General features: G+C 37.2%; 1 protein-coding gene across 1 annotated transcript in view; it reads right to left on the bottom strand.

Annotated features, from left to right (window-relative positions):
• Window positions 1–179, bottom strand: part of LOC582547 (deoxyhypusine synthase) — a 13,359-nt gene extending 13,180 nt beyond the window's left edge. The window contains exon 1 of the mRNA XM_030986509.1: window positions 1–179. This exon is cut by the window's left edge and continues 125 nt beyond it. The gene's annotated coding sequence lies outside the window, so the exon portion shown is untranslated.
• Window positions 180–72,089: the final 71,910 nt, after the last annotated feature.

The following is a 72,089-nucleotide window of genomic DNA, read 5'->3' as shown; positions in this document are numbered from 1 at the left end:
CGGAAGAGATTAGCTGGATGTAATATGCGATGATGTCTTAATCTCGAAAACCTACGCCATGGAGCTCATTACATAATGCATTTGTATGACTGTAGTCAGTCCGGCGGAGTCTCGTGATGTGCTGATATTGTTTTTTGTAGAATAAAGTAGTGCATTCAGACGTGGCCGAACCAAGGATAAACTGTACATTTGAATAATAAAATGAATAATAACAGAGGGCGTGTATAAAGCGGGAGGCATACCTGGGAGTCTATTCCCTATGCGCCAGGGCCATGCATGGGGCGATCATGCGTGAGCTTTGACTGTCATGGCATGCAGAATACGCCAAAACAATACCTCCAATCAGGGACGTGATAGAGAAGGACTGGAATCAAGCCGCTCTCCTTTGACCCCATGCTCCAAGCCGCCGAAAAGTTATGCGCTAATCTTCAACTGTTGACCAGGTGGTGAGATAAGAGAGCGCATGACATTTCAGGATTTAGAATTCCTACATCAGAAAATGGTATCACAGCAACTGTTCGCTGTCCCTTCCAATGATTTCTCATCCATTGTTGAATGTGTAAAGAGTAGAACAAGCGAACACAAACTTGTGTAATTTCATCCTTTTTTAAACTTGAAAAATACAACAACAACAAAACACGCGAAAACACGCATTAGCAAACTTAATGTTATTGAAGATTGTAAATCATGGATCAAAATAACGGGACATTAAAGCATGCACAAATTAGCGCATCATCCTAAAATATTGAGTTTTTGACAAGATGTAATTTTTCTTTTACCAACTCTGGCACACAAATGAAAGGAAGGATGGAGTTCTAAATTTGAAAATTTGTTTGATGTACTATTCCCAATAAAATCCCCATATAAAGTTTTTGATTTACACTGAAATTTTGCCGGTAATTTAATATTTTGTAATAAATTTAAAATTGGTGCCAGGCTTCCGAAAGTCTTCGCAGTGGAAGCGCGGTTCGGAGCATGGAACTTCAAAGCCAAGTGGAATGTTACACAGCCCATTGTTATGCTTTAGAACTCAAGAATGCGTTTGAATAAATTACAAGAGTTTCGTCTCCTTTTCTTTCACCTCCCTGCTCCAATACAAACTTGGCCATGATCTTCCTTTCTTAGCCGTTATAAACACGTAAACACCTACACGGAGAGCTGATGAATAGATTTAATGATTTCATAAACCCGATAGAAGACATGCAAACAATGCAATATTATTATGAATTTAATTAATCCCCCCGGCCCCCCCGTCCTCTCTGAATGATTTTAAAATGTTTTATTGATGGTATTAAAATACTATTTATTCTCGGAATTCTGCGCTTAAAGAGATATCGCGTCATGTTATAAAGGGAAGACTCGCAGAGGGTTTCTCAAGAATAACATGATAGATTTAAATTGAATTGGTGTTCTAAAACCGATGCATTTAATTCAATTGATCTTGTTACATGGATAGGCGCTGATCACGTGATCGTAGGGAGATACACGTGATATGGAAGCCCATCTTAAGTGTTAGGAGCCCCAAATTCGCCAACAATGTGATGGACAAATTCACTTAAATTGTATCATAATGTGAACGAGTAGGTCATTTAAGACACATTTCTGCACAGACCCCTTCAAAAAACATTGATAAAAGTATACGTAATTTGGGTTTGTGTTGTATACGCAGAAAACCAAAATTGTGTATCCTTTCATCAATATTCGACTTCAAACACATTTGTTTTTAAAATTATTGCAGAAATGTGTTTAAATGACATCCTATTTTACATTATTACAAAATTTAAATAAGCCATTTTCGTAATGTAACCAAATTTAATGCATAAGTCTTTGTGAAGTGCCTCAATGCAAATTATTTCATTCACCTGAAAAGAATAATAGTATTTCAATAGACAGAATCCGAATTGCATACATTAGTTGTTGCCAGGTTGGACAAACATTATGGCTTGACCTACCTAGCAACACTTAATATATGCAGCTTGCATTCTGACTATTAAAATACTATTATTCTTATCAGGTGAATGAAATAGCTTGTATTGAGGCACTTCACAAAGATATATGCATTAAATTTGGTTACATTACGAAAATGGCCTATTGTATTATAATAATACAATTTAAATGAAATTTTGCCATCAATTTTCTTTTTTTTTTCTTTTTTTTTTTCTTTTTTTTGGAGGGGGGGGGGGCGCCTAACACTTTAAAGGTGCTATTGACTCACTTATGGGAGATCCTGGGTTGGATCTTTGCTTGGTGCTTACTTCCTTGTACAAGCTACTTTGCCCAACATGATTCCCTCTCGACCTAGGTGTATTAAATGTGTACCTGGTACCTGGCAATGCTGGGGTTCTCATCATTACAGGGCCTGTATGGAGAGCAGTATAGATACTGATTGATTGAATTAAATTTATTAAACCATATGTATGTAAAAGCAACATACACTAGAACGTAGAATACATAAAACATACAATATATGGTCAGGGCCACAAAGAAGCGAATTGCTTATAAATTCACCCACCATACCCACACACACACACAAACATATACACACATACATATACTACTGCATACATACACAAACCTACACAAAATACTGTCTCGTTTCATATTTTCAATTAGATGTTTGCGACAAATATTTTTGAAATAAGATTAAGTTGAACTTAATTTTTTATAGAAGTGGGTAATTGGTTCTATTTCTTCACGCCAACAACATTTAATAAATTAAGGGAAGAAGTAAGTCTTATGTTGGGTTGATGAAAGTGGTCTTTTTGACGAGTGGCTTATGAATGGATATTTGAATTTTGAATAAATATATTATTATGCTTCACATAAAAATGTTATGTCTTACGAAAAACATAAAGAATTAGAGTATTGAATATAATCCAAACATATACAGGCAAGATTTACATCTGTTCAAGGAGTGGTATATTTAGACTTTGCATTTGTGACTTTGTTATATTTCTTTATTAATAGAGACTTTTTCTGTAAAAAGTATACTTTTTCAGATGTGATTTATAAGTATTTCCCCAAATATAGTTGCAGTGGTTTAGATGTGGTAAAGAAGGCTATTGTACAGAATATATAAAACATTACTAGACAATATAAATGCTAATTTAGAAAGCCTGATACCAACATATTTAGCAAGTGTCTAAGAAATGTGGAATATATATATGCACATTCCAATCTAAAGACTCATTAATTGTAACACCAAGAAATCTTACATTTTTCAAATTGAATAATCAATAACAGCAGGTGATAAATTATTGGGCCCTTACCTGTTCCTTGACCTAAATATTACATAATTTGTTTTAGTTACATTAAAATGTAATCTATGTACTTAAGACCATAAAGAAACTTTAGACATTTTATTGTTTCACTGATGTGGTAAGAGGCCTACCACGGGTAAATAATTCAAATTACATGAATCATCCTCATAGATAATTCGTAAATGTGGTTTTCCGCGCTTGCCGCCCAGTATAGCTTGAGGACCAATTTATGTAAGGTTGATCAACAGAGAGAGAGAGAGAGAGAGAGAGAGAGAGGAAGAGAGAGAGAGAGAGCGAGCGAGAGAGAGGGAGTGGAGAGGGGTGTCGACGAGTTTATATTCCGCATTTTCACGATTTGATATAACTAATCATAATTTTAAAAGAGGGCATAGTGGAAGTAAGTTAGTTGCATAGCATTTGATGAGTCGTCAATGGAAAAAAGCCTACAGGTGGCGCTCTTCCTATTGAAGAGTTTTTCCAGCAAGAGTCGCGTAGTGTCGCATCAGATAAATAAATATTGGCCTACCCTTAAGCATGTTCTCTCACACTCGAGAAATCGATGACTCAGATGAACCCCTCTGTTTGAAAGGATGCTTTTTTTTTAATGAATGAGATATTGCTCTCTCCGAGAATAAATAAGCTTCCCGAGATGCATTTACTCCAAGTCTGTGATGATATAATATTTAGAGAAAAAACAACAACAAAGAACAATCCATATTGAAATGTGAAATATCACGTGTTTTGTACTACATTATCGAGCTCAAGGATTACACCAAGTCATGCCGACTTCTGTTTTGTGTGCACAATGTGCGTACGTTTGCGTACTAAAAGGCCTGAAGATTATTTGCGAGCAAGCAACGTGAGTTGACATTTAAACAAAAGCATTAATGAAGGCATTAGATAATACAACAGGCATTCAACTTCAACTTCAACAACGGCATCAGTCAAGACATATTTCTACAATAGGGCCTATTTTCTCATTCAATGTCATCCTTATGTAGATCATGTAGATAGCCTGTCAATTATTTAGGTTCCAATGCAATTAAAGTTGACGTAAGCCTCTATAAGAGGGCACATTTAAATAGTAGAGGAACTTTGAAGAGGTGCACACCCTCTTGAGCACAATTTTTTTTCTTGTTGGTTACTGCTCAACGGGAGGGGGCGGGGGTATGGAGCACCATTATTTTTGTAATCAACACCTCCCCCTCTTTTTAAGGCGGGGGGGGGGGGGGGGGGGGGGTCGCGCGAACCTCCCGAACCCGTAGTTTGTACAGGGGTACAAAATGTTTGTTCCACCTTTACATATGCAGGTAAAAGGTGAATGAACTAATTTATAACGGGGCACTGTCTTAACAACAATTTATGCATAAAATGTGATTATCTTACGAAAACGGTGGAGTATTTTGTTTGGGTATTCATTTCTGTGAAAATAATCATATTGTGTAGTTTCAGAAATGGTATTGTACCTAAGCTTTGGGCAAGCTCTAATAAAAGTCTAATCAAACACAAACACACAACAATTTTGCTCTCCTTTTTTAGCCGTTTTTAATTACTTGTTAAACACAGAATTAAACTTCTAAGAATCGTTATACGAATTAAAACACATTTTTATTAATACACGACAAATTTGAACTCCTACCTTGCGTCTCAAAATAAAAGCTCCCCGAAACAAAAGGCCCTTTCAAATAATTTTGGAAAAAATTGATAACATTTTCTTCAATAAAGATTCCCTAATAATGATACTGGTACGATTTGCCCCACATGAATGAAAGTATGTTATTCTTTTTTTTTTAATGGGCCACTCTGTCTAGGCAGGTGCTAGTTTGCTGGGACAAACTCTTTTCAGTCGCTGTGCGTAACAATGTCTGCACGATGAAACCAATCAGATGTGTGTGTGAAGCTCCTTATATTATTGAGGCTAGGCTGACATCATACTACGTAGGATCTGCGATATTCGACACAGTCTGGTACTGACAGAATTAGGCTCTGCTCAAAGCTTTAAAGTGTCAAAGTGTCAATTCAAACTCTGTGCGTGCAGACTACGGATGGTGAATGACTGGGAGATGAGGTGTGGCCTAGCGACTGCTGAAGATAAGTGATGAGGTGCACGTTGTTATCATGAATGCGAGGTGGGTGGAGTCGCATATCCATTCGTCTGCAAGATCAAATCCAAATCCAGACAGAGCGTTATCACACCATAGGAGGTAGTTTGGGCAACATCTTAACGTGAAAGGTATGGATGATCTTGAAGTAGATTGAGGTTATGGTTGGGATGCTGGTGATGAAGAGAATGTCATACTGCAAGCATCGTTGGAAGAAGGTAATGTTTATAATAAAGAGAGTCGGTTCGGAGAAGTGATTAGTTGTTGTGTTTGATCTCGTCCGCTGGCGATTCGGGCAGTATGGTTTGTGCAGGCGTGTGATGATGCACGTTCATGTTGTACATGTAGCGCTTGGCTCCTGAGAAACAGTAGTGAGTTCTTTGGAGTTTTACATATTTGATGCAAAGGGGCTGAACTAGAACTTTTCATGGCAAATACAAACGAGTGTTAAAAAAAGAATTGTTTAAACATTGCTCAAACACAGATAGACCCCAGTGACATGCAATGATAGTAGGAATGATTATGATAATGATTTATGGTATTAATGAAAATGAAAATGAAGATCACAAATATAATGGTTGGGATATGATGAAAGTGATGATGAAGGAAAAGATGATAATTATGATGATTGTAGTGTTGATGAAATTACAAAGATAAAGGTTATGATGATGAAATATTTATAACAGATGTTTTTTTTAATGATGATATATTTTGTGGTGGTGATTTGGATGATGATAATGATGATGGTGATGATGATGATGATGGTTGTGATGGTGATGATGATTATGGTGATGATGATGATGGTTGATATGAGTTTGAGTTTGAGTTGAGTTTGAGTTTGAAGTTTATTATCCAAAACAAAAAGTACATCAATATAACAATCAAATGTGAATGATTAATTAACATTGAAAGGATAAATGGGACCAGAAAATAGAATTTAATGCTAATCATGTCTAGTACCACTAACACACAAAAGGTATCACAGTAATAAATGAGAATGTAATGAATAAATATGAATAACTATTGAATACATACCTAAGCTACAAATTATTCTACATCTAGGGTAAATATGTTCTGTGCTTATATACAAAGCTTTGGTATTTTACACTAAATAAAAGATGAAGAATTATATAACATAATATTTACAAAAAGGCAAGAGCCTTGGTTCTAAGTTCTAAACAACTATTCTATTAACATTTGTGATATAAGAGTTCTACGAAAGCAAGATACTGATGCTTTCTCCCGTACAGAAAGGGGTAGATCATTCCAATAGCGTGTGCCTCTGAATGACATTGAAAATTTACCTTGCGTTGTCCTTACTTTAGGCACACTTAACTTCTTACTTTCTCTTTGTCTAGTCTCATAGTTGTGCTCTATGAAACAGCAATACTGAATTAGAGACTGTGGCAATTTATCATTCAATAATTGATACATAAAAACACAAATAGATAATTTATTGAGTTGATACACATTCAATAATTTTAGCTCCTGGAATATCGGTTGTGAATGAGTCCTAATTGGACTAAACGTTATAACTCTTAGAGGCTGTTCACACCGCAATGAGATAGCGCAGTCTATCGTAGCACCCCCTTTTTTCTAGCGCGCCCTAGACCGCGCTATCTTTTGTGGACCACCCCCAAGAGGTGCTCCAGTGGCACGCCGTTTTGGCTCGCCGTGGCTCGCTGTTGGGCGGACCGAAACGACGTTGAACCTTCCAAACCGCAGAGATAGCGCGGTCTAGCGCGTGCTATCTCTGCCGGTGTGAACAGCCTCAAAGTGCCATCTTTTGGCTTAATAATAAACACTTCATGTTCATTTCATAATTACTTCCCCAAACCTCAATTCCGTAGGTCATATGCGGTTGAATTAACGTCTTATACAGTAACAACAATGGTGGTGATTTGGATGTTGATAATGGTGATGGTGATGATGATGATAGTTGTGATGGTAGTGACTTGGATGATCAGATACTGATGGTTGTGGTGATTTGGATGATGATTATGGTGATGGTTGTGATGGTGGTGATTTGGATGATGATTATGGTGATGGTTGTGATGGTGGTGATTTGGATGATGATTATAGTGATGGTTGTGATGATGTTTGTGATGGTGATGGTGATGATGTTTATGGTGGTGGTTGTGATGGTGGTGATAATGGTGATGGCGATGATGATGATGGTGATGATTGTGATGATGATTATGGTGATGATGATGAGGGTTGTGATGGTGGTGATTTGGATGATGATGATGATGAGGATGATGAGGGTGATGATGATGGTTGTGATGGTGATGATGATAATGGTGATGGTGGTGATTGTGGTGATTTGGATGATGACTATGTTGATGGTTGTGATGGTGATGGTGATGATGATAATGGTGATGGTTGTGATGGTGGTGATTTGGATGATGATGATGAGGATGATGAGGGTGATGATGGTGATGATGATAATGGTGATGGTGGTGATTTGGATGATGATTATGGTTGTGATGGTAGTGATTTGGATGATGATGATGAGGATGATGAGGGTGATGATGATGATGGTTGTGATGGTGATGATGATAATGGTGATGGTGGTGATTGTGGTGATTTGGATGACGATTATGGTGATGGTTGTGATGGTGATGGTGATGGTGATGGTGATGATGATAATGGTGACGGTTGTGATGGTGGTGATTTGGATGATGATGAGGATGATGAGGGTGATGATGATGATGGTGATGATGATAATGGTGATGGTGGTGATTTGGATGATGATTATGGTGATGGTTGTGGTGATGGTTGTGATGGTGATGGTGATGTTTATGGTGATGGTTATGGGGTTGGTGATTTGGATGATGATAATGGTGGTGGTTATGATGATGATGATTGTGGTGATGGCTATTGAAGTAGTTATGATAATGGTTATAGTTGTGGTGGTGATTTGGATGATGAAGCAGGTGGAGGCGTAAAGGACTAGAAGGGTGTTCTTCTGGCTAGCCTAACATACGATGAAGATGATGGAGATGATGAAGATAACTTTTGTATTTTTATGTGCTCAGCTCAGGACTCGACCCATGTGCATGACGAAGATCCGATTGCGTCATACCCCCCCCCCTAATTTAATCATTTACGATTTTCCCAAGATACAATTTTAAAGTAGAATTGCAAGAAAATTTAAAGCAATTTTTCTTTAGGTAGCTTAATGAAATGTATTCGCATGAATGACGCATCCAGAACGCAAAGTGCATAATAGTTTGTGATGTTTCTTAATCAAAAGTTCTTTGTTGACGTATTGGGATGAAAGTATAAATGTTGATATGGTATGCATATCCAACTCCACATCCTAGCAATGTGGTAACAATTACACAGTTTGCTTTCCGGATACATCTTTTTGTGCCACTTCTTATTGCTAATTAGCTACACACATATCAAACTTATGAAGAGATTGAACTACTGACCATTTTCTAAAAATCATCAATATTCATTTTATTGCAGGATCATCCCATCTGGTATTGTCGATGAAGACGATTATGAAGTAGTTTCATGTGGTGGTCTGGACTCGGACAAACAGAGATAGAAGACTTGTGTCAGCCCCTCTTCACATTTAGCTCTATGGTGATGTGCTGGTTTATTATCAGAAGAGCCTAGATATCAGATCCCAAGTTGCAGGTATTTGTTATATTTGAATATCTGAATATGAGCCAGAATAATAAACATCATGTGTACTATTCAATAAGTAGTGAGTAATGTTTTAAAACGTGAAAAAACATGAATAAAACTTAGAGAATAAAAATATTTGGAGAGTCGGATATTCATGTTAAAAATTCATTTTTATCGGGGGTGCATCTCGTTGAATTTTATCTTACCACATAATGTAGATATCTTCTTACATAATATCATACTTCCTATCAATGTCCATCTCAAAACCAGTCATGAACTATCAAAGTAGTGGCTGATGCATAATAGACTTCAGAGGAAAATTGACATGGCCGATCGGTGAGCGTTTTGTGTGGAGTTCAACCAGGGGATACTACGTTATATCTAGCTTTGCGTCGATTTTCGATGTACTGCATGGCGCTATACGTGAACACGCATGGAGGATAGACAAAGATTAGGGATATTCATGTATTACTCTTAGGACGTAGAAGCTTTGTATTGCCCCACATAATTATTATTGTGCTACATAATAATAGAAGTATACAGAAAGTAGCTTAAAGTTGGATGCGTTGTACACAAGTACAAACAAGTACAATATAGAAACCAGCTCTAGAATGAATAAGGGACAGTGGGGAAGATTCAAATGTCTATGCAGGCTATTTTTGGCCAGGCTTTGAAATCCTTTTAACAAAGAAGACACATTTTCTTTCTCAAATGGATATATCTGTGTAAATACAAACTTTCATCTACTTTTATTTATCAATGTGATTGGTATTGTGATTGAAAAATGAAAGTATGTATTCATGGAAAAAAAATGATTACATAATTCTTTCCCATATTCTCTTTTCTGTTTGAGTTTGTTTTATAGTGATTCACAGAATAGTTCAGTTCAGTTTATTGAATTCCATCTTTAAAAACATTTTTACAAAGTAAAAACATACAATTTCATGTACAATATAATACATAAATTGGGATAGTATATACATGTGAAATGAATTAATACAAAACAGAATAAGGCACAGCTGTAAAAAAACCAAGAAAAGGTTTTGTCTGGACAGCTTCCTATCAAATTAGATATAATATACATAGTAAGAAAACAAGTAGCAAGTAAAGTTTCGGATAATATCATTCAGAAATTGCATAACAACCGGCACAAACCCAGTACATGATATACAACATGGTAGGATGAAAAAGTGAGAAGATAGCAAAGGGGAAGAAAGAAAGAGAGAGAGAGTGAAAGAGAGAGGGGTAACAAGCTAGATAAATACATTCAATGAGAGTCATGCGCAATCAAGAAACTTTTGAGATTACGTTTAAAACTGTTGTAAAATGAGATTGAAGTTATATTAGTTGGAAGCAAGTTCCAAATTTCAGGTGCATGATGTCTGCAAGAATATGATGCAAAATTTGTATTAACACACCATCGGTGATATTTCTTCTTATTTCTAGTATTATGGTTATGTATTGTACTGTTTGTTATAAACATATCGGATAACTTTTCAGGAAGCAGACTTTTTTCCTTCTTAAATATAAGTATAGCACACAAATATTCATTTAACTGGTATACATTCAATATATTAAGTTGTTTAAAAAGTGGTCTTGAATGAGATTGATAATGAGATAGCGTTATATTTCTTACAACCCTCTTTTGTAGAATATATAAACGATGCAGTTTGGTTGGGTATGTGTTTGCCCAAACAATGTTGCAATAACTAAGAAACGGTAATATAAGTGTATTGTATAACATAAGAAGAACAGATTGAGGCAAAGTATGGCGGAGTTTGCTGATGACACCAGTATTCCTGGACATTATCTTATTAATATGGGATATATGTGTTTTCCAGGATAAGCTTTCGTCAATAAAAATACCCAAGAACTTGGTATTAGCAACACGATTAAGAAAATTATCATCCATTTTTATTTGATATGAATTGAGGAGCTCTGTAGAAACCGGTTTATATTTGGAATGAAAATATATAAAATTTGACTTTCCAGCATTCAAGATTAATTTATTGCATTTAAACCAATTCGATACTTTCCGCAATTCAATATTTAACGTGCTATATAAAGATCCAATGTCATTTGAGGTGTAGAGGATATTGGTGTCATCAGCAAAAAGAATGAATTTCAATTTATCAGAACAATATGGAAGGTCATTAATATAAAGTAAAAACAGAAGGGGCCCCAGGATTGACCCCTGGGGCACACCACATGAGATTTCCGAATAATCAGATAAAACACCATTAAATGATACACATTGAGTTCTATTATGTAAATAACTTTTGAACCAGAGGAGTGGTAAACCTCTTATCCCATAACAGGCAAGTTTGGATAATAATATAGAAAAATCAATTGTATCAAATGCCTTGCTTAAATCTAAGAAAACACCTATAGCATGCAATTTTTTATTAAATACACTAATTAAATAATCTTGAAGATCAATAACAGCCATTTCTGTTGACACATGCTTTAAAAAACCATACTGACTATCATTCAAAATAGAATTTATGCATAAATAGCTATATGTACGATTATAGACGAGCCTTTCTAAGATTTTTGAAAAATAAGGAAGTATAGATATAGGCCTATAATTATCAACATTATGAATATCACTTTTTTTATGAACAGGTACAACTTTTGCAATTTTCAATCTAGAGGGAACAACTCCAGTAGAAATCGATAAATTGAAAATATAACACAATGGTGTAACAATATAGTGTATTACATTCTTTATGACATCAGGATTGAATTCATCAATGCCACAACTATTTGTACAATTCAATTTCTTTACTACATCAATAATTTCATTTTCAGATACAGCTTTAAAATATACAGAATTGGAATTTTGCTTTGGTAAAAATTTGGCAAATTTGTCAGTATTGCCTAAGGATAAGGAATTTTTCAAAGATGGACCAATATTTACAAAAAAATTGTTAAAATGATTGGCAATATCTTTAGAATTAGATATTTGTTTCCCATTTACATTTATGAAATTAGGTAAGGCATTGTGAGATTTACCCAGGATACCATTGATTAATTGCCATGTTTTTTTCATATTTCCCTTTATTGCATAAAATTTCATCTTGTAGTAGTCTTTACGTGCAAGTTTTAATAACTTATTAGTGTAGTTCCGTAATTGAACGTATTTCCTCTTGTTATTTTCTGTAGGTGAATGACAATACCTTCTATATACTTTATTTTTATTCCTTATCTTTTTATACAAGTCAAATGTAATCCACGGTTTTCTAATCTTTTTACGAACAGATTTAAAAGTTTTCTTTACAAATGCTCTGTTATAAAGTAATGATAAAGTTGTCGAAAACTTTTCAAAAGCTACGACTACATCGGTATAATTAAAAGTATTCCAGTCATTACGTAACAAATCCTCTTTGAAAACATTAAGAGATACATCATTGATAATACGAGTATTATATACAGAAATGTTATAGATAGGAAACTGTTTTTGTGTTATTTGAAATATTGGGAAATGATCAGATATATCATTATAAAACAAACCAGAAGAAACATTTAGATCAAAGTTATTTGTAAATATGTTATCAATAAGGGATATTGATCTGTCAGTCATTCTTGAAGGCTTATCAATTAAAGGAATAAAAAAATTTGAATGTATTGCGCTCAAGAAATTACATACAGCATTGCCAGTATATTTCATAAGATCAATGTTAAAATCGCCCATTATATAAACCTGTTTATGTTCAGTATTGGTTTTCTGTAAACAATTTTCAAAGACAGGGATGAAATCATTGATATTTGATTGAGGTTTCCTATATATAACACCTACAATAATATTCTTATGTCTCGGCAAATTGATTTCAATAAACAGTGATTCATAATCGCATGAGGGGTATAATATATCATTGCGTATTACATATTCAAAATTGTCAGCGACCAACAGACCAACACCTCCACCCTTTCCTTCTTGGCGATCAGAATGTATAAAAGAATAACCAGACACATTAAATAATAGTGGCGTACTGTCATTAATCCAAGTTTCAGAGAAACCATAAACAGAGAAATCTATACATAAAGTAGAGATGAAATTGGATATAGCATTAAAGTTTTTGTTCAAACTACGGGAATTAAAATGTAAAATACTAAAATGATGGTCAATGTTACTGAATTCAGTCGTAAAATCTTCATCAATATAATATTTACAGTTCAGAAACCTACTGAAATGAAACTCATCTTCATTTCCAGATAAAAAGTTTAAATTATTAATATCAGTATGAGTATCTGTAGTATTACTACCAAATATTGCACAAAGTTCATCATTATTCAAGTCTTGAAAAGGAAATGAAGAATGAGTATAGCATGGAAATGAACACTGGCATACAGAATATTGGTTACAATTACAGTTACAGTATACACATGACATCGTAGTACAGTATCAGTAGAAGAAAAAAAAGAAAAAAGTTAGGAGTATAACAGGAGAAAAAACGAAGAAAAGGAAGGGAGAGAGAGAAATTAAGAAGTTGGAAGGAAGAATTTACAATTTAAAATCTTGAGAAATTGAAGATACAAATCACGATCAGGCATAACAAAAAAACTGTATACACAATAAAAAAAACCACAAAACATAAAGCATTGACAAAATATGTATGATATCAGCAAAATGAATTTCCACCGGAAAAGGTAAATTCGAGAAAATTACTATAAAAACAATCAGTGGAAAGATCAAGTAAATGATCAAATCCAAAAATGGCTTATCAGTCACATATATCAGATAGAGTTAAGATCGGGAAGACCTGTAATAAGTTTTTTCATCTCATGACCGCCTGTTGTTTTGACCAACGCGAAAACGCGTCCGTCAATGGTCCAGGAAGCCTTAACGTTTGTGTGTTTCGACGTCTGGAAGAGAAGATTGGAATTCTTCTTAGTCAAATCTTCGACAATCACTGTACCTGTGCCTTTCAATTTTCTTCGATTTTTCATCATCTTTAGTTTAGGCCTGTAAGAAGTGAACTTTACTATGATAGGCGGGGTTGATAACTTGACGTTTCGAGCTGCGCCGGCGTACGATCCTTGAGATTGGACATCGTGAGGGTTGGTGTTTGGTCTGCGAAGACGATGTGATCTATCGATGTCACAAGGGGTGAGAGTAATACCAATCTGTTGGGCTACGTTGCAAACAATCTCGTTTGTGTCTTCATCTGGAGTAGTCTTTACTCCCAGAATGCGAATATTGTTTCGGCGGGAGTATTGTTCGATGTGGTCAAGCCTATTTGACAAAGCATTGACTTCAGTTTTATTATCAGAAACTGATTTCTCAATGTCACGAAGTTTCTGCAGTTTGCTATCAATAGAAATTTCCAAATTCTGGAGACTAGCGAGCTTTTCATCAAGTAATTCACACAATTTATTTTCACGCTTCTCCATGTCATTATTGAGTTTTTGTCTTTCGCGTTCCATTGCTACGGCAACCGCTCTTTGTACGACAGTATCAATGCGATCTAGGTACACTGGGCTTTGTGTCGACTTAGCCAACGATGGAGCAGAGGGTGGGGTACTCGGATCAGCTGAGTGCAAGCGGCCCCTCGATCTTAGGTTTGGCTTTGACATGTTGAGAATGATTACGTAATATAACAATAGAAAAATGGGATGGGCCGGCACTCACAAATTTTTGGTCAAGCTCGTAGCGACAGCGTTCGACGGGTAAACACAGCAGGAAAATGATGAAGTGGGACTATCCTAGTAGACACAGAATGAATCCTAGAAACATGAAGATATCACGATACAAACGTCTACATTTCCGATAAGATATGAGGCACGATTTCCGGTGAGTTGAAGGAGCTGGTCACAAGCTACATTATAGTGATACACGAAATGACTTGAAAAGCGTTAAAAAGGCGTAGAAAAGCAGATATAAAGCAGATTCGCAGTTCGTAAGGGGTCGCTACCTGTTACGAGTTCAAGACTCTATATCTTATAGTTCATTTTTTGTTAATTTTCACATTCAACATCATTGTCACAATGATCAAAGTCATCATTGCCATCACGATCATTACCATCCTCATCACCATAGCCATCATCACCATTGCTATCATGATCATGATCACCATCACCATAATCATCTTCCTAATCACCATCATCACCATAGCCATCATGATCATTGCAATCACCACTGACATCATCACCATTGCCATTATGATCCTCTCCACTACCATCAGCATTGCTATCATGATCATGATCACCATCACCATAATCATCTTCATAATCACCGTCATCATCATCACCATAGACTTCATGGTCATCGCCATCACCACTGACATCATAATCACCGTCATCATCACCATAGCCATCCTCAGCGCCATCCTCATGGCCATCCTCATCGCCATCACCGGCATTGTTAGCAGCATTGCTATCATCATCGCCATCAACATAATCATCATCATAATCACCGTCAACATTATCACCATTGCCATCATCATAATCATCATCATAATCACCATCAACATTATTACCATTGCCATCGACAACGCCATCACCATAATCATCATCATAATCACCGTCATCATTATGCACCATAGCCTTCATGGTCATCGCCATCATCACTGACATTATCATAATCACCGTCATCATTATCACCATTGCTATCATGATTATCATCGCCATCATCGCCATCATATTTATAATCACCGTTTATCATCATTACCACTGACATCATCACCATTGCCATTATGATCATCTCCACCACCATCAGCATTGCTATCATGATCATGATCGCCATCACGATAATCATCTTCATAATCACCGTCATCATCAGGGCTCAAATTAATTTTTTGTCCATGGGGGCTCTTCCGAGCCTTCTCACAAGGGCTCTTTTAGTAATGACGGGGGCTCTTATTTAATACAAATTTCCATTAAATTAGTGGTACCCATGATACTCCTAAATTCTTTGCTCTTTCATCATTATCAGCATTATTTCCCTCTTACAACTTCACAAGTAATGATAACATGCAGCTAATGGTCAGATCTCCTCCCTCTGTACAAAATTTTGGGTCCTAGCCCGTACAGTCGCCTCCTCGCCAACAGGTTTCCTTTTACTTCAGTTTACTTTTAATTTAGTTTTCGGTTGATTTACTAGTCGAGGTTCATTATTTGCTGACCTTTGAGAATCACAAGATTTTAACGTTTCAGTCCTTGCGCAATCGCCTCTATCTAGCTCCAGCAGATATGCAGCGAAAAGCGTTCATTTGTTTGTTTACAATATGGCAGCCTCTAGACACTGAACATTTGATAAGAAATCCTGCACGCTAACCTAATTTCCATAGTTCCATTTCATTGGTTTAAGGTTTGAATGTTTGAACTCAGAGGGCCCCGTGAGCACTCTGAAGGAGGCGATTATGAAGCTCACGGGGGTGAATCGCACACCACATTATCATAATCACCGTCATCATTATCAGCATGGCCATCATGATCATCATCGCCATCATCATAATCATCATTATCGCCATCATCGCCATCATCACCATTGCCATCATCATAATCATCATCATCATAATCAACGTCAACCAGGGGCGTACGCAGGGGGGGGGGGGGGGGGTTTGGGGGTTAAACCCCCCCTTTGGTATTTTTATGTGTGTAAACCCCCCTAAAAAAAAACTAAAACCCCCCCTTTGGTTTTTTTTTTTTTTTTTTTTTTTTTAATTATTAAAAAAAAAGAAAATAAGAATTATGCCCACGGCTAACCTAAAAAAGGTGACCTTACCCCCCCCCCCCCAACGAAGAAAAATGTCAAATTTTCAAATTTCGAGACCAAAAAAAAAAAAAAGTTTCCGCTTACCCCTCATCATCATAATCACCGTCAACATTATCATCATTGCCTTCATCATAATCATCATCATAATCACCGTCAACATTATCACCATTGCCATCATCGTAATCATCATCATAATCAACGTCAACATTATCACCATTGCCTTCATCATAATCATCATCATAACCATCATCATAATCATCATCATAATCAACGTCATCATAATCATCGCCGCCGTCATCATAATCACCAACATCATTATGATAATCATCATCACCATAGCCACCATCAAATGTGTCGCTGAAAATAAAAGTATTATTAGAGTAAAAAATCTTTAAATTATTTGATTCCGCCATGATGAATTGCACCGTGAGCCATATCGTTTGGTGGGTTGACAAAACTTGTATCTCAAAAATCATGAATTTTCAGGAGAGCGAAAAAAATTTAGTGCTGTGACACCGTCCTTTCTTTTTAAAACTGGAATATTTATACAATTTTTAATGTCATTGTTGAAATACAGTACAATAATTGTTTTTATATTTGAAAGTGAGTTACAAGGTTTTTGCGTTTATCTACATTGAGATAGAAGTTTTTAGTTTTCATTCAAATTGAGATACGAGTTCTTACTTTCAACTCTGAATGAGTTACAAGGATTTGGTTGAATAAGTTACGAGGATTTGAATACACTAACTTCGGTACTGTAAGCCGTGTGTGAGTTACAAGGAAAAGGAATTACGTATCTTATGTTACGAGGTTTGTCGGTGCAGCTTCAAAGGGGGTTAAAGTTATGAGGTTTAGTTTAAGGGTGTTTGTGTGGAATTTGTGAAAAAACTGAGAAGGAGGCGTTCCATGGATTTATCAGGTGGTGTCATAGGCCATTAGGTACAAAATTATGCCCCAAAAATCAAAATCTCAAAAAATTGAGCTTTTCACCGAACTAGAATCTGAATAAAAATTGGTGTACAGCCTCATTATTGCGCATGCTGCGGTCTGACTGCCTACCTTTTGTGGAAACATGCCCCTTGAATTTATTCATGACAGTTTTGGGTAATATTTGTAAAACAATATAACCTGCTAAGAAATAAATTCTGATCATAAATATTTTGAGAATAAGATCGGCTTGTAAACGTCATGATTCCTGATGGACCTAAAGGGTTTTTAATTATGATTGAAGCATGAGCTAAATCCAGGTATTTGTTTAGAATCCGAGACAAAGATACCCAGTCCCATTAAGCCATTAAATGACTAAAGACTTCAGTTATGAATTGAGCATATTACAAGTGCAATACTCACCAATTTAAAGAACTGTCAGTATTGCTTTCATTCCAGGACTATAACATTTCATGTGATGCGAAGGAAGGAGTCCATCTTGAATGACAGGAAGGCTAGGTGATAAAGTGGGTAGTTATGCCTGGTAACTGCTGATTTAAGAAGAGTAAGGACAGACATGATGAAATAAGTATATTTAATGATAATGATATTAGTGGTAGTTTGTAAAGTGATTTTGATAAAGGAGTAGGGCATTGCACAGTAATTTGTCAATGTATAATTTTGAACATTGACAAGTAACAGTAATTAAAGTAGATTTTCATCTACATTCGTATATAAGTAAAGAGAATGAAAGGATGTTGACGCATACCGGTACCTAAGTCAATACAAAGTAAGTGTTAGGCGCTATATAAGCACTGTAATTATTATTATACTCTGTGATAATATTACCTTAATAAAGCTTATAATTTAAGATTACAGTACTATAAGGGATAGCTTTAAAAAAATCCTCAAGGAAGACTTAATCACTGATAGAGAAGCATCCCACTCCTTAATTAATCATCATGGATGGCTGCAGCCAAGATGAAGTGTAGACAGAGTTTGCTCTTTGGTACTATCTGTCATGCACTTTTCCATCATGATCTTAGGAATTAAAAAAAATCATTCTAGACTATCGTTTATATTTCTTATTTTCCATGTTTCTCTACCTCACTCTCTTTCATCTCTGTCATCCGTGGGCATCCACCAATTTTCTTTCTATTCCTATCTCAGAACATCTTCTTCAAGATGACCCCTTCCCCTTACTGAGCAGTTCATCTCCAAGCGAAAGACTGACAACTCAACGTCTCATATAACAGAAACACATGAGCCAAATAGAGTCATCCCAGCTCAGCTCATCTGACAAGAAAACATCTGGCAATATGAGGACCGGTACCAAGCTAGCTCCAAAGACTGACACAAGACAAGCACATCAACCAATATGACAGGGAAGAAAGGAGAAAGTGAGAAGGTGGGTAAGAACATCATATCAAATTTTGAAATAATGAAACAAGCACGATACAATAAAGACACATTTTATCCCAGCTCATCCCAGCTCGGCTCATCTGACAAGAACATGTTATGGCAATACGATGACTGGCATAGGCGCTGGAAGCGGGAGGGCAATCGCCAACCGAATTGAGAATGTGGGGGGGGGGATGCATGTTCACCCCCGAACACCCCCCCCCGGAAAAAAATTAGCATTAAAGGACTGAAAATGGTTTGTATTTTTCAACCCAAAAAGAAACCTGATTAGAATCACATACAAATTATATTCCATTCAAAGAAAAGGAGAGTAAACCGGAATTAAATTTTCTAAACATTTCGCATGCCCCCATATTTATCAATGGAGGATTTTAAAATAGGGATACACGCATATCGTGGAAATATTGTGAGAGGATGGGACAGCGTATGTGTTTTTTTTATTATAGAGGTGAGAAGAAGTGAACCCCTAAACACTAGCGTACTGATGGGGGGGGGGGGGGAGGGGACAGTTGCCCTCCAAAATAAATGACATGATTTACCCCAGATTTTTTTTCTCAATTTCATTTGTAAAATATTATTTTGTATGCGTTTGTTGGAAAATTACGAATTCTTAATTTAACAGGCAGGCAAAAAAATATGTTTTTTAGGGCCAGGGCCTGCAGAACGGCAGGGCTCAGGGCTCAGGGCTTGAGCCCCCCCCCTTCACTTTTTGTCTCGCCTGCTTAGCAAAAAGCGAGAGATAGGCGCTGCTTTTCCGGTGACGTCAACATCATAAACTTTACCTAAGGTTAAGTTTTTGAATTTTGAGTATAATTTTGACAGTATATGTTCTTATTCAAAGAAACTTGGACTACAGGGTAATCAAGTATCCCCAATCATGTGAGTAGAATTTCAGGTCACAAAGTCAAGGTCAAAGATCGTTCCAGGTCTACATACTTAGACTATGTTGTGGCATCATCATCGAAATCTTAACCTCAGGTTAAGTTTTGGACTTTGTAATATAATTTCGAGAGTGTTTGTTCAAATTCCACGAGACTCGTACTTAAGGGTTATCAAGCATCACAGATCTCATGACACAAATTCTAGGTCACAAAGTCAAGGTCAAAGGTCATTTTAGGTCAGTAGACTTGGGATTATGTTTTCACAACTTAATATGAGAATTAATAAATCATTTTTTTTTAATTATTCATATTCCGTTAAAGTTATCAATCTTGGTACAAATAATTCTTCTAATGATTCATAGTCAATATTCACTTCAAACTTCAGAGGATTTCATTTCGGGGAGAATGGGCCCTCCTGCCTATAAATAATGTCCCAACCTCAAGTTTCCATCATATAGAATTGCGTAATGCAAGTGAGACCGCCGAGAGCGTTCCCCTTGTTTGAAAAAGTATGTTAAAGAGAAAAAGAAAAGAAAGGGTGATAAGCTAGTGTCACAAATGAGGTATCGATAAGCTCATCTGACAGTAATATAATGCTGAATACCCCTAAACTTACGGGGCTCCGCCCCCTAGACCCAAGCAAGGGCGTTAAGGTGGGCCCCTGGATGCTCATCTGACCATAATTAAATACCTAAAACCCCCAAGCTTTATGGGGCTCAGCCCCCTGTACCCCACCGCCAATTAGTGACGCTTATCTTCCTATTATCTGCTAGTTTCCCTAAACTATGCAGCCATCAAGAACTAAAACGTCACATTCCTGCATGCCCCACCTCAATACATTGGCATCGGGGCGGAGGGAGGGACATAGGTAGATACATAGATTTATACAGTAAACAATAAAATTAGTTCTGTTTTGTTTTATTTACCTCAATAAATCAGTGTATATACCTATTATTTGCAAGATCAGCACAGATAAGACCGGGTGGCATGTCCCAAGTAGAAGGGGATTAATGGCAGACAAAGCTGTTCTCAGGGACGAAGAAGTGAACAGTACGTTTCTGAGATAAAAAGAAGTGAAAGAAATGGGAGAACTCCAAAAAGTGGCCCCCAAAAGATCCTTTAGACCAATACCTCGAAACAGAGCCCAGGAAGAACTGAAGCCGTACAGGGTGAAACACTGAGGTCTTCACACTCAACGGGAAATGCTTTCAGACGAGAGTCGTATAAAATGACCTTGCAAAGTTTCTACGACTCTAAACTACAAACCGAGATTCCCTCTTGGAGAGTCCCGAAGCCTCAGCGAAAAGGAAGGAGAGTTATGGAATCTACATCCGTGGGATGAAGATGTAAAGAGACTGAGACACTAGATTCGACCACAGCGGGAGAGGGAAAGGATGTCCGTCCAAAAAAGACAGCACTCAGAAATCACCGCTTTGAAACCAGCATGAAATAGGAAAACCTCAGGGTGCTCGTTGCCTCAAAACAGCACAGACGGACGCTGATTACCTTCAGCGTCAGCTGGGGAATTGTGTCCAAGAGATAATTCCCAAGAGAAGCCCGCGCAACAGTCAAGGACTGGTCAGCCACACGTCTTAGCTCCATCGAGAACTGATCACAGATGCCGAAGCCAACTGCGACAAAGGGTACCAGACGGGACCGCGACCCAGGAAAAACCCAAGCCCCAGATGGGAAGGGTGAGTCCTTGGATGAGTAGCAAGGGAAGCGGGAGAAGAGAGCCTAGCCACCACCAATGGGCAAAACGCCAGAGGAGAAAAGCCAGCCACAGAACAGGCAAGATGGTGATTTATTTTCTTTTTAGCACCCGAAGCAGCTGCCGAATCCCTACCTGGATGAGCACCCAAGGACAGCAGGAGCACATGCTGGGAGGCCAACAGCAGTACCAGGAAACCTGGACCTAAAAAGGTATATCGGATGCCGATGCAGCAACACCCATAAAATCAGAAACGAATCAGAGCCAGGTGTGACCGGGGCCGGCTCATTGCCGGCCGAGGCATGGGAAGGGGTAGAAGCTGAGCCTCCGTCTGAACCCTGGATGCCTTTCGGGTCTACTGGTAACCCCAGTCGCCCGAACAAACAAGTCCAAATACCGGACAGAATCGACCATGTACGAGGAAGACCTAAGTCTCAATCTAAGTCTAATGTGTGCCAAGTCGGCACTTTGGCCTCATCCAACGGTTCGTGCTCAGCAGAGCTGTTGGATGGTCTCTTACAGCTTTCAAATAACCCGTCTGAGACGAGGGAACCGGCCTCTAAGTGACTGTGGCTGTACAAACACTAGCTAGGTTACTCAGGGCTTTCATATGAACTCTCACGGTTCTCAAACACCCATGAGCCAGATCTCTGAATCGGAAATCCGGGAACCGGATCTGGTAACTGGATCCGAAAACCGAACCGGCAGCCCGGGACCGGATCCAAAGCTGAACCGGTATCCCGGGACCGGGATACAGATACATGTAACCCCTGGGTGGGGCGGTCGGACAGTCTCTTACGGCTCAAACCAACTTGTCTGTGACGGGAGGGAACAGGCTCCTGAGAACTCCAGGCTAAACAAGGTGCTGCGAAATCACTCAAATGGCACAGATCACCGGCTAGAGCTATGCCAGTGATCGGGGTCCGAATGTCAGTGGTCGCAAAAGCAACGACATCCTTACCCCAGGCCCGAACATCAGTGGTCGGCAAGCCAACGACGATGGTGCCCAGTGTGCGGCAGGGGTATGTGGCCGGGAAAACGGACGGCCCCCTTGCCGGCACCATGGGTCCCAGCTGTAGCCGTAATGCCGAGCCCGACTGGAGCCGAGTCGACAAAACAACACAGAAGTTGTCCGGGAACCGCTACCATCTTACCCATGCACCGCCAACACGCCCGGGAACACAGCACCCAAGTGAGATGTCGGCATCCCACTCACAACCCCGGAAGCCTTACTTGCGGGAGAAGAGGGACGGGCACTAGGTTCAGACGAATCCATGACGGACAAAAAGAAAATACAAACAAAGAGAAAATCCAAACATAGAAAATGTGAGTGAAATAAACTCAGCACTTGCTTTATTTGCAGAGACAAAAAGATCTCAAAAAAAGTGTTTCACAAAATAACACTCAAACCAAAAGGTATGCACGAAAACAAATCCTAACAGAACATATGCAGACAAAGGCTGCACCGGGTCAGAACGCCCAGCCAAGTAGCCGGAAAAAAGCCTGCAAACCGGAAGCGAAGGTAGGAAATGCAGGGCCGTACCACCAAATTAATCTTAATTAAGGACAGAAACAGATATGCAAGACAAATCAAACCGTGCTAAAGAGGATAAAATCTTCAAATTTGATACAAGTGACTTATCTGTCTACATGTTCTCTCGGCGTGCGAGAAAAGAAGAGGAAGATGGCCGGCGTGCGGTTGTGCACACGACCCTGGGAAGGTGATCTATTAGAGTGGGACATGCGCGGATGTGATGTTTTAGTTCTCGATGGCTGTGTAGTGTAGGAAAACTAGTAAAAAAATAGGTAGATACATTGATTGAGGTAAATCGGGTATTAATTATGCTAATATCTGACCTTTATTTGATGCCTAACATCCGTGACCTTACCGGGGCTGCGCCCCTAGACCCCACGCCAATTTATGCTCAACTCATTACGCTGGCTACACCCTACCTGATCGTTAATCCTCCACTTTGAAAAACGTTCCGCAGGGCCTGCATGTAACATGGACGAGTGGTGGTGATGATGCAGATTGTTCTTCTGCCCCCCAAATGTTTTTGATCATTACGCGAATGCGCTTAAAAGGTGAGCCCCCTGGAATGTTTGCCCCCCAAATCCTGAACTGCTTCTGGCTCGCCTGATGACTGGTACCAAGCTAGCCCCACAGACTGACAAAAGCAAAGCACATCAACCAAAGACATGACAGGGATAAAAGGAGAAAATTACAAAAGACGGGTAAGAACATCAAACATGCAAATTTGAAATAATAAAACAAAGCAATGATAAAATAAAGACACATTTTTTAATCAGTCTACATTTCATTTTTATTTATTTTTTCTTCACATTTCTCAAATGTAACATGAATATAATTTATATACTTGTACCAATTTGTGATTACAGTTGAAAGTGCTCACCTTAGGAAGCGCAACATTGTTACTTTTCATATACATTTACTAATCTGTCAGGTTTTCCTATTGCACCAAATTAAAATTGAGTCACTATCTTTATTCCAATTTTCAAAAGAAGTGGTGTTGCATGTTGTTTTTATTGTCAACATAAATGGAAATTCTTTTTTCACATGGTTACAAAGTATATATTAAACATCAAGCATAAATTAATTCAACAAATTACACATTATTCATTAATCACAGAGTAAGTCATTAATAATTTAAAGTTAACCTTTATAGAATCAACACTAAATTCAAAAGGCTGTATATTTAATGTTAATATTCATATATAAATAATATTAATCACTTTAAAATCATATTTTTAATTAAAGTACAATGTAGGAGTCATAAACAAGTACAATATTTTACTTGCTGATGTTACGTGTAACTGCCTTCAAAGATACTGTCACAACAAGATGACATTGTATTAAAAATTCATTAATAAAGTCATAACACAAGAGTAACATCAGTATGAATTCACTGACAACCCCCCCCCCCCAAAAAAAAAAAAAACCCCAAAAAACAAAAAAATAATCGGCTCTCAACAAGTGAGTCTTCTGCTCATGCGCATAGTTAGGATACATATGTACATGAATATGTGTGAGGTTCATAACAATACCGTAGTATATGAAGTTGAACAGTGATACCTCAGTCACACCAACAAGATCGACACCGGACCAAACATGAATTTCCAGTACGGCGAATGGCCAAGAATGAGTCGGTTTGGGGTTGGTTTGGAAGTCTGACTGAGATATTAATCCCCATGTTCTGACAATAACATAGCTTTAGTACCGTCTATGAGCCTGGGAAATAATAACAAAGACGATTATAATGTGTAGATCATGAATATGTGTATGAATAGGCAGGTTTCTGGTACCAGAGCATCGATCAGTCTAAGGCTTGCACAGTCTCATAGTTTGCAGCATTTTTAGAATAATGATGAATAACTCCAAGGCTAATTAAATGGCTTCTTGTGTGTGGCTTATGTCTGCTATGGAGTGGTTCTCCAATATAATTTTGGTTTTACTTAGGCTGCCATTATGACCCAAGTGCATTTGTTTATAGGCTGATGCAATCTTGATTAAAGATAGATCATTGCAGTCTGTAGTATCAATACTGTTGGCTTCTTATCTGCTATGTCAGTGGTACTTATATCCACAACATAGTGAGACCCACATTTGCTACGTAGTAACTTTCGTCAGCCATTTAGGTTTGCATCTATCTGCTACGTAGTGGTGCATATATCCGCCACATAGTGGTACCCTTTTTGCTACGGAGCGGTACATATATCCGCCACGTAGTGGGGCCCATTTCTCCTGTTCATTATTGCTGACTTTTGTTTTAGTGCTGACAGTATCTGCTATGTCAGTGGTGCTTATATCCACAACATAGTGAGACCCATATCTGCTATGCAGTAAATTTGGTCAGCAATTTAGGTCATTTCTTTTTCCAATGAAGTGGTGCTGACATCCGCCATTTTGTAAAGCCATTTATTGCAGCCAAATTGTGGTGCCTAAAATATTTGCCAAGCAGTAAGGCCCATATCTCGGCCGTTTTTAGATGTTGTGTGGTGTGCATATAATAGACTGTACAGCTCAGACATTGATGCTATTTATATTGCATTTTAAGACTTAGGTTCCTTAATATATGGAGTTCGAACACTTGACCTGTTGATTAAAGTCAATCTAATGGCCTACCAGGGCAATACCCCCCCCCTTCTACTCGTTTTCTGTGAAAAAAGCAAGCCAGATGACATTTTCATACATCTAGTCTTTAGCTATTCCCTCTCCTCAGGCTTATACACTGGTAATTCATTGACTATATTGCCTTGGAACATAGGGCTGTAACATGTCTGTTGACAACTCCCATCTTAAAATTGTAATACCTCAGTCATACTGATGATAGACCAATGACAGACCAATGACAGACCAATTTGCCAAGAATCTGTTCGTTTTGAGTCAGTTTGGTGATATGACAGAGGCATAGCATTTAATAACAAAATTTGTGCCATTTTCATTTGCCTAAGTATAATGCTGTTTACTTTTGAGTTTGAGTTTGAGTTTATTAACAACAAAAATAATAACAAGTAAGACACAATGTATCAAGCATGATTACATAAAATATAACAATATAACACAAGATCGATAACATTACACATGAATAATATAAATATTGTTTTACAAAGTATGTCGTATACAAATGGAATAAAATATTATGTGTACACTTTTGTTGTTAAAGGGGGTACCAGAAGTTAGCACAAGTGCTAGTCGAGTCTGGTTCCCTGTCTTTGACAAGAATTTTAAAACTTTAGGTAGAGACAGTGGTGTAGCATTGGCTTAGCCATTTAGGGGGCACGGGTAGCATTGGGGAAGGTGTCACTCATATGACTTAGCGGATTAAATGTGAATTTAAAACTAAGATCTCTGATTATTGGGAGGATCTTGAGGGTTTTGCATTTTTTCTTACCTACCTAAAATCATTGTATACTCTAGCTTAAACACAAGGGTTCCAACTGCCATGCAGTAGGCCTACTTTGGAAAATGGCACATAGACACAACTTATCCGACTATTAGGAACTTAGCGTGGAAGATACACAAAGAAGTCTTATTCACAGATAAGCTTTGTATAAATATAAATGTATTGCAATAAACTCTTATTGAAGCCTTATTCACAGATAAGCTTTGTATAAATATAAATGTATTACAATAAACTCTCATTGAAGCCTTATTCACAGATAAGCTTTGTATAAATATAAATGTATTACAATAAACTCTCATTGAAGCCTTATTCACAGATAAGCTTTGTATAAATATGAATGTATTACAATAAACTCTCATTGAAGCCTTATTCACAGATAAGCTTTGTATAAATATAAATGTATTACAATAAACTCTAATTGAAGTCTTATTCACAGATAAGCTTTGTATAAATATAAATGTATTACAATAAACTCTCATTGAAGTCTTATTCACCGATAAGCTTTGTATAAATATAAATGTATTACAATAAACTCTGATTGAAGTCTTATTCACAGATAAGCTTTGTATAAATATAAATGTATTACAATAAACTCTGATTGAAGTCTTATTCACAGATAAGCTTTGTATAAATATAAATGTATTACAATAAACTCTCATTGAAGTCTTATTCACAGATAAGCTTTGTATAAATATAAATGTATTACAATAAACTCTGATTGAAGTCTTATTCACAGATAAGCTTTGTATAAATATAAATGTATTACAATAAACTCTCATTGAAGTCTTATTCACAGATAAGCTTTGTATAAATATAAATGTATTACAATAAACTCTCATTGAAGTCTTATTCACAGATAAGCTTTGTATAAATATAAATGTATTACAATAAACTCTCATTGAAGTCTTATTCACAGATAAGCTTTGTATATATATAAATGTATTTCAATAAACTCTCATCAAAATAGTTGTACTCTAGTATACAGGGGTTCCAAACTGCCACGCAGTACTGTGGAAATTGGCACATAGACACAACTTATTCGACCATTAGCGTGGAAGATACACAAAGAAGTCTTATTCACAGATAAGCTTGTTGCATAAAATATAAATGTAATACAATAACACTCTTGTCAATATGAAATGAACATGGGAGGTACACAAGTAGGCAAATCGTCAAATAAGCTTGTCATATGAAATATGTATATGATATGTAAATATATATGAATATATAGAAAATAAACTGTCCATAATACATATCCCTGTGTGGGAAAATAACAAATGGCCATATATAATCTGACCAATATGACACAAGATGTATATGATATGTAAATATATGAATATATCGAAAATAAACTGTCCATAATATGTGTGGGAAAATAACTTATGGCCATATATAATCTGACCAATATGACACGAGAACGTCACGTAAAATGTAAATATATTTTAAAAAATATCTCACTTTTCTTTACATCACAGAGATGTACATGGTTTCCTGTTGTTGGAAGTAGATAAAACAGGCACAGACCATTCAACCTACTGATTGTACAATGTATACAAATGAGGCAGATCAAGCGCCACATATAAAATGTAAAGGGCATATCCACAATAAAGGTACATTAACATGCAATGATCGAGTCAACAAACAAAATGAAAATTTCAGCCTCCCCTTGATAGCTCAATACCAAGAGCAAAATATATAAACAGAACAAAATATTACAGAGATCAAGAATGAGTATCACACATTGCAAGTATTTACTGGTAATACAACAAAGAGAGATAACTGTGGCAAACATTTGATACCCAGTACTTCACTGATATACAATGTCAAAGTTGCTTTATACAACAACAAATATGTATACTCGTAAAAAAAAACAGGAGCCGAAGCTACTTGATCCTAGGGCTCACAGCCCCTTCGGAAACAAGCTAGGGTGTCATCCCTAACGGGAGCCTGGCTGGCTAAAAATCTTCATTTTGGTCCTCCTACGAGTTCAGCACCCAAAAAATCAGAAGCTCTTTATATAATTCCAATAAAATGTTGGTTACAAGAGCGAAAATTTGTTATTAGAAAAATACTAAAAAATCACAGATTTAAGTTGTACAATAGTCCATCTCGTGAATTAATGTTCTCAATTGTGGATATGCCCAAAAATATAACAATAAATTCTCTTTTTTTCAATATAACATATAGAGTTGTACTCTAAAAAAAACATTGTGTACCCCGCAGAAGGCTGCTAACTCAACTTTGGTCCCAGTTTTGGTTTTTTTAGTTATTAATTAAAAGGATAAATAAACAATGTGGAGATGTTACAAGCAGTAATTATCATTAAGAAATCCAGACAATGTACAAAAAGCCAAAAGGTGTTATAAAAAAATGTGGTGAATTTTTCATCTCTTTATAATCTTTATTATTAAATGAGCTGTTATTACTATTTAGAAAATTGAGAAAACAAGACAATTTTAAAGAAGATGGAAGGGTGCTAACAAAATTTGGTACTTTTTTCAGTTTCTTAAATAGTCTTTTTATCAAAAGGATAAACGAATGATGTACAGAAAACTTTCATCGGTTGGGAATAATGATAAAATGTATTTTTAAATCTTCTACCAACCTTAAATTTTGGTGCGCAAGCAAAATTCAAGGTTGATAGAAGCTTCAAAAACTACATTTTAAATGATTCACAGTTTTTATGAGCTTTTATTAGTCTGTTTAAAAATGTCAATAAATTTGAAGGGGGAAGGGTGCTAACAAAAGTTTGGTAAATTCTTCAGTTTCTTACTTTTTTTCTCATTAAAAGGATTAACAAATAAAACTGTTATTACTGTTTAGAAATTCAGACAATTTACATAATACAGAAGGGTGCTAACACAATTTGGTAATTTGTTGTCATTTTCTGGATGTGTATTGAGGGGACCAAGAAATGATACAGAAATAGAACAAAATATGATTACTTTAAAAAGAAAAAGTGATTTATGGGCTGGAATAAGGGTCAAAGAGAGTTTAAGAACTGTTAAGTGTGTAATAAAAGTATCTGTTGACACTGCATCTGTTTATGCCCTTCTGCGGGGCACACAACTATATATTGTCATAGTTATGGACATAAAAAAAATATATATATTATTGCATACATAAATAGGTGAGATACAGAGGCAGGCGCGCCGGAAGCAGTTTGGGATTGGGGGGGCAAACATTCCAGGGGGCTCACCTTCCAGGGGTAGTGACGTAAAACCAGCAAAAATGTTTGGAAGGGGGGGGGGAAGAAAAATCTGCATCACCACCACTCTTACACTTTACATGCTTGCAAGAATCCGTAATGCCCGCGCAGGCGCGCCGGAAGCAGTTTGGGATTGGGGGGGGGGGGGGGGGCAAACATTCCAGGGGGCTCACCTTCCAGGGGCAGTGACGTAACGAGCAAAAACGTTTGGAAGGAGGGGCAGAAGAAAAATCTGCATCACCATCACTCTTACACGTTACATGCAGGGCAGGCCCCACGGAACGTTTTTCAAAGTGGATTATTAACAATCAGGTAGAGCGTAAAATGGCGTGGGGTCCAGGGCCTGGGCCCCGGTAGGGGGTCAAAGGGCTGAGCCCCCAGAAGTTTAGGGGTTTTAGGCATTAAAATTATGGTCAGATAAGCATATTTAGATACCTTATTTGTGACACTGGCAGGCCACTAATTGGCGGAGAGTCCAGGGAGCAGAGCCCCCAGAAGCTTCCGGGGTTTTTAGGTATTTAATAACGGTCAGATGAGCATACAGGGGAGCCGGCCACTAATTGGCGGAGAGTCCAGGGAGCAGAGCCCCCAGAAGCTTCCGGGGTTTTTAGGTATTTAATAACGGTCAGATGAGCATACAGGGGACCGCCTTAGGGCCCTTGGTGGGGTCCAGGGGGCAGAGGCCCCGGAAGCTCAGGGGTTTTAGGTATTTAATAACGGTCAGATGAGCATACAGGGGACCGCCTTAGGGCCCTAGGTGGGGTCTGGAGGCGGAGCCCCCGTAAGCTTTGGGGTTTTAGACATTTAATTACGGTCAGATGAGCATCCAGGGCCCCGCCTTAGGGCCCTTGTTAGGGTCCAGGGGGCAGAGCCCCCGGAAGCTCGGGGGTTTTAGGTATTTAATAACGGTCAGATGAGCATACAGGGGACCGCCTTAGGGCCCTTGGTGGGGTCTGGGGGGCGGAGCCTCCGTAAGCTCTGGGGTTTTAGGCGTTTAATTACGGTCAGATGAGCATATTTTGATACCTCATTTGTGACATTGGCAGGTCACTTATTTTTTCTTTCTTTCTTTTTTTTCTTTCTCTGTAACAAACTTTTTCAACAATTGAGGGTGGCCCGAGCCCGGCCGTTTTGCAGACCCTAACATAAATGCTTCTAAATAAGCATATTTTTCGCCCGACTGTAAATTTGGGAATTTCTAATTTTCCAACAAACGCATAAAAAGGTATGACTTACAAAAAAAATGAGAAAATATACCGGAAAATCATGTCATTTCAGCAACATTTGTATATCACTGGTATCGAATACAAAAAATACCCCCCCCCCATCAGTACGCCAGCGTTCAGGGGCTCATAAGCTTCTCACCCCTATAACAAAAAACAGACACGCTTTCCCATTCTCTCGCAATATATGTCCACGATATGCGTGTATCGCTATTATAAAAACCTCCATTGATAAATATAGGTAGCATGCGCAATGTTTAGGACATTTAATTCCTGTTAACTTTCCTCTTCTTTGAATGGAATTTCATACAGGTTTTTATTATTGTTATGTTCTTTTGGGTTAAAAATACAAACCATCTTTACTCCTTTACTGCTTTTTTTTTTTGAGGGGGGGGGGGCATTTTTCGGGGGCAAAAATGCGTTTTGCCCCCCCAATTTTTTGATTGGGGGGGCAGCTGCCCCCCCCCCCTGCCCCCCCACTTCCGGCGCCTATGTACGGAGGATGTACATAGGCCAAATAAAAAGGAAGAGAAGAGTTAGCAATCCTCTCACATTAACTCGGACATTCAATTTTTTTGGAGGAAAAAAATCCCACAAAAATAAAAGATAAATACGAAAAATGTATGAAAAAAGTAATAAAAGTAAAGCAGTTATATTGCCTGCTGTTTCCCAATATTGTAAAACGACCTTTGTTTTTTTTACATTTTCTTTATTTTGATTTTTTTTTTTTTTTTTTTTTTGTCCGTTAATATAAGTTAGATATAAATGAGGATTGCAATACAAGTCTTTGCAAAAATGTAACATAACAAATCATCTTAAATCTATACATCACAAAATCACTTCAAGCCTTTGCTTAATCTCACCAGGTAATTCAAAAATATTACCAGTTGTCAAAAATATCAATAAATGAATGCATTCCATATTTTTTTTAACGCCCACAATAATATAGTGACAACAAATTTGAACAAATACAAAAATGTTTGAAAAAAGTAAAACAAATAAAAATACAGCTGGGCATTTTGTAATTTTCCCGGTCTGTTAAGCACTTTTTTTACTTTTTCTTTATTTTGAACTTTTTTTGTATTTTCTTGTCAAATGCAGACTGGAATGCATCCTTTTTTAAACATGTATACATATAATTTCATATTTAAAGTACATAATCAACTTTTCTTCCTTTTTATTTGGCCTATAGGGGGCACCCATGACAAGAGGTTCATTGTGTTGACAGAATATATCCAAGACTACTACCGGTAAGTAGACTGGTATAATAGAATATTTCATATTACGCAATATATAAAAGCATAGCATAACCTAAATTGCAATCCAAACTCACGCCTTAATGCCATATGTCTGACAGAAGAAAAAAAGCATTGAGCAAATGTCGCTTGGGCAGATATTAGATATAGCATGTATATTATGTCATAAAAAAGCCAGGAGCCGAAGCCACTTGATCCTAGGGCTGAAACAGGGTTCCCCCCTTCACAGCCCCTACAGATGCAAGCTAGGGTTGCATCCCTGAAGGGAGCCTGGCCGGCTAAAACTGCAGATTTTAGCCTCCCCTGAGTTGAACACCAATAAAAGATGTATAAAATAAGAAAAGAGGAACCAAAGACACAGCACGTGTACAGGGCATGCCAAGCCTACAGGAAAAGACAAAAATATTGGGCAAGTGGAGCATTTACATGTAGGCAAGGAAAGCTTTGTTAAGGTGTGCCCATAAGGCACTTTTTGGAAGCAATGTATGACCAGGAGCCGAAGCCACTTGATCCTAGGACACATTTAACACCAATAAAAGATGTATATAATAAGAAATGAGGAACCAAAGACACTTGACACATCACGGGGCAGGCCAAGCCTACAGGAAAAGACAAAAATATTGTGGAGCATTTACATGTAGGCAAGGAAAGCTGTGTTAAGGTGAGCCCATAAGGCACTTTTTGGAAGCAATGTACGTATGACCAGGAGCCGAAGCCACTTGATCCTAGGACTGAAACAGGGTTCCCCCTTCACAGCCCCTACGGATGCAAGCTAGGGTTGCATCCCCGGAGGGAGCCTGGCCGGCTAAAACTAGCCTCCCCTGAGTTCAATACAAATTTTGAAAACCAGGAGACGATTCTAGCCACTTGTTTATTTTGCTTTTGAGGTTTTTCCTTGAACAAGGATTCATTATTCAATATTTACTTATTTTGAATGAGATCAGCAAAGATTCATGAAAATATGATATCTTAATTTCTCGAAATGATTTAAAAATGCTACAGTTCAGATTCCATTAATTTTTTAAGACAGTGAGCTTGGTTTTTATCTCTTCCTTGTACAATTTTTCTCATATGAAGCATGTTTCTCATTGATATTGCTTGAAGCAGGTATTAGATTATTCTTATCCCATTCAGAAATATTTAACTGCCTTAGGAGAACAATGGTGATTTCATGCATACAGATGTTGCATTGTTAAGCCACATCATGTATGCCTGGCATAAAACTATTCATTCTGAAGTGCATAGGATTTGCACAAGAGTGCATAAATAAATTTAAGATGGGAGCTCCTTAATATTCTAACAATGTATATCCTATAAATCATTATTTTGGAAGCACTTCAAAATGGGAAGTTTAAATGCCTTTTCTATAAATTTCTTTCTGCTTACAAGATGTTAGAGTAAGCTTTTTTAAATTCGATAAATCAGGAATTGATTTTTTGTTGGTCTATCTATCAAATGTAATTTCCCATTATTTTCAACATAACATTTCAATTCTCTAACACCTGCTTCTGAAACTCAAAGTAACCCTAGACAAACGTTTTAAATTCAAATACATGAATTTTTGTTTCTTTTTAAAATTGAATGTGCACAAAACACAAATAATGTACATGTAACTCGTATGGAGCTTGATAGAAGCTACTGAATGTAAGTCGCCCCCTCAAATTAATGAGTGAGTAAGGAACGTTTGCGCCAGTGATAATTAATTAAAGAACTATTGAATGGTACAGAGAGTGGTACATAGAGTGGAAGGTATTGAGAATTCCCAGCACTGTAGAAAATACTTTCTTGTAGTTTATTAACATTTACAGTGCCAACAAACTTATATCAGCAGTAGTGATACGTAACATTTGTGAGACAAGACTTCAGTTATTGTGCCAGTTTTTCTTTGTTCGTTGTGATACAAACAGTATTCAGTGACATCTAATTTTACAATTCATGAACCCAATTTTGAATTTCAGGAAGGAAGACCAACCTCTCTTTGTCCAAAAATATTAGATACAATCATAAAGCGGTTTAGACCACCCACAGTTCTTTTAGGTTTAATGTACGTGAAGTGATTTTAAAATGAATTAAATATTATCTACAAATTAAAGTTTATATAACGTTACATTATTACTAACTACATTAAACTACATGTTTAACCTACATTATATTATAAACTAATCTAAATAACTAAAGTATTTAACCTATATTAATGGAAATAAACATCTATTGAATTATATCAAACTACATTAAACTATATCAAACTATACTAAACTACTTTAAACTTCATTGAACTATGTTAACATATTCAGAACTGTAGGTGGCTTATACCACCAAAGATTCTAATATTTCTGGACAACGACAAACTCATCTTACTTCCTGAATTCAAAGGGGTTCATGAAATGTAAATTTAAACATCATGGAACACTATCTATACCAGGATGAACAGTGAAAAAAAAACACGAACCTGATGAAAATCTTGTATGCCATAGTGCAGTTTCTGATACACTTGGTACATGATGTGGCGGCAAAGCACGATGTAAACTATAATTTCCAGACTGAACAATATCAGCTGTTGAATAGAAATCTAATTCAAGTTAGAAATTGTTTTCCAACATTCGTTTGAGGGTATTTCTTGTCCTAGGAAGTGGATTTGTCATCAAAGCATTACTTTATCAGAAAGCAAGCAAAACGTACCCCTTGTAGAGTCAAGTGTGTCACATGGTTGTTAAATCAGAGCAAATATAGAAGGTTTTGTGTCGAACTAGTTAACAGTTTTCAGTCCCATAATCATGGAAAATATGATCAATGATCTGATTGAAAAGTTTTTTTTTTTTTTAAGTATGCTTTTCTAACATTGAGTGACAGGAAATACGATCAATTAGCTGCTTGACTCGATTGATTATTAGGAGTACGCTATTCTATTACTGATTTTTGCGGTGCATATATGTAATTAAACAAAGTATTGACTGTTTAAAAAGTGAGAAGTGGAACAGGGCGATGATTCAACCTTCCCAATCTAATGAAGCTAAGAGATAATATTTTGATTACTGATTAAGTGATAGTATTTCACTTGATGAATCATAACCAGATTATTACTGATTTGTGTGGTAACTTATGTAATTAACCGAAGTATAAACTGTTTAAAAAGTGAGTAGTGGAACAGGGCTATAGGCCAGTATAAAGAGCATTTTGATTACTGATAGTATTTCACTTGATGAGTCATAGCCAGATGCCCAAGTGTGAGAGCCAATTGCAACCCATATTTTTCAGTGAATTTGCTATTCCTTTATACCCCCTCCCCATACAAGCTTAGATTAATACAGATATGCCCAAAGGAACTCAGCAATTCATATTTTGAACTAGGTTTGAACTAGGATTGAGGCTATTTGATACAAGGTGACCTGTTGGAAATAAGTATCAGTTATGCTATGCATGTAGGAAGATCATGGTCTGCCATACCTTGCTGATGATCTAGCTGTAACTTTGCAATATTATTTTTTATTTTTGATAGTCATTACCGCTAAAGCCGTCTCCCACCGTTGAGCTTGATGAAGGAGCAATGAAATTTCAACTGCTTTACCACTAGCTCCATCTATCACCTGCATTTGAGTATATTCTACCAGAGCAAAGAGCTATCCATATAGGAAAGCTTTTTTAGTTGATGAGAATTTTGAATAGGCTTGTGCTATGAGGGATTCTAGAGAACATCCTAATTGAGCTAGAGTGCATGATGCAGGTTCCAGGCTGCAAACTTTGCCTTCTGGGGTCAACTCTGAAATACATGTCCTTAGATGGTACATAATATACTGCCAAATATCAGCATTTTTTTCATACAGTCTACCATCAGTCCAGCTGTCTATTTTACAAACATCTGAACATTAAGGAGTCTCACTGATCAGTGATGGACTTTGTCTTGTTGGACGGACTACCATTGAATTTAGCTGCTCACAATATTCTGAGCTAAAAATTTGGAGCCGAGATGTAATGCAAACTCAGTGTGATCCATTTGCAATGTATCATTTTGATCATTCGATTTTGAAACTGATCTGATCGAAAGGATTTTTTTTTTTTAAGTATGCTTTCCTATCATTGAGTGACAGGAAATAAGATCAACTAGCTGCTTGACTCAGTGGATTATTAGGAGTACGCTACCCTATTACTGATTTGTGCGGTGAATATATGTAATTAACCAAAGTATAAACTGTTTAAAAAGTGAGTAGTGGAACAGGGCGATAGGCCAGTATAAAGAGCATTCTGTTGAAGATTCAACCATCCCAATCTAATGAAGCTAAGAGATATTATTTGGATTACTGATAAAGTGATAGTATCTCACTTGATAATTCATAACCAGATCCCCAGGTGTGAGAGCCAATATTGCAACCCAGATGTGTAAATTTGCTATTCATCCCCCCTCCCCATACAAGCTTAGATTAATACAGATATGCCCAAAGGAACTCAGCAATTCGGATTTTGAAGTGGGTTTGAACTAGGATAAAGTCTTTTTGATACAAGTTGACCTATTGAAAGTAAGTATCAGTTATGCTATGCAGGAAGATCATAGTCTGCCATACCTTGCTGATGATCTAGGTCTTTTAGCATATGACAGATTCAGTTGTAACTTTGCAATATTATGTTTTATTTTTGATAGTCATTACCGCTAAAGCCGTCTCCCACCGTTGAGCTTGATGAAGGAGCAATGAAATTTCAACTGCTTTACCACTAGCTCCCTCTATCACCTGCATGTGAGTATATTCTACCAGAGCAGAGAGCCAAATAGGGAAGCTTTTTTTTGTTTAGAATTTAGAATTCTGGAGAACATCCTAATTGAGCTAGAGTGATGCCGGTTCTAGGCTGCAAACTTTGCTCAATTAACGCTTTCTGGGGTCAACTAGGAAATAATGGACAGCCAAATATCAGCATTTTTTTCATGAAGGCTACCATCAGTCCAGCTGTCCATTTTTAAAAACATCTAAACATTAAGGAGTCTCACTGATGGACCATGTTTTGCAGGACAGACTACTATACCATTGCGTTCAGCTGCTCATATCCTGAGCTAAAAATTTGGAGCCGAGATTTGATGCAAAATCAGTGTGATCCATTTCCAATCTATCATTTTGATCTTCTGATTTTGAAACTGACCCTGCCCAACCCTTTATGTTTTTCCTCTTTGAGGGATTGTTAATCTCGGTGATGTAAAGAGTTGCCTGAGTGATAATCCGCGTCTCTCCCGGCACTTCACCACACTAGACCTGGTCAGTGACGCAAGAATCTATGATTTAGCAACTGAAAATCTTTGAGTATTAAAGAAGAAGCCTTTGTGCCTTTTAATGGACAAGGTGTAGCTACAATAGAGAAGAGAAAAAGGTTTATAATCTATCATTAAATGGAGGATAATGACTAGAATTGTCTCTACCTGGAAACATGGGTTGTCAGACCTTTGTATGCAAGGTGAAATTTCAAGTTTGCTGTTGCAGGAAGAGCTTGATATGTTTCCACCTCTCAACATTCAAATTTTTGATGTAAAAGTCATTTAAGTAAGTACACAACAGTTTTAAGGCAGAAGGGAAATAACTGATTTAGTATGCAAATGAATCATTATATTTCTTTTATAGAAGGGAATTATAGCCTAGTTCTACACATCAAAGTGACTTTCAACTGCCCCCCCCCCCCTTCCATTAAACTTAGGATGCACAAGTTAGGGTGAAGAAATTGTGATCCTCCCCCAATCAATGTCGTGATGCATAAGTTTTTTTTATCTCACTCCCGTTCGTCTTGGGATAGAAAAGTCCCCCCCCCCCCTCCACCATCCCATCTTAGGATTGTAAAATCTCAATCCTCTCCCTTAGGGTGCATACGTTTCAAACCCATAATCATCTTGTGATTGTGAAGTCCAATTCCATAATCAGTCTTTGGATTTTGGGATGTGAAAGTTCCCATCAACTGCATTGGGATGAAAGAGATTCACCCCCCCCCTAAATCTTGAGAGGCTTCCGTTTCAATTACCCCCTCTCCTTTCTATCTTGGGACACATGAACTTTCAAGCCCAAACCATCTGGAGTTGAATTAAATTCCATCCCCATCAATCTTGGGATGTACAAGTTCTGATCCCCACCCCCACCTCTCAATTCATCTTGGGGTGAATAAATTTCAGTCCTCTCCAAATCAATGTTAGGATGCATACATTCCACTCCCCAACTAACTTTGGATACAGAGGTTCCATCCTCCAATATTGGATGCATAAGTTTCCATCCCATTCCAATTCACTTTGGGATTTAAAGGTTCCCCTTCCCCAACAGTCTTGAAATTGGGATGAAAACAGATTCAATTACCCCCCCCCTAAATCTTGGGAGGCATAAGTTTCAATTGCCCCCAATCAATCTTGGAGTGCACAAGTTTAAATGCCCCCTCCCCCACATTCATCTTGGGATTGCAACAAAAGTCAATCCTTTCCCAAATCAATGTTTGGGTGCATATGTTCCGACCCCCTACTATATTGGTATGAAGAAGTATTTTGGGTTACAAAAACATTTGATCCAATATCATCTTGGGTTGCACAAGTTTTCATTCCCCATCAATCTTGGGATGCACAAGTTTTCATTCCCCATCGATCTTGGGATGCACAAGTTTTCATTCCCCATCAATCTTGGGATGCACAAGTTTTCATTCCCCATCAATCTTGGGATGCACAAGTTTTCATTCCCCATCAATTTTGGGATGCACAAGTTTTCATTCCCCATCAATCTTGGGATGCACAAGTTTTCATTCCCCATCAATCTTGGGATGCACAAGTTTTCATTCCCCATCAATCTTGGGATGCACAAGTTTTCATTCCCCATCAATCTTGGGATGCACAAGTTTTCATTCCCCATCAATCTTGGGATGCACAAGTTTTCATTCCCCATCAATTTTGGGATGCACAAGTTTTCATTCCCCATCATTCTTGGGATGCACAAGTTTTCATTCCCCATCAATCTTGGGTTGCATAAGTTTTCATTCCCTATCAATATTGGGATGCACAAGTTCCAATATCCCCCCATAAGAAAAATCCTTCCCATTCCCAAATCAATGTTGGGTGCATATGTCCCAACCCCCTAACCATATTGGGATGTAGAAGTTCAATCCCACATCTTCTTAGGATTTTGAAATGGAAAAATTCCCCCTCCCCAACTGTCTTGGGAGATTGCCCCCTTGCCCTAAATCTAGGGAGTCTCAATTGCCTTCCCCCTTCTCAATCTTGGAAAACATGAACTTTTAATCCTGAACCATCCTGGGTTGCATAATTTTCCACCCCTCCCCAAAACAAATACAAAACAAAACAAACCCATAATGATGTGGACAAATATCAATCCCCAACCATTTTAAGACACAGAAGTTTAATTTCCTATTAATCTTTGGATGCATTCATCTCAGCCCACCACATTCATTTTGCAATGAACAATTTCCAATCCCCTATCCAGCTTGGGGTTGAAAATTTTCAATCTCCAATCCCCCCCTCAAAAACAAAAAACACAGAACAGGGCACTGTGCTTAATAATGTTTATTGGGCAGACTTGCTCATTAATGCTTGCTTTGTTTGAGGGTGATGAAATAATCACTACATGCAACATCAGAAAGCTAGACAAAGATTCAATCTTGCTTGCAAACACTATTGATATGTCTTGGTATACATTATGTCCTTCTTAGAGCACTAGGTAGTTCACTTTGGGGCAGAAGGGATGTTTTAGAAGGAAAATATCAGCTAGTTCTAAACATGGATATGCTAATTCTTAATAATCCTGATGTACTTTGAATGTGTTGCAAAGTGGGATTTTATAATTATTTCTGTAAGTGAATGCATACTATGTGAATCTACAGCAGCTGAATTATGCAATATCACATGTTGTCACTTGCTCTCCTAACTCCACTCGTCTGTGAACTCCCCCCCCCCCCAATTTAACTTGGGGTGAATACATTTTGATCATCCCCCGATCATGGCCGGGATGCATACATTCCAATCCCCAACTAACACTTTGGATGCAGAAGTTTAATCAATATTGGATGCATAACTTTTCATCTCACTCCCATTCACTATCATTCACTACGGGTTCTAAAGTTTACTGACCCCCTCCCCTAGCTCTCCCATCTCATGTGATTCTAAAATTTTAATCTCCCATCAATTTTTGGATTTTGTAATGCGAAAGTTTCCATCCTCAACTGTCTGGGGGTGAAAGAGATTCAACCCCCCCCCTAAATCTTGGGAGGCATAAGTTTTAATTACCCTCTCCCTTTTCCATGATGGAACACATGTACTTTCAATCCCAAACCATCTGGAGTTGAATAAGTTTCCACACCCTTCAATCTTGGGATGCACAAGTTCTACCCCCCCCCCCCCCTCAATCCATCTTGGGGTGAATAAAGTTCAGTGAAATAATCATGACATGCATCATCAGGAACAATATTGATATGTCTTGGTATACGTACAGGATTTTTAAAGTATTAAGATGTTCCTGATAGTCTTTTCTGATTAACAGCACATTATGAATGTAACTGAAAGAAATCAGCAGGGGTGGATCTAGGGGAAGGTTATGGGGTTTAACCCCCCTTGGGCTGACCCCCCCCCCCGCCCCCACCCCCGAAAAAAAAGTAAACCATTTTTTTTGTTTTAATGTTGGGGGCAAAATTTTTATTTTTTGTAGTGCTTTCTACCCCCCCCCCCCCCATCACAAGATCTCAGTTAGTGCATGACACTTTTGATCAGTACGCAACAGAATTGCGGAGTCATGCTCAGTTGTGTGAGTTTTCCATGTTGAAAGAGAGTCTTATCTCGGACTGAATTATCTGTGGTATATTTTAGACGATGATATAAGAGACGAGGTGAGATGATCTCACATTGGATAAAACGTTGCATGTATGCGTATGGCTGAACAAACTCGAACGCAGGCACAAGCATTGAGTTCCGCAGGGGAAAAAGCCTCAATCCTGGTAGATTCTTTCAGCAAGACTAAGAAGAATTTTCCTAGTTTAACGTCAAAATAGTCAGAACCTCAAGGTCGTACTAACAAAGCATGTAGCAGGTGTGGAAACCGTCATAGCAAAGACAAATGTCTTGCACTAGGTCAAACATGCAAGAAGTGCAGTAAGCGAAACCATTTTGCTAAATGTTGTAGAACCCCATGCAGTAGCCAAGGTCAATGAACTGCAGCACTTGGAGGTAGATTCAGAAGGTCATGATTTGCTCTGTCGGATCGAAAGAATCCAAGGAAGAATGGATAGTAGTCAATCTACTAGTCCATGACCAGCCGGTTGAATTCAAGATTCCTACTGGTGCTCAGGCAAATCTTCTTCCTGAGGCAGTCTTTCACAAATAGAAACTTAAATCAAAGCTGCAAAAAGCCAAAGTGAAGTTGACAGGCTATTATAAAACAGCCATCCCGGTCAAAGGTCTTTGTTGTGTACAAGTTGAGTACAAAGGGATCAAAAAACAGTGTGCTGTGTCGAGTCATTCCTAGAAATCGTCAGCCTTTGTTAGGATTATGGACGAGCGCAGAATTGACTCTGGTGAAACGAATGTATCATGTTGAAACACAAACTGAACAAGGAACGTGTAAAAGTGTAGTTCAAGACTATCAAGATGTGTTTGTAGGTCTAGATTGTCTTCCTGGTAAACACCACATCATATTGAGAGAGAATGCACATCCTGTTCAACATGCATGTCGCAAACCAACCAAGCTGTCAGCAGACGCATCAAAGGATGGTATTGGTGCAGTGCTACTGAGTAATATGATCAAAATTGGGTCCCGATCGCATATGCATCTAGATCAATAACTGATGCAAATATTAGATATGCACAGATCGAGAAAGAACTACTGGCAATCACATATGCAAGATTCCATCAATACATCTATAGACAACAAGTAGAAGTGGAGACTTATCACAAGCTACTTATTCCACTGTTTTTCAAGTCACTGGGCGACTGTCCCCTATGCAGAGATATGGTCTCAAGGTCTTGTACAAGCCTGGAAAGTACTGCTGATACCTTGTCCAGAGCAGTAGATATCAGAGTCTAAGTAGATGCTATTGTCAAGAGCATACCAGTTACATCGAAGAAATAAAATCAAGTTTGTCGAAGAGACAAAGAAAGATGATCATCTGCAAGAGATGGTTAGTCAGAAACGAAGCAGTAATGTCCAGTTAGAGTCAGGGAAAACTGGAACATCAGGAGTGAGCTCTCTGAAGCAGATCGCATCATCTTCAAAGGCAGCAAAATAGTGGTTCCCACTACTATGAAGACTTTGACTTGACTTAAGCCGTCCACACCATCACTTGGGATGTATGATGGCTTCTGTTTCACTATGGCTTGCCACACCTTCCTGTCTTCTGTTAACCTTGTAGCTTTAGTCAGGGAGTCAACTTGTCTGTTTTTGCAGTCCGCCTACTATGAAGAGGTTCATGCTAAACAAAATCCATGAAGGACACTTAGGCATCGAGCTCAACTACATCTAAGCCAGAACCAGAAGCGGACAAGTTAGTACACCGCCAGATCGCTTGAGTAGTTCTTAGCTTCGAGTAGCCAAGGCATTGATTAATAGTTTGTCTCATAGACATCACTTCATCATGAGATGAGAATAAAAGGCCTGTCAGGTTTCAAGGATGAACCTCAAGGAGTGGGGGAACTTTGGCTAATGCTTTTTTAGCCACCAATGTTCAATGACATACATTTCATACAAGATACTGCAAAAGTTCAGCAGTTCCCTAAGATTTTTTCCCGTTTGGGTGAATACAAAGTGCCTTGTTTTGTATGTACACTCCATGTACAATCAAGCAAAATCATATTTGGCATGGAGAATCATTGTTTGCATGCAGATCTGCTTTCCGTTCAGAGGTCTACTAGTAACCAAAATGAAACAGGGGAAAGCCTGAAGTATCAGACTATGTGTTCAACTCAGTAACACACATCTTTGTGTTTGACATGTATACATGAGTACCTGAAATGCACCACACTCGCCCTCATCACAATGTCTCTTCACAAACTGTTTGTCCTGACACATGTAGGAATTGAATTGTCTATATAAGTATATGTCACGGTTCTCAATAATGGTGACAGAGTGGCGTTATGCTGGACAGATGCAAAGAAAGTGAATGGGTGAAGAGGATTATAAGGGAAGGACAAGAAGGAAAACAATGAGAAAGAAGGAAATGAAAGGAAATAATAGGAAAGAAAAAGAATGGAGAGGAAAAATAGGACATAGGATATCCTAAGGCGAGGCGTCAAAAATATCGATACCAGCAGGCTGCCGCCTCACGTATTGGCGCATCGAGGCTGCAATTACGGCCGAAGCCTGGCTGGGGCAATTATTTTTCACTTATTAGCCCAGCCGGCTTGCGCCAGGCTGGGATCTGAGGCTCGGTTTCCATTCGAAAGGCAGCAGCCGGCGCATGCTTTTGAATGCCATTTCCTACCGCCAGCGGTAGCAGGCTGAGCTAATTTAAAAAATGCAGCCCGGACGCACAAGTGCAGTTAGCTGCCGCTGGCTGGTATATTTATTTTTGACGCCTCGCCTAAGTAAAGGCCAAGAAGAAACGAAACTCTTCAACAGATATCTGGACAACACTCACCCACGTTCTCCTTAATGTTCCGCTTCAAAGTTGACTCTCCCAAGTGTAGTCCATGATTGGATGATGCAGAAAGAAGCCCTTGTCTGAATTCACTGACTTCTCTCCTGGAAGCTGGATGGCACCTAAATTACTCTGACTCATCAAACAAAAGGTTAGGTACGGAACAGATGGTACAAGTTTCTAAGATCCAATATGATAAGAGTCATGTCTTAGCATCTGCCTGTTATTCACCAAAATTATTTTGCTCCGATCCCTATGATATTGTAGAAGCTATTTGTACTTACCTGATCAGGCCCCCAGCCCCCTCCCTATCATCCCTCCCTATCTCCCGTCCATTACCCTCTATCTCCCTATCTCTCTCTCTCCTCTCTCCCTCCCCCTCTCTACTCTCCTCCGCTCTCCCTTTCTCTTTACCCCTCTCCCTAACTCTCTATCTCCCTGTCTCTTTATCTCTCTTCTTTCTATCTTCCTCTCCCTTCATTACCTCCTCCCTAACTCTCTGTCTCACTCTCACTCTCTCTCTTCTCAGCCCCCCCCCCCACCCATCCAGAAAGCTTGCTATATCTCTCCCACTCTAAGCATTTTTAGTCTCTCTCGTTATGAAAGAAGGAAATAAATTGATGTCCCAATATGCTACGTATATATTGTTGTTAGAGAATGAAGTACAGCGATGGCCTAATGTGTTTTATCATTCCTTTAGAATGAAATGATGGGATGGCCTAATGTGCTCTACATTCTCAGAGAATGAATGGATGTCATAATGTGCTCCACATTCTTAGAGAATAATGGGATGTCATAATGTGCTCCACATTCTTAGAGAATGAAGGGATATGGCCTAATATGCTCTATCATTCTTTGAGAATGAAAAAGAACTAAATGAATTAAAAATAATTAAATATAATTAAAATAATGGGATGTCATAATGTGCTACACATTCTTAGAGAATGAAGGGATATGGCCTAATATGCTCTATCATTCTTTGAGAATGAAAAAGAACTAAATGAATTAAAAGAAGGGGTGGCCCTGTCCAGTGCAAGATGCATGATCGGGCATTGGTGTTGAATCCTTTGAGGTCTTTGAAAGTACAGGGTTCTGATACGAGGGGTACAGACCAAAAGTCAGTAAAAGGATAATGCAATTCTCTATCATGTCAAGAGAATGATTTGAATCGATGGCTCCCAATATGCTATATCATTAAAACAAGTCTGGTGACACATTCAGATTTCTTTGTTGAATGAGACTCTTGACAACAGTGATGGCAGGCTTCATCAGATGACTGGTAATTTCCACTTGGCATGATTGGTAGGTTGTTGTTGAGAGGTGGCTTGTGATTCATCTGCTCTTCTGTTCTCTTGGGGGTCTGATCTGGGTAGATCTGATGCTTTGTGTCATTGCTGGCCATGCTGATTCGTTGATGCTGTAATTTTGCTAATTCTCTCTTCCTTGGGGTATCTACAGATTATTATGCTTTGTTGAATAACTCATTTGGCGATGTGTTGAAAAGGTCTTGAAACGTTGATGTGAACACAGAGATCTTTTGAAGAAGATGAATCCTTTATCTTGTTTTCTGAGTAAGCTCACAAAGAATTCCTTTTTCTTGGTCTGCAGCATCATCCTCCCCTTGGTTCTTTTCATTGGATTCTTCAGATTCAGATGACAGGAACTAATCTTATTGTTTATACTGTAGTCTGAACATTCCTTGAAGAGAATTATCTTCTATGCATATTCCCATTATGTCGACCGGTAGTACTGCCACTCTTCCATCTACGGCTAAGCTTCACTCCCAGCTCTGACAAGCCTGCTGTCTTTTGAAGCCATGAGTCTCACAACAAAATATATTTGAATACGGAGTCACAACATTTGGCCTAATGGACTCGATGAACCTCTTCAATGATGCTTCGGCATTCTTACAGATTGAACTGAAGGATATGGCATAATGTGCTCTACCACTCCTGGATAATTATGTGACAGGATGACCTGATACGATATACTATTGCCTTGGAGAGAACTTTACCTCTCAGGTGTTTAACGTACATCTTAGGATGAGCAGGTACTTCATTCCTGTTTCCTCCTGCTCTTTTATGGAGAGTACATTGGAGTGTGAACATGCACAGGTGCTGGCTCTTCCACATTAGCCCTTTAATATCCTATCTGTAGGATGAAATGTTTTCCAATTTCCATCATTACATAGGCCGAGTCTATGGAAATAAGGGAGGGTCCTAACAATAATAAACTAAGCCTTCAGTCATCTGCCTGGGTTGGATTGGAATCCATGATCATTGGTTTGACAGGCAGACACTCTTCTGACTGAGCTGACTTGGTCACTCATTTCATAAGGACCTGTTGCACTTCCAATTGGCCATAAAGCATGTAGGATAATATTTGTGAGACTTCTGAGGTATTGTCAGTACAAAGTGTTCATTGAGGATATGCAATTGAATACCTTCATGCAATATCCTGTATATAAGGCTTTTGCTTATATGTTTACATTCGTCCTTCTTGTCTTTGGTACAACCGGCAGGCCCCTCATGAAAAGTTTATAAATGGAAAGTGTGCTCATCAACAGCTACACAGTTTAGGATCAACATGTGAAGTAAGAGCTATAATACTTGTTTATTTATTTTATTATTTTTTATTAATTTTATCATTAATTTGGCGTCGCCTGTGCCAGGGAGGCGAAAAGCGAACTGAATCACTGTAACCCGGCCTCTCGGTAAAACTGATTGGAGGTGTGCACATAGACCACTACACCGGGGTTTCCCCCTACTCTTATACGAACAGTGCAGTGGGTTCTTAATGTGCAAAGGTGGTGACTCTCCTCTACATGGAGCCTCCATTTAACGTCCTATCCGATATGCATGGAGTGCTTTCCACTAACATAGCCTGCGGCAATGAAACAATGGGAGGGGCACGTTAATACACAACGCAGACTTTAGTCATCAGTCTGGGTTGGATTCGAACCCGAGATCTTTGGTTCAACAGGCCTTACCGACTGAACCAACTCGCCTCCCCAATTAAGATAATCCTTATAGAATGGAGTAGCATGCACAGTAAGTAGTTGGAGGGACATGTACCAAATTATGCTCTGGATAAATGTTCTTGTCAGTCATGCAGTTTATCTGCATTCTGAACACATCAAGGTGCATTGGTCTTTCACACCTGTCTATCAAAAGTGTCTGTGAACCTTCAGTTGCATGAGGAGTTTCACAAAGCCAGTGAATCAGTTCTATCTGTGAACTGATCACATTTAAATGTACTGAATCCATGCAGGTTCATCAGATTGTTGATAATTACAGGTGTCTTCCCAGCCTCAGACTCATGAGGATTTTTGTGAAGCTTGTGAATCAGTTTCATCTTTATACTGACCACATCTTAAAGGCAGGCTTTACTACTTTAGCCAGAAGGGATTAGACCACCAAGCGAGCCAGCGAGGTCACTGTGACAGGTGGCTATCTCATTAACTCAGCTCTCATTTAACATAAGAAAAAGAGGATCATGGAGGACCAACAGGCACCGATTGGGGAAGTTTTCTATATAGAGCGAGCAAGTAGCTACAAGTAGGACAGTGTGCCTTTAATGTATTAGGTCTTTATGCTGATAATCATTTATCACACATGTCACTGCATGAGATCTTTGATCTACATTGTAAGCCTCAGAGTCATGAGGACTTTAACAAATCATCTCATCTGATTTGGTTCATGCTAGCAATCATCAATATCCTCAAACTTTTGAGCACTTTCACATTGATAGTGAATAAAAAATATATTGAATCTAATATAGTGACCAAATCTGATTTATACAATGTGTATGCTGATAATAATTGGTGTCATGTAAGCCTCATACCTACTAGGACATTCCACAATGAACACACATCATTGTGTTGGATCTTTTGATAGTCATTTCTAAGCCTCAGACTCAGTAGGACTATACCACAAAGTTGGTTAATATCAGTTTTATTTGCAATTTTGCATTTGTATATACGGTACATGCTGAAATGCACGTTGTATCTGAACTATTGTCCTTATACAGAAAGAGAAAAGATTGTAGCTCATCTCTCTGTGTCCATTTGAATATATGCAAATACAATTTGCAGTCACATGTAATGCTAATGCTCCCTTTTAGTTGGTGGTTACAGATGCCATGAGGTTAAATTGCATTAATGATTAGCCTTGATTTTGACCATCACAATTGCTGTTCTGTATTGCTTTGTAACAGTGAGATACCTTGCAAAAGGAAGTATGATAATAAAGCCTTCACTTCTGTTCAAGCATGCCATGTCTGGCTTTGAGATGACAAATATATTTTTCTTAACAGGGAAATACAAGCTCATTTCTTCACAAGTATTGTTTTGTTTTGTTTTAACTGCGGATGTCTCCGATCACACAGTGAAAACATATCAAGCAAGTATAACAATCAATAGAGTTGATGAATGTAGATTGTTTGAAAAATCTTATTAAACAAAAAAAGCTATGCTAACTCTGTGCTCTCATTCTATTCTACTATATTGGTGGCCAGCAAATATTGCAATAAGCCTCTGGTTATAGAAAGGAATGGTAGTTAGTAAGGAGGGAAAGAAGAGAAAGTAAAGACCTACCGACTCAAAGCTATGTATCCTTACCGTGTTGCAGGCATATGTAGAATGCATTTTCATGTTTTGAGCTTTCCCTACCCCCAAACTCGGCCAAAATATATATAAAAAAGTGCAGGACATTTTTGGTGTTGTATTCTACATACTTCCAAGACCTCTACATTAATTCCTGCGAGGACATATTTTTGGACAGGCAAAAAATGCTAAATAACATGCTTATCTTACCATACTGACTCAATGAAACTTGCTTCTCATCTGTCCAGTGTCAAACCAGATGCCTGGGTCTTCATAATTCAAGTGTCAAACAGTTTCCATGAGAGTTGTCAGTGATTCCAAACAAAAGCTTCTTTCAACATCATCGTCACATGGATCACACTGTGGAAGAGACAACCTTGAAAACCAGAACAAAAAGGAGGACATGGGTTGGAGTGTCCAAATATCTGAAAAGAGGTTAGTAACTGCTTGGTCTTTAAGTAGGATATGGAAAGAGATGAAGAAAATGCGAGAAAGTAAAAGTAGAGATAGAAATGAAATCGATAGGAGGTAGTGCCCAATCTTATCCTGTCCAGAGCCATAGACAATGAAGTGCTGGTAAAGCACTCAAGAGTGAGGAGTTCATCTACATGGTCGAAAGGAAGGCTTTGGAAAAATTCTAGTGAGTTTGGTGATAAGCAGAAGGAAGCAATCACACTTATGCAAACTTGATGATGCTGCCGATTTTAAGTAAGAATAGAGATAGAAAAGATACACATATACATGTATATGAGGTAGAGCCCAATCTTACCCTGTCCAGAGCCATAGACAATGAAGTGCTGGTACAGTACTCAAGAATGAAGAGGTCGTCGTCTACATGGTCAAAAAGAAGACTTTAAAAGAAGCCTGGTAACTGTGGTGATAAGCAGAAGGGTGCAATCAAACTAAAACAACCTTGGTGTTGGAAAATGCTATGGATTTAGTCAGGCGCGTACGCAGGGGGGGGGGGGGGGGGGGTTGGGGGGTTAAACCCCCCCCCCCCTTGGTTTTTTTATGTGTGTATTTTTGAGCAACCCCCTGCCCCCCCCCCCCCCCCTTTTGAGGATTTTTTTTTTTTTTTTTTTTTAAATTAAAAAATAAAATAAAATTATGCCAATGGTTGACCTAAAGAAGTGACATTACCCCCCCCCCCCCCTACGGAGCAAAATGTCAAATTGTCAAATTTCGAGACCAAAAAAAAGTGTCCTCTTACCCCCTCCCTCCCCCCCCCCCCAAAAAAAAAAAAAAAAAAAAACTAAACAAATCTATCTCTTTAGAGACTATAATTTTGATTTTTTGATTATTATTGTAATAAACAAAATTGCGTCACACGGCTTTTAGATTCAAATTGACCTACCAACCCGTGTAACCAACTCATCTCTTTCTATTATTGATAACATATTACGAATGACAATGATATTACTCAAGGTGTGTTGTATTTCTCAATTACTGATCACATGCCAATTTTTGCTATAAGTGAGGTGTCTATAAAAATGATTTAGTGCAATTTTATTTTCATCAATGATTTAAAGGTTAAAAGCTTTTTGTTGAATTAAGTAATGTGGATTGGAGTGATGTACTATGGATGCTGATAAAGCTTATACTTTATTTATGAACATATTCCTCAAATTGTATGATAAAAATTTTCCTCTCATATCAACAAAAAAGAGAAATCAACAAAAAAGAGAGAAGAGAGAAAGAAAAAAACCGTGGGCTACCAATAGAAAATAATAAATGTTTTAAAATATTTTGTCAAACTAGACGTACAAGTGATGAGAAATAATCTAAAAAGATTAAAAATAAAGTTATGAATGCCCTTAGAGCTCATCAAGAATATTAAAAAACGTGTCACAATTGAATCGATATAGTATTAAAAAGACCTGCAAAACAATTAATGAATTAATTGGCAAAAAGAAAAGTCAAAGCCCAAAACGCTTTAATGTAACAACAATTTATTTACTGAGCCTCTTGAATAGCAAATCAATTCAATAAATATTTTAGTAACTTTAGAAAAACGGTACCACAACCTATTTATTCTTCTCATTTTTGTTGTCGAATAAGTGTTGTTGATTCCTTCTTTTTATCACCTATACATATGACTGTTTTAATTGGTGTCAGTTAAAACCTTAGAAGTAATGCAAGTTGTGGAATCGATAAAGTTGTTGAGTGGGTTGTCCATGTCATTGCATTGCCGTTAGTTCATGTATTTAATCTGTCCATTGTATCAGGTAAAGTACCCTTAAAACTTAAAGAATCTAAAGTAATCCCTGTGTTTAAGAAAGAGGATCCTACATTACTTGAACGGCTAACCGGTTATATAAATTTGTTTAATATCAACAATATTTTAAGTGACCCTTGATATGGCTATTTTCCTGTGAACATGTCCTTTTAAAAGTCCAACAAAAATATTAGATTCGTTTCAAGCTAACAAACATATAATAGCGGTTTTCTTAGTCTTATCTAAGGCATTTGATTCTATGGATTACTCAATACTTTTATGTAAACTACATCAATGTGGAATACGAGGGATTGCATTAGGGATTGCACCTAAATAATGAGCTTAAGAATATATCTGACTGGTTAAAAACAAATAAATTGTCCCTGAATATTGACAAAACTAAATGTTTGTTTTTTTGAAAAATTAAATCTTATATAGGATCTCACATTTTTGATATAGCTAGCAATAATGATCCTCTAATTAATAATGGTAATATTCAAAGTTATGTTAACTTTACCCATGACAGTACGATTGTTCAATACGTTGATCCGTTAGTAATGCTGTAGTTACTGTAAATGTCACTGCAGTGTGAAACTGTGCATCTTGTTCAATGAATAAGTTTTACACCCTAGGATATCCTTATTGAACCATTCTGGAGCAAAATCATTGCCCCTCCAGAAGCAAATGAAAGACCACTGCTTAAACTGTCCCTACTGCACACATACTAATTCAAGTCTCAAATTTGGATCCCCTCTGAAAATTGACAACTAGTCTAGGTAAACATAAGTAATAGCCTGCAGCCCGTAGCATATTGTTATTGGCCTGGAATGTTTTTCTGGAAGGCAAAGAGACCCTGATTTCAGGGAATGGGACTAGGATTAGCCATGAAGACTGCAAGAAGCGTTTGTGCACACCAATAATGACAGTGTCAATCGGATAAGTCATAAAGTTGACCCCCCCCTACTTTATCCATCCTAGGACATTTTCTATAGGAACAATTTCTTTGAACTCCAGAAAATTGTTATCAAACGCAGGTGATAGTATTAATTCTGGAAGCTCTTGGCCAGAACTTTTCATAGCCTAGTTTAGTTTAGTATTTTTTTGCAAACTAAAGCAACCTTATAGTATTCCGGAAGTTCTAGGCCAGTACTTGTCTTAACCTAGACTTGTCTAGTCAGCAATACTAAAAGATCAAAAAATATAATTCAATATGTGCCAGGTTGAATGCACCTGCCCACCCCCTGTAGCATTGTTACTATGTTTCTATTCGATGATCATACTTGGTTTAGATGCTTGGATTCGTAGAAGTTTACCTGTAACATCTGTGCATTGATATAGTGAAAGTACCACCCGTTAATATTATCCTATGAAACAATAACATGGTATACAGTAATAACATGGTAGCAACCCTTTTATTTGCCTTTTTGGAAATTATCTATGCTAGGGATATTAACCAACTCCAGCTTATCATTGTTTTAATTGGTTTAGTTGTTAGTGTAAGAAATCATTTTAATGTTTTTTTTTAGAATTAGAGAATATCAGAGAAGCACCATGTCATGACAAGAATATAGAATGATTTGAAATGCCGTGATTGACAATTTCCTTGTAAATATTTGTTGTGGGCAGCCAAGTCATACAATTTGATTTTGAAGTGAACTGTGTTCCACTACTCACTTTCTAAACAGATTTATATAAGATTATACATTCAAAATAAATTACATTGATCCAAGATGATCATATCCATCAGTTTGATCAGTATTAACAGCCAACTCTGTAAATGACGATAGTTACATTAATGCCCTACATGCAGAATATATGGACTAGATTGAATAGGTTATGGGCGTTATTCTAATTTTTGCACAATGATGGCTTTCATGGTTTTTGATATAATAAGACTGGGTTTCTGTCTGTGCTGCCATAAAGTTAAATCAAGTTTGATATTTGCTGTGGACAGGACCAGCGTCATCATTTTATCTAAAAGTGAACTGTGTTCCACTACTCACTTTTTAAACAGATTTATAGATTCATAACAAATTACATTGATCCAAGATGATCGTATCCATCAATTTGATCAGTAATTAAAGCCAAATCTGTAAATGATGATAGTTACATCAATGCCCTACATTCAGATTGAAGAATATATGCACCAGATTGAATAGGTTATGGTCATTATCATAATTTTTGCAAACTAAAACAAACTTTTTAGTAGTATTTTCGAAGTATACTTGTCTTAACTTAGAATAGTCTAGTCAGCAATACCAAAACGTCAAAAGATTTGATTTAATATGTACCAGGTCAAATACACCTGCCCACCCCCCTGTAGCATTTTTTAAAACTGTGTTTCTATTAGATGATCATACTTGGTTCTGATGACTGGATTTGTAGCAGTATACCTGTTACATCTGTGCATTTTCATAGTGAAAGTACTACCCCTTAACATTATCCTACAAAACGATATCATGATAGCAACCTTCTATTTGCCTTTTTGGAGATTATCTGTGCTAGGGTTATTTACCAACTCCAGCTTATCGTAATCATTGTTTTAATTGGTTTAGTTGTCGGTATTTAAAAAAAATAGAATTGCAGAACAATTTCGAGCTGCACCATGTCATGAAAAGAATATATGAGGTTTTGAAATGGCATGATTGACAATTTAAAGTAATACAGCGCAGGTCTTATAATTTTATTTTTAAGCGAACTGTCTTCAACTACTCACTTTCTAAATGGTTAATACATTCATAACATATTTTATTGATGATGATAACTCTGTAAATGATGATAGTTACATTAATGCCCTACGTGTAGAATATATGGACCAGATTAAATAGGTAATGGGCGTCATTCTAATTTTTGCACAATGATTTTGTTCATGTTTTTTGATATAATAAGACTGGGTTTCTGTCTGTGCTGCCAGAAAGTTAAATCAAGTTTGATATTTGTTGTGGACAGGACCGGCGTCATCATTTTAACTAAAAGTTAACTGTATTCCACTACTCACTTTTTAAACAGAATTATACATTCATAACAAATTACATTGTTCCAAGATGATCGTATCCATCAATTTGATCAGTATTAACAGCCAACTCTGCAAATGATCATAGATACTTCAATACCCTAAATGCAGAATATATGAACCAGACTTAATAGGTTGTACATGGGTATCATTCTGATTTTTGCACACTGATTTCTTTCATAGTTTTGATATAATAAAACTAGATGTCTGTCTGTGGTGTCAGAAAAATGGAGTAGCAAGATTTATAGCTCACTCGCTTCAAAACCACATTTCAGTGCCATTCACGATAAGAATCTGGAATCTGAACTGTTACTAATTTTATCTTTAGAACCGAGAACATTGAAGATTAATGAAGTACTTTGCAACATGTAATGCCAAATTTTTAGCCACATCATTTGTATAATTGTGAATAACGTGGCGATGCATGTAACATGTGTTTGTGGAATAAGGAGGTGACAAGTGGCATTGAAAAACAAGGAAGCCACATTATGTATACATATAAGGAGGTGACAAGTGACATTGAAAAACAAGGTAGCCACATCATGTATACATATAAGGAGGTGACAAGTGGCATTGAAAAATCAAGGAAGCCACATTATGTATTCATATAATGAGGTGACAAGTGGCATTGAAAAACAAGAAAGCCACATCATGTATTCATATAAGGAGGTGACAAGTGGCATTGAAAAACAAGGAAGCCATATCATGTATACATATAAGGAGGAGACAAGTGGCATTGAAAAACAAGGAAGCCACATTATGTATACATATAAGGAGGTGACAAGTGGCATTGAAAAACAAGGAAGCCACATCATGTATACATATGGGGAGACAAGTGGCATTAAAAACAATGAAGTCACATCATGTGTAAATGTATAATTGTGAATGATTGTGAATAATGTGGGGATGTAATTTGTGTTTGTGGAACAAGGATGTGGCATTGGGGGAAAAGAACGTGGCATCGGGGAGCAAGAACGTGGCATTGGGGAGCAAGAACGTGGCATTGGGGAAAAAGAACGTGGCATTGGGGAGCAAGGAAGTGGAATTGGAGAGCAAAGAAGTGGCATTGGGGGAAAAGAACGTGGCATTGGGGAGCAATAACGTGGCATTGGAGAGCAAAGAAGTGGCATTGGGGGAAAAGAACGTGGCATTGGGGAGCAAGAATGTGGCATTGGAGAGCAAGGAAGTGGCATTGGGGGAAAGAACGTGGCATTGGGGAGCAAGGAAGTGGCATTGGGGGGCAAGAACATGGCATTGGGGAGCAAGGAAGTGGCATTGGGAAGCAAGGAAGTGGCATTGGGGGAAAAGAACGTGGCATTGGAGGAAAAGAATGTGGCATTGGGGAGCAAGGAAGTGGAATTGGGGAGCGAGGAAGTGGCATTGGGGGAAAAGAACGTGGCATTGGGGAGCAAGGAAGTGGCATCGGGGAGCAAGAACGTGGCATTAGGGAGCAAGGAAGTGGCATTGGAGAAAAAGAATGTGGCATTGGGGAACAAGAACGTGGCATTGAGGAACAAGAACGTGGCATTGGGGAGCAAGGACATGGCATTGGTGAGCAAGAACGTGGCATTGGGGAGCAAGGAAGTGGCATTGGGAAGCAAGGAAGTGGCATTGGGGAGCAAGGAAGTGGCATTGGGAAGCAAGAACGTGGCATTGGGGTAAAAGAATGTGGCATTGGGGAGCAAGAAAGTGGCATTGGGGGAAAAGAACGAACGTGGCATTGGGGGAAAAGAACGTGGGATTGGGGAGCAAGGAAGTGTCATTTGGAAGCAAGGAAGTGGCATTGGGAAGCAAGAACGTGGCATTGGTGAGCAACGTGGCATTGGGGGGAAAAGAACGTGGCATTGGGGGAAAAGAACGTGGCATTGGGGAGCAAGAACGTGGCATTGGGGGAAAAGAACGTGGCATTGGGGGAAAAGAACGTGGCATTGGAGGAAAAGAATGTGGCATTGGGGGAAAAGAACGTGGCATGGCGGAACAACGAAGTGGTATTGTGGAATTCCATATCAACCATCTATACATTTACTTTGTCAACAACGAACCTCTTGCCATGGGAAGCAACATTTCAAAATCCACGTAAAAATAGAGCAATTCAAGTACAAGGACATATAATAGTAATTGTTACACAGTACTATGAAAATAAACAAGATCATGGGCTGTTTGAAAAATAATAGTCGTACCTGTAGGAAAGGCGGGCATTCTTGTTTAGAAGGTTGTAGATGAATTGATGTCGTCGTACTTGAATTGCTCTCATTTTACGTTTGCCTTGAAGAGAAAAGAACAAAATATTTTATTTAAAACAATATTATTTCTGTTTATCTAGTCAAATGGATTTTGTTTCTCGACGATATTTGTAGTCTTTAACATTTCACATGATTACTGCTAAAGCCAGGGTAATTATGCTGCATTATTGTAGAGCGCTTAGAGACTTCTGACAAAGTAAGTGTTAGGCGCTATATAAGCACTGTAATTATTCTTATTATTGAAGTAAATTAATTGTTTATCAGTAGGTCTAAATGACCACAAAAACATTTCTGAACATATTGAGAACAAATCATGAATGTTTAGTATTGAAAATGGCAACATCAAAGTTCATAGATGGCATCATTATTAAAGAATAATCACCACAGGATTTCTATAAGATCTTTATGATCGTGGCAAAAAAGAAATCATAAGATAATTCCTAAGTCAAATCCCTTCACAACCTAAAATTAAGCTCCAAATTACCTTTAAATACACAGTGTTATTTTAGTTGTATGTAGATTTCCTAAGTAAATATAAATCAATACCCTTGGCAATCCGTGCTCATTACTATTAGTATTAAAACTGAAGATATATCACGGTTTCATACAGTGTATATCTATTTCTCAGAGTGTTGATTGAGTCAACTTACTGGTCCTTAGAGTCAGACACGTCCATAGCGTCCGGACCAGCGTGGATTTTGACTGTGAAATAAAGGATATGACAGAAAATGTAAGCAGTTAATATATTTTGTGCTAATCATCTATTTTGTAGGGAAATGGATTATTATTTATTATTTGTTTGTATTTGTTTAAAAAAACTGACTAGCATGCAGCACAGGCTGAAGGATACAACTAGAATAATACATCTATACAAAGGGATGTAAACAATATTATTATAAACTTAGAATGCAGAAGAGAAATTAAATACATATCGAGGGTTCAGTGACTCAAAGATGTAACTCCATATTTTGCCAAAATGAGTATTTGATATCAAAATGTTCAGAAAAGGGTAGGCTTGCCAGAAAACACAAAGACTTAACTCTACTCAACATCCCCATTGAAGTCAATGGCTAGTGGGCCCAAGCACTATTTTTAAACCACTTTTTCTAAAAAATGGAGTTACCTCTTAGTGTCACTGACCCCTCGATATTTTTACAAATACTACAAAAACAATATTTTTAACAATTAAAACCCTTGGGGTGTTTAGATTGATCAATAATCATTATGAAACACAAAAAAGTAATGCAAAAGTGATTTAATGCTATATTTGGGTTACTGGTATATACAAGCTTGAAATGATGCATTGGCAGATGGCTTTAAGGCTATGGTGTAGCTTTGGAAAGTACCACCTTTGAAATGGGCAGTGGAAAATACAGTTTTAATTTTTCGAAGTCAATTCCATATAGCTGTCTACAAATCCTTTTTGAAAAATGTAGGACTGCATTTGAATTTCCCTAATACAAATGGAGAGTTTACACACCTCTGGACATATAATTGCTATATATTTGAACTATTAATTAGTCCATTATCACAATTTTCAGCATATAAATTATAGGAATGTAAGATTTCGCAAAATATAAGTCATTAAAATCAGTTTTGTACATTGTTCATGTCTATTGCAATAGGCCATTTTCGTAATGTAGCCAAATTTATACTTGCGTGTCTCGATGCGAATTCTTTCATTCAACTGCTATGAATAATTGTATTTCAGTAGTCAGAATGTAAATTGCATATATTACGTGTTTTTAGGTAAGGTAAGGCAAAATGTTTGTCCTACCTAGCAACATCTAATGTATGCAATTGAATTCTGACTATTCAGCTACATTTATTCATAACAAGTGAATGAAATCTTCATATCGAGGCGCTTCACAAAGGCATTTATGTTTACATTATAGGTACATTTAGATGTAATTCAGTTTTAAAATTTCATCAAGGATTAACCTGATCAAATAAGTCATACATATGTTTCGTCACGTGTCCTTTCCAACTGAATATTGGGCAATATGGATAGAACACATTAATGTGAACCATATCATTTCCATTTTCCATTCTACGCAATCACTCCAGGAGTACTTCTGTCTTTCTAAGTATACAATAGTATTCGTCCACAATCTATGCTTATTAGGACATTCAAATAAAATAATTTCAAACTAATTATGACCGATATGTGGACCAATAAGACGCTCCTGGATTAATATTCATAAACTGAATTAATGATATACATGTATGTGTATAAGACTTTTCTTTCCCTTATCCTTAATTACGCTCGTCTCTTCTCTTGCTCTTTGTCCTATTTTCTCTTTTCCATTTCCTTTTTTATCTCCTTTCCTCTTTTTCTTCTATCCTTTTAATACCAAATCTTTCTTCTCATTCTTCTCTTCCGATTATTTCTCTGATCCCCCCTTTTAGTTCTTTTATTTTCCCTATAGCGTTATCACTCAAGTTTCTTCAGTAACGTGACAAACATGATCATCTGATAATTACATGTATGTTGTTGTGATCCTTGTCAGTGTTTTTTTAATAAGGATTAGTTGAAAATTTTGTTTAATTTACACCACATACATAAATGTTTCATTGTAAGTATATATTGAGGCTCATCCTTTTGTATTCTCTTTTCTTGTTCTTCTCTCCCTGTTCATTTACCTATTGCGATAACATTCTCTTTTCATTTCCCATTGAGTGAAGCCATTTGTTGTCCTCTGTAGTTATCTATCATTCCTCAGCTACGTGTGCTTCAAATGTCAAGAAGTGCATACCATTGCATAAATAAGGAGATCATCAAAATATATTGAAGTTGTGCAAAATGCACTTTAATATTCTCAATGATTCTATTTCCATTTTTGCCATATACTTACAATGCTGCTTGCAGTAGTGCAAGACGAATCGACGTTTAGCGTCGCGACTGCACTGCGGCCCCCTGATCGTTAATGCTTGGCATCTTCTTGGCCTCCTCAGCACCATCCTCCTATCCTAATATGATTAAGATACATGTAAGATATAGTAAGTACACTTACAAATGCTCGCACAATCGGGACAAATGGATGATTAAAGTATTTCGGTACTTTGTTCACAAAATGATAACATGAAATATAAAAATACAAAATTTAAATGAGAATGTACATTATTATGATAGTATACCTTTCGGTATGCAAAAAGTATATATATATATATATATATATGCTTTTAGTAAATGGAACACATGGGACTTTAAAAAACCAAGTACCCTTTCATCATTCATTGAATAGTTTTGGTTGTTTGGTATGTGTTCATTTTATAGTGACTGCTTTGGTAATTAATTTCTCTTATTTGCTTATTGAGTTTATGTGAACTTGTATCTCATGCATCAAGGAATAATTGACACTCTGCTCCTAAAATCGAAATAGTGTACAAAAAAGAAAACACACGAGGTGATAGTGCATTTGCAGCCAATATTCCGTATCAGTGGAATGATTGAACTGATCATTAAGTTTTTGAGCTGATAATTTCAATATCTAGGCCTAAGCTGAACAACTCTCTTCATGAGAAATATGTGAACCACAACTTAAGTAATTTTTCTTATAAATCAAAACATCCCGATCACTTTCTATATGCTATTAATGAGCTTTATATGAGCAACAATTTTCAAGAACATGTAGGTGTAATAACCCATTGACCCCTGGGACCGGATGTTTTTTCTTTGTTAAAGTTTTATTTATGTAATATTTAACTTATCCATATTCATATGTCATTAACTGTATATTATTACCCCATACTTTAGTTTACTGCTCGACGATATAGAATATACATTTGTCCTATCGTAAAATATGTGTAATATTTGACTTATTTTTTAAAACAATTATTTGATATTTAAGATAAACATACTTATGCTCGTTTGTTGGTTTTTGTTTTTGTTTTTGTATTTCATTTTGTTTCTACTATGTATACCAACAGATTTTCATGTTCTAAAAATATAGTTTTAATCACTCACGTTTTTTAGCTTATTTTCTATATTGTTGTGTCTACTTTACATATTTATACTCTTAATGCTTATCATCAATTAATCACATTAGCTTCTTTTGCTTTATACAATACGTTCAGAATAGGGTATTGCATTCCCGCAGAAGTTATGAACATTATTTGTAACTTACTAGGATATATACATGGTTATTTTTTCACCATGTAGACAATAATTATGATAAATCTTTTTGATTGTTGAACTGTTTGTGGTTTATTGTTTGGCTATATATATATTTTATTATCATAACGATATAATGAGTCAAACTTATAATAACAATACAAATATAAACAATACTGTTAATATTGATAATGATAAAAGTAATACTAATTACAATGTTATATTGTTAAAGTAATTACTCTGGATATAGGAACAAATATTGTCAATAATGTAAATTCAGAGAAATATCTATATAATGAGAATTTTAAAGTGCTACATGTTTATTTATTTTTCTCTGTGAATAATGCATATAAACGGAACAAATTTCCTTTTGGACCAATAAAATTTGAATTTGAATGAATTTGAATTTGTAAATTTGTCAGTGTTATATTACTTTTTTGTATATGTCATGATTTTGTTGCTTTTCATCAACCCGGCCCTGATTTAAACCAGTCTTTGAACTGCTTTAGGCTCTTACCGTGTATAAATAAAATGAATTCAAACTCAAACTCACTCATGTATCAAGTCTATTTATGAATTAAACAATTCAGTAGGCAGCGGGATGATAAGTGGGTCTTATAGTACAGTTTTATAGATGTTGTAGTTTTGTCTAGAATTTTCAGTCATCCATTGATGGAGGAAGTTATAATTGTTTTTGTAAGACCTGGCATATGTCAAACATTGCAAAGTTACCAAAATAATCAATAGCATCATTACACAATCGGCACATGCTAATCACATATGCATCTCATGACATACAACTTTCATTCTGTCTCATCATTTCTTGATGAAGTTACCCCTACACATTTTAGATCGAGTTTTCATTACATTTTGTGAAAATGTAATTTTTAGTACAAGAGGCAAAAACATTGCTACCTAACTAGATGGCAAAGATTAATCATCAAGGTTAATCAACTCCCATTTTCTGATCATATGACATCTCTTTCATTTCAAGGACTGACTTTTCTTATTACCGTTAATACTCTTACATTATATTGGTACATTTGTATTACGAAATTTGCAAACATTGTTGGTTCGTATACTCTTATGTTATACTTGTTAATGTTTGTGTATGAGAATTATAAATTATTGTATTGTGGCTATTGTTGAATTGATAATTTGAGTACTCACTCATCCTCAGTAAACTGCTCTCTATGCTGCCAGCAAACCCTGGACAGGTGGCGGGTTTTCCGTTTGCAGCGAGGAGCCCCCGCCGCCTGGGTCCTACACACACATCGATGAGGGACTAATTTATACGGGCCCTCATGTAGGTTTGCCTCATGGTCAGGATGGTTGTGGTTCATGATGATAGCTGTTAAGAAGTAGAACAAATAAGAAGATAATTAATCAATTCCATTAGGCCTGTATTGTTTTTATACGATAATAACTGCATCATTTGTTCTTAGACTAGTAAGTTTTGCATATAGTTATTCTAATAGCCCCTTTCACATTTTTTTTTCGTAAATTCATATTTGCTAATTGACTTGTGATGTTATTTGTTCCTCAATACATAGATAATGTTTACATTTTGACTACATATTTTAAATTCAATTATTTCTGTTCAGTTATTTGTTAATGCTCACTAACAGTTAACTACTAAATTATTCATATCCTTACCTAGTTTTGTATCTTTTTAAGAATGTGAACATTTTATTTGTCTCGATTTTGTTTTTGTTTTGAGAATGCAGCATATTAAAGCTCATATCTAAGAGTATTAACAATGTTCCTTATTCTGACCAGTGTACGTTTCATCCTTAAGCTACACAAACATTAAAAAACTCAGATTTAAAAGGCGTACGAATAATTAAGTTTACTGTATGTTCATGAATATTTAATGTAGAGAGAGTACTGAGAGGGGCACATGCCTCCGGGCATGTGTTGCATGTCACTTTATGCACCCTAATCATAAAATTGTTGATACTAACCTAAACTATTAATAAGTCTCGTAATTTGTTTATTTATTTATTTTTACTTTTTGTACAAAAAGTGTGAAATTTAAACCCAATTCATAGCCCATATATCTCGTTTGTAGTTTTCACCCCTCATCCTTCTTGGAATTAAGCCTCCTATGCATAATGACACGAGTAATGATGAATCATTTGCAATAAAATCTATCAGATTTAAGATAGAAGGTAGAAGTACCTGATGTACACATTTTATACGTATTTTTATTCGTATTGTATTCAAAAGCTCTTGCAGATTTCCCTTATTTTAGTGTAACAAATAAGTTAGAAATTACTGACTTTACTAGGGAAACTACTAAGTGACTCTTATATCTTGCAATAATTAAAAAAAATAAAAAGGCAAGGCACTCCTGATTTCATAAAGTACTCGGCCATAACAATAATCATGAGTTCGTAAAACATGGAGCATGGTGGTCGTTTGAGCACGTGTAGCTGTGCGAAAATAGTCCATTATTATCAGTGTTTTCATTTTTCTTTTCTTTTCATAAGCAATAATGTATTTACTTACCAAGTCGAAAATCGAAGTCAAATGATCTCAAAATAATCTCAAGGTAAATCTGTATGGGAAAGAGAAGAGTATAATGGATAATCAATAAAAGTTTCATCAATTTCTGAAATACGGTTATCTTATATAATTTACAAAGTACTTTTAATTACATATTATTTACGTAAATAAACATGTGACGAAATTGGTTTTATTATTTTATGAAGGTTTGCATGAGTGTGTATTCAGGAATACACACCCTCAAGAAAGATTACCGAGAGTCCTTTTCAGGACTCCTCAATCCTCCCTCTCTCTCACATGGTGCATCCGCAAGCCTATGATTATTATGTATGTTATTGTTTTGTGTAATAGGGGAACTGAAAAGTCTTAGAATAATCAACCTATGTTTCTTCTTTATGACATAAGTGAGGGGGGTTATTTGGTGAAGACAATGGCGAAAACATAACATGAAAATGTATCCAGTTTCGTGCAATATCAATTCGTTTATTTTGTTGACACTACACATTAGGCCCGTTCACACATAAGTAATAGTGCGATTTGGATCGCGATGCAAAGATCGATTTGTTTTTGAGACCGTACACACATGTCAATTTAGTGCGATTTTTTTTTTTTTTTTTTGGGGGGGGGGGGGGGCGACCATTTACACACAGGAAATGCACATGCATGAATCGCGACCTTCTATGCGCGCTTGGAATCCTGGGATTAAATTAATCGACTTTTGATTCTCATTACCATTCACACACACAGCGCCCGGCAAATTATCGCGATTATTCTGAAAAATAGCAAGAATTACTGCGAATTGGATCGCAATACTAATCGTGAAGATCAGAGAAATTATTCTGCCCACACATGCTTGTTTATCATTGTAATCATATTGCAAATGTATTTTATCAACAATTTGTAATTTTATCTTGTGGATGGACCCCTTTGAAGGCCAGCTTTTAGCTGAAAAAGGTGATCCTTCCCATATGTGGAAAATAAATAAATAACATAAAAATAAAATAAAATAAAATAGAGAAGAACAGTGTATGTTTTCTGTGCTGCATATGTAGGCATGTGTGTGTGTGTGTGAGAGAGAGAGAGGGGGGGGGGGTCAGTCAGATAGAGAATTACAGTAAAATAGGAAGGAGACCAACCTGTATTAAAACAAAATTAAATACTACACTAATTCACCTAGAAATTCTTAAATACTACTGTAGATTGTCAGTAATGATATGATTGTCATTCCATTCCATTATAATCTCAATACTAATTGATATTCAATGATAAACTGTGGTGCCATCATCCGCATCAGTTATTTGTCAGGGAGATAAATAATTCCATATCGTTGGATGAAAACAAGTCTATGGTGAAAATGAGTGAAATGTTCTACAATGCAAACCAAAATGCGACTAGCATGCAGGGAGGAGCGTGAAGGGAGTCGATGGAAATATTTACCAACCTCCCCTTCCCCCTTCAATAGCATTTTTACCAGTATATTTTTGTTAACTTCTATAGTCTCATTCATAGTTCAGAAGCAAATACAAAACTCTAACTGGATTGTTTATTATCAACACCCTTATATTATAATTTCGTAACAAAATCGATTTATAAACGGTCCAAAAAACTATGGTAATAAAATCGTTTATTTCGTAATGTTCGCTATTTTTTAATCGAAAGATCAATGTTAATGACAACTTGCTTATTAGAATTTGTTAAACAACAGGTAACATATCCCCAAAAGGTTTTATTTAATTTACACGTGACCAAGGCATGTATCACAACACTTAAACATCAAGTTCTCTCAATTTGTTTTCTTTTACTTGTAATAAATTCCGTTCTTTATTTTCGTATTGACAAACTTGTCAACAAAAAATTAATTGAAATTCTCTTTAGAACCAGCTAAAGAGAGGTTTCCAATAGTATGTACTGACAAGAATGAGACATTTCCACAGATCTGCTTTGGTGAACATAAATTATTCGTGTTAGAGGAGATGAATAACCCCTCCCTCTTACATAATTTCAGATCTTCGGAAAGAGATGATCGTTCAAATTGACCTACAGTACTTCGCTTTTCTCATAATTATCTCTTTAAATTGTTTATGAACATGCTTTCAAGTGAGAATTGGTATTTCAGTATGCATATGCACGCGTGCTGGTGTTGTCGGTATGTTTGTCGATTCATGAAGTAAATTTATCTTGTCTGGTACATGCAGGCGCGGATCCCCCCCCCTCCCCTATTAAAAAAAAGCTTGACAAAAAATGACAACCACAAATTTACCTTCATTTTAATCGCTCAAGGGGGGGGGGGGGGGGGAGGGTGGAGCGCCGAAAGTGGGAAGGGGGATGTTTGTGTTGAAAAAAAAAGGGGAAAGCGATTTTCGACATTCCGTTGATAAAAAAATTGTGTTCGTTCCCCCACAAGCCCCTCACAAGCCCCCCCCCCCCCCCACCCTCCCTTCCCCGTTGAGCGAAAATAACGATATGCGCGATTTTCAAATTTCCGTTGAGCAAAAACACCTCCCAAAATTAATGCTCACTACTGGGGTGCAACAAATTTAAGATGCAAGACATCCCCAAAACTGTATCATGTCTCAAATATAATTTATGTTGCAATATTTAAAATGATACACAATTCAGTGGGTATTAAATATAACTCGTTTTAAAAACATCTTAAAATTGCTACATAAGCTCTAACAAATAAAAAATAAAAATATGTCGGATAACAACGAAGGAGAAACATGACTGTGCCATTCATCGGAACGACATCACTTGGCTTCATATAAAACATACCAGTGCTCAGGGGCGTACGCAGGGGGGGGGGGGTTGGGGGTTCAAACCCCCCCCTTTGGTATTTTTATGTGTGTAAACCCCCCTAAAAAAACCCAAACCCCCCCCCCCCCTTTGGGTTTTTTTTTTTTTTTTTTTTTAATTATTAAAAAAAAAAAAAATAATAAATAAATAAATTATACCCACGGTTAACCTAAAAAAGGTGACCTTACCCCCCCCCCCCCAACGAAGAAAAATGTCAAATTTTGAAATTTCGAGACCAAAAAAAAAAAAAAAGTGTCCGCTTACCCCCCCCCCCCCCCCCCCCCCCACTGAGCGACTTTTCGGCCGGCGCGATTTTCAAATTTTCGGGAGCAAAACCCCCCCCCCCCCTTGAAAAAATCCTGCGTACGCCCCTGCCAGTGCTCATCATTTAAAAACAAAATAATGGTTGTAGCGCAAAGTACATCTGATGTTTCCTTTCTATGTTTCAATTTAAGATAAAACTTGATAGAACTAACGTTTGGACAAGAAAGTGTTTAATTGATTTGGATTATGTAGGTCTAAGTGTTACTAAGGAGGCCGAGAAGACAAGTGAATAGGTGATTATTGTGAGGCTATCGAATGGCCAGTAAATTAAAGTGACCCGACAAAAAGGGAAGAGGAACATTAATAGATTGGCGCTCATCAGTTGGGCTATACATTTTTTTTCTCAATAAATGATTATAAATAAAACATGCAGTTGGATAGGCAAACATAGACAAATAAGTAATATCTTCAATCTTGAGTTTGTCCCTCCCAAAAAGCTATGACGACTGCTGTCCGTATATAATGTATTGGTAATCAAAGAAGTATAGGGCTAAATAAACATCATGAACGTGGCAATTCAAAAATATAGGCACACTATACAGCAATCTGTAGCTTTGGTACAACAAATCCATAACGTTAAAATGATTATGGCTAAACAGGTACAATAAGATGACAGTCAACGATTTTCCACCAAAATGCAAGAGTTGAAAATGCATGTGTACTTACTCAGTGATAGCAAAAGCGGGAATGAGCGGGAAGTGGTCTCGCATCAGAGCCTTTTGTGGAGGTTTCTTTGGCGTTGTATTCTTAATCTGTTGGTATTTAGCCATGTTTAGAAACAGGTTTAGGTTGAGATAAGCTTTCCTTTTTTTAAGGGCTAGTCTGAACTATTTCGAAGTTCAAAAGCCTCTTTATATCGACACCTCTCTAATAGACACCATTCTTTTGTCATCCACCAAGGGAATGCATGCAATTAGATAATTGAACAGTTCATTGGACGATGCTGGGATGGTACTCTAGCAAGGAGTTTTTTAAGAGATGGAGTCATATCTAGCTTATTCCAAGGGCGTCGACAGACCTTTTTCAAGGGGGGGGGGGGTGTAGAGGCCATCAATTACCGACAAAACTAGCCACCAATTTCCGACAAATATATTAATGCCAATGTCCCGATGTCTACAAATTTAACCCCATAAACCCGGGGCCATGAGCTAAATTAATTTTATGTTTTCCCCTCCCGCGCGAAGCGCGGAAGCTTTGACGTTTCAATTAATTATTAGAGAAAGAAGACAATTCGTTGTACCGTTCTCGACTGTTAATCCTAGTCTGAATTCAGCTGGCCCCCTCCCGCGCCTCGCGCGAAAGCTTTGACGTTTCACTAAATTATGAGAGAAATAAGACGATTCGTTGTACTGTTTTCGACTCTTAATCCTTTTCTGAAATTCAGTTCCCCTCCCTCCCGCGCAAAGCGCAGAAGCGTTCACGTTTCATTACATTATTATAGATAGAAGACGATTCGTTGTACCGTTCTCCACTCTCAATCCTAGTTGGAATTTAGTGGCCCCCTCCCGCGCGGAGCTTTGACGCTTCATTAAATTATTAGAGAAACAAGACGATTCGTTGTACCGTTCCTGACTCTTAATCCTAGTCTGAATTCAGCTGGCCCCCTCCCGAAAATAGTACAACAAATCTTTCTCCTTTCTTCTTTCTCTAATAATGTAGTGAAAAGTCAAAGCTTTCGTGCGGGTGGGGGCCAGATGAATTCAGACTTGGATTAAGACGTTTCATTAAACTATTATAGAGAGAGAAGACGATTCGTGGTACCGTTCTACTCTTAATCCTTGTCTGAATTCAGTCTCCCCCTCCCGTGCGAAGCGCGGATACTTTGACGTTTCATTAGATTATTATAGAAAGAAGACGCTTCGTTGTACCGTTTTCAACTCTTAATTATTGTCTGCATACACCCCCTCCCCCCCAATGCGCGAAAGCTTCGACATTTTATTAAATTATTCAACCCTAAATTCTTGGGCACTAAATTTTTTGTTTTTTCATTTGAAAAAAGTGCCGACCAATATTTCGGGGGGGGGGGGGGGGGGTAAAAAGCACCAAAAAAAAAAAGTTTTCCTTTTTTTTGGCCAGCCCAAGGGGGAATTTAAACCCCCTAACTCCCCCCTTAAATTCGCCCCTGTAGCGAACGGCTATTCGGTGATTTTTTTTTTTTTTAATTTCCGAACTATACCAACATGAATTGTTTTAAAACTTGATGATAAATTGTTGAAATTTGATAAAAAGCCGTTTTGTGACTTGGTCGAGACAAGTTGTGCTAGTCGTGTAGTCCTGTCTGTACTGTATTGCGTGGCAGGGAATAGGCCTTTTTCGTAATGTAATCAAATCTACATAAGTCTTTGTGAAGTTCCTCAATACAAATTATTGAATTCACCTGTCTAGTATTCGCAATAGTCAGAATGCGAACTGAATGTATTACATGTGGGAACAACTAATGCATGCAGATTGGATTCTGTCTATTTAAATACTATTATTCTTATCAGGTGAATGAAATAGTTTGTTACGAGGCACTTGATTCACTTGGGGCGTCATTGAGAACACCCGTAGATTTGGCCAAAACCCGTTCTGGATTTCAGTACCTTAGTGGTCACCTCGCTGTTACTATAGTAGCTTCTCGATCTTGCACACGAACCGCAGATTCTCCGTCCGCAATGAGTTTGCGAAAACTCCCTATTATCATTTTCACCGACAATTTTATTGTCACCGACTATTTTTCCAGGCCTCTGATTGGTCAAATTGATTCAGAATGCCCCCCTGATCTCATTCATCTTGTGACATCATCTGTCAATCATCAGTGAGGCGTGAGCTCACAAGAGAGAGGTATGTAACTTCCCCCAGCTCTACACATGCTCACAAAACAATTGCATTCTTTCATACAATACCTCAACATCACCTTTCTTTCCTAGTGATGCTGCAGCACTTCGGTCATAGCTACTCCTATGTTGGTATTGTTTGGTCTATTGTAAACAGGTGGTCAGCTTTGGTGACGCTACATACCACTGTCTGGGGGGGGGGGGGGGGTAGTGAGCATCATTTTTGTTGTAGTTGCCCATTTCGTGAAAAAATATTTAGCGGCGACTCGGCCAGCCGGGTGAAAAATAAGCGGGGGGGGGGGGGTAGTGAGCAGTTATTTCCTCAATGGTGGGGGGGGGGGCAGTGCTTTTATTTTTGTAATCTTGTATAAATATTTATTTTTGTAAACAACATCCATCCAACCCCCCCCCCCCCTTGAGCGCCAGGGGAGCGGGCCCCCGCCCCTAGATGATCCACCACTGCTAGAAGGGTAGGATCTCATCGTACTTCTTGGACATGATAAGAAGAGAGCAAGAGGATTCGACCCACCCCTGCGATTAACAGGAAAATATTACATAATGTATTTCGGCAACGGACTCCGAGTCAAAATTTGAAGAATATGGTAGAAAGATACGATATAAATATGAGAGATAGAAGGGGCAGTGAGAGAGAGAGAGGAGAGATTGTGTGTGCGTGTGTGGGGGGGGGGTTCTCTTGCTCATAAGCTTCTCGTTGATATATAATTCATCTAATCAATTTTTCTCTTTCCGACAGGGTCTTCAGGAATATTTTTTTTTAAATCAAAATAATAAAATTATTTAAGAACCTCAAAACTAAAAATAGAGGTACCAGCTGATTATGCTGAAGAGGTGTGGCGATGACGTAGACTATTAAAGGTAAAGACCAGTATTGGCAACGCCCCAATTTCAAAAAAATGAAATGGAAGCTCTCATTACCAATCATGTGAAAGAATATGTTTTGACTAATACATGATGATAAAAAATTTGCCGGGAAACCGCCTACTAATTCATATATTTGGTAAATTTATTTCTCTCATGGTCTGGTGAGAGAGATAGGGTAGTCCCATATACATCTTTCTGTGTATAGTGCTTGTAACTTTACGAAGAATGGGCCAAATTTCTTATCATTTTGATGATTCCAGAACCTTGCAGATGCTAGATGCTAGATGATCAACCTTTTCTGATCGATTCCACAACGTTTCTTTCACAATGCAATCGCATGACCATTACTGGTCTTTACCTTTAACACAAGCCTGATACCCCTCTCCATCCGCCCCTCCCCCGAATTAGCTTTGTATATAAGCCTTTTGATTGAATGAATGATAAAAATGAATAGTAACATGACGAAAATATGATGTTATCGTAACTCGTGCATCTTATTTTACTCTTTAAGAGTGTTTTTTTGGAAGAACATAGGGCAGATATTAAATCGGAACATTTATATTCTATCAACATGAAATTAGTAGCGAAATGACCCTTGATTTCAATGGAAGTGTGTACCATTATGCTTAGAAGAAAAACATATCAGAGACTGCAAACATCCTGTTCCAAGCTCCAGAGCCCTATATTGCGGTGGTGGTGATAACAGCGGCTACCTGACATGCATTTGTGAGCATGAGTGCTTTTCAAAACAAAATATTCCCTCACTCCCCCCTCCCCCACCCTCTCCGTCACACACATGTACATACACACGGCCATACACACGCATACTCACACGCTCCCGCACCTAAAACACATTTCATACGTACTCATACAAATAACAGATCGTTTTGAATAATGTAATTATGTAAATAACATATACATGCATGACAAATATTTCAAATGTTTACTTTATATCTTAGTTTTTCTGTAAATCCATCCATTATTAATGCACTATGAATTTGATACCAAATAACTATTACCTTAATTGCATTCAATATTATACACATACATTATTTCATTGTTTATACACTTCCCTCTTTGAAATGCTTAACAATATAGCTCTAAAATATCCACCTACATTATTGTTGTCGCTACACATCTTCATCTCATATAATCTGGCATTATACATGCACGTAGTGTACTTATCATCTTTACGTTTTACTTCTGATGAATTGATCACTTTTCCTATAACGTTCATTGTGTGTATGTAACAAATGTCAAGAAGAAAATCATATTTTCTCCCAAAATTGAAATTTTCTCCAAAAAATGAAATGATGTATTCTATACCTGATATTTAACATTTACAATATTCTGTTCAAAGCTACGCACTTATTTACATGTACATCGGTATATTTACGTAAAATCACAAACATACATGTGAACAATACAGATTATTGTATAAGATCGATTATAATGTCATGAACATATGTCATATCCGAATAAAAGGATATAATACTATGACATTAGGACAATGATTAATAAAGGTAAATTCAGTCAGTATAAATCCAACACATACAATATCTTCAAAAGAGAGTTGCATGTAATAGTACAATGTGAACATATGTCATATCGGAATAAAAGGATATAATACTATGACATTAGGACAATGATTAATAAAGGTAAATTCAGTCAGTATAAATCCAACACATACAATATCTTCAAAAGAGAGTTGCATGTAATAGTACAATGTGAACATAAGCCATATCAGAATAACAGGATATAACACTATGACATTAGGACAATGATTAATAAAGGTAAATTCATTCAGTATAATTCCCACACATACAATATCTGCAAAGGAGAGTTAAATGTAATAGTACAACGTGAACACGTGAACATATGTCATATCTGAATAACAGGATATAACACTATGACATTAGGACAATGATTAATAAAGGTAAATTCATTCAGTAAAATTCCCACACATACAATATCTGCAAAGGAGAGTTAAATGTAATAGTACAACGTGAACATATGTCATATCCGAATAACAGGATATAACACTATGACATTAGGACAATGATTAATAAAGGTAAATTCATTCAGTAAAATTCCCACACATACAATATCTGCAAAGGAGAGTTAAATGTAATAGTACAATGTAAACATATGTCATATCTGAATAATAGGATACAGCACTATGACATTAGGACAATGATTACTAAAGGTAAATTAATTCAGTATCATTTCCACACATTGCTAGAATTGCATACATTATTGCATATTTCATGAAATGCCTGTCAGGCTTCATGGGAATTCTGTGAATATGTACATGACACACAAACGATCTATATTCAAACTATACTTTACTCATTACCCTCTGGTAATACCTCTTCCTAAAGTCCTTAAAATCCTGGCTATGAGCTAAAGTAATCTCATGAGTGCACTTTGAAATGCTGTCGTATTTCATGTTACCTATTAATAAAAGCAATATTCAAAAGAAATCAATTTTACAAGCAAGGTGCACATTTAAAGACTGAGTAATTTCTTATACTCAAGTAAATTACAAATATGGTATACATTTGTACTACTGTATTTAACATCCTAATATACATTTGCACTGCAGTATTAAATTTCGTGATTCTTTTATGAAACAGACAACACCCGGTCTAGAAATATCCACAGTTTATGCAAGCAAAATCTGAAATGTAACATCACTATGAATGATTGAGTATTATCAACAACAAA

Source organism: Strongylocentrotus purpuratus, unplaced genomic scaffold, assembly GCF_000002235.5.
Source record: "Strongylocentrotus purpuratus isolate Spur 01 unplaced genomic scaffold, Spur_5.0 spur5_scaffold_16, whole genome shotgun sequence".
Taxonomy (NCBI): domain Eukaryota; kingdom Metazoa; phylum Echinodermata; class Echinoidea; order Camarodonta; family Strongylocentrotidae; genus Strongylocentrotus; species Strongylocentrotus purpuratus.
The sequence above is the reverse complement of the archived record's forward strand: the minus strand, read 5'-3'. Positions and strand labels throughout refer to the sequence as shown.